This window comes from Oryctolagus cuniculus, chromosome Y, assembly GCF_051225735.1.
Source record: "Oryctolagus cuniculus isolate XC-2025 breed Fujian yellow rabbit chromosome Y, ASM5122573v1, whole genome shotgun sequence".
Lineage (NCBI taxonomy): Eukaryota > Metazoa > Chordata > Mammalia > Lagomorpha > Leporidae > Oryctolagus > Oryctolagus cuniculus.
Window position 1 is genome coordinate 10,857,138 of NC_142889.1, and position 72,089 is coordinate 10,929,226.

Sequence of the window (72,089 nt, forward strand, 5' to 3'; positions counted from 1 at the left end):
CACTACAATTAAATATTTAAAATGTTTTATGGATGTACACATTTAACATAGAATTTAGGGTATCAGTTAAGATGCCTATGAATCACACTGGAGTACTTAGGTTTGATGCCCACTCTAGTTCCTGATTCCCACTTCCTGCATGTGAATAACCTAGTAATCTGTGAGGATGGCTCAAGGAATTAGGTTCTTGCCACACACAGGAAAGATGCTGATTGAACTCCCAGCTCATGGATTGAGGCAAACCCAGCCCCAGCCATATTCCCATACATTGCAGTTATCTGGGAACTAAACCCATAAGCAAGACTTCTCTCTGCCTCCCTATTTCTATCTATCTACCTACCTACCTACCTATATCTGTGTGGAAGTGTATATGTCTTCTCTCCCTCCCAAATCAATAAATTAAATTTAAAAGGATACACAATAAAAACACCAATCATAAAAAGCTCAATTGGGTGCCTTATTTAGCAGCAAAGTATCAAGAAGAAATAGAAGACCAGAGGTATTAAGAGACTTTTTATCATAATAAATAATATTTCATGATGATAGCATAATTATGTCAGTATGCCTAAAAACAACCTCAAAGGACACGGGACAGAATTCACAGAAGAAAAGACATTTAAAAAATAAAATATTATCTGATAATTGATACTCAGTTTATAATAATATATGAAATAATTGATAAAAAGATGAATCAATCATAAATGTGAGTGACAAAATGTTGACCTAATTAATATTTTTAGACCACCCTGTGGAACACACACAAAGCACATATGCTGACCCATAAATAAGACTAAAATCACAAATTATTCTACCTAATCACATGGAATTAGTTACAAATTGATAATAAAAAAGAAATCCAGACCTGATTGGATGAGGAAAGGCTGGGCACCTATGCTTGTGCCCTGTCTGATGTACCCGGGCATTAACTTGAGGTGTTTTATCAATGTTGGTTGGAGATTCTGGCACAGTGTGCCCCTGTAACTACCTCCACCCCACCTTCCACTGTCCTCTTGAGCATGGCAGCTGGGTCATTAGGGCTGACAAAGTGGCAGATCTTTCAACCCATGTCATGGATAAAGGTGGTTCCCACATCCACAGGCAGGTGTCTGTCTGAAATAGAAATGGTCCAATCATTTTTGCCACCCAGCTGTGGAGCTCAAGGCAGGTGATAATAAGGGGGAGAAGGAGATGGTGGCCCAGCGCCAGAGGTGGAAAACTGTGGGTTATGCAACTGACTGAGCATAATGACAGTGAAGACATGTTTGGTGATTATGACAGCTTTACTGAAAACTTTTTAGGTCATGTTGACAACCTGGAACAAAAATATATGGAAATTCCTGAACATAGAAAACACATTACAGACTTTGCCATTGGTGATCTTTGTTAAGAAAGTAATGAAAACAAACAGCATCCCCACTGTGGACAACTTTACTGAATTAAAAACTGATGAGCACACAAAGAACCAGAATAGACCTAAAGATATCCCTGTTAAAAATGGAACTGGTTTTTTGTCACATATGCCTCCCGCACAGGTTTTATACTTTGATAATTTGCAGAACTCTTCAAATGATTTTGGTGGTCAGTGACCTAAAGAAAGGGATAGGAATGTAACCTGTCTCAAGACTGGAAATGAAGAATTGTCCCTTAATCACATAGAATCAACCCCAGCAAAATGATTAATTCTCTCCTAAAGTCAGAACAAATTCAGATAAGAATAGGAGAAAAAGTATTAAAGATCATCTAAAATGTGCCATGACTGGAAATGTCAAGACCCAAATACCAGTATTTTCTAGAAATAACAGCTGAAAGAGACTCTCCTATCTGAAGAAATTAATGTTGCTAAGAAAACAACTGAATCATCATCAGATAACCTTGGTCCTTTCTATTCATTACTCAGCAAAATGAGACCTTTATGTTCAGTTCAAAGGAATTGAGAAGCTATATGGTAGTACTTTTTGCTGGAATGAAAAGATTTCTGATTGCTATCATAGTATTAGTATACATCAACAGAAACAAAGACTTTCAAGGTCATATTTCTTGAAGACAAATCAAAAGAGCAATTGTCTCTCAGCCTTCCATAAATGTCCTGCTAGTACTAAAACCCTCCCTGTGACTCCCCTCAACAGTCACACTTCCCAAACCAGTTATCATTGCTGTCTCTCATTCCTCATCTCAAATAATTCTCCAGCTTAATCCAGTTATGGGTTCTGTGCTCTTAGGATATAATGACCAGGGCACCTAAATGAGTTTTTTTTATAGCATTTTTTGTCAGATTTCTCAATTAGATACCCAATGCTATTGACGGCATCATTCTTGAAACTCCTTTCTCAACTTCTTGATCCTCCACTCCTGTTGTTTTCTGATTATTTAGCTCTTCCACACTTTTGAAAACTGGTGCTTCTGTGACTGTCTCTGTCTTCTCTATCAAAAAGTTGTTGAAATTCTTTTGAACACTCATGTCTTGAGTGAAGTCAGGAATACCATATATTAAAATAAACATATTTGAGGTGAGTGACACAACACTTAAGATTCCACTTGATGGGGCCAGTGCTGTAGTATAGTGGGTTAAATCTCCAGCTTGTGGTGCCAGAATTCCATATGGGTGTGATTCAAGTATGGACTCTCCATTTCCAATCCAGTTCCCTGCTGATGTGCCTGGGAAAGCAGTGGAGGTTTGCACAAGTGCTTGCACCCCTGTACCCACATGGGAGACCTAGAAGAGGCTTCTGGTGCCTGGCTTTGATCTGGCCTAGCCCTGGTGGTTATGGCCATTTGGGGAATGAACCAGTGGATGGGTTCCTCACTCTCTCTGTCTCTACCTCTTTCTGTAACTCTTTCAAATAAATAAAATCTTTAAAATAAAAAGATGCCACTTGAGAAACCCACATCCTATATTTCAGTGCCTGGGTATAAGTACCAGCTCCACTTCCAGTTTCATTTCCTACTAATGTACAACCTGGGAAGGAGCAAGTGGTGGCCCAAGTACTGGTAGATCTGGATTGGGTTCCTTATTTCTGATTTCAACCTGGCCTAGCCTAGACTATTGTGGACATTTGGGGAATGAGCCACTGGATACAAGATGTTTCAGTCTCTACCTTTCAAGTTAAAAACAAACTAACTAAATTTCCTTTTTTAAGATTTAATTTTATTTTTACTTGAAAGGCAGAGTTACAAGGAGGGGTAGGGAAAGGCAGAAATGAATCTTCCATCTGATGGTTAACTCCCCAAATGGCTGTGACAGTCAGAGCTGGGCCAGGCTGAATTCAGAAGCCAGGAGCTTCATCAGGGTCTGCAACATGGGTTCAGGGGCCCAAGGACTTCAGCAATATCCCATTGCTTTCCCGTGCACATTATCAGAAAGCTGCAATAGAAATGGAACAGCCAAGACTCAAACTGATGCTCATATGGGCTATTAGCACTGTAGGCAGAGGTTTTACCTGCTATGCCACATAATGCTGACACCCTAACTAGACACCCTTAAAGACAACTGTAGTTAAGGTTTCAGTGCAGTACTTACTGTGGCAACACATATACTAAAATTGGAAATATTTAAGTGAGGAAAGGTAGTAGTAATAAGAATATTATGTTTTTCAAAAAAATTGGCCCTTGTTTATAAGAGGGCAGTTCAGAAAGTTTGGACAATGTATATTACTAAAAAGAGGCATGGACTTCAAAGTTTGTGCATCAAACTAAATTTGCCTTTTAATTCCATTTTTATGAATTTTCTGAAGTACCCTCCCATTTCAAATACATTTCTTTTTGATTTATTTCAGAAAGAGAAGTCTTGTATCCACTGAGTCACTTCCCAGAGGTCCACAAATAAGTGAACTAGCTGCAGCTGGGTGCCAAGAACTCAATGCAAATCTCTTATGTAGATAACAGACTGGATTGCTTGGGCTGTCCCTAATGCTTACAGGAAGCTGGAGTTGGGAGCCAGAGACAGGTGTCAACCTCAGGGGTACACAACTTCTTAACCACAAATGCCCACACCCAAGTATGTGTCAGATAAACAAGATGGACTGGAAGATCAGCCCATCAACTTGTCATTTTTAAGTATTTCTAGAACTCCTTTCAGAATCTTATGAACTTTGCAAATACGGGTTCTTATCTCAGAAAAGACCATCAGGTTTAAGAAATAAGACTACTGGAATCAAAAGTCAAAAAAGAATCTAATAAATTATGAATAGTAAGATTCATGGTTTAATCACTAATGGTGTTTACTGACCTTGAAGTAGATGTGACCTTTCTTCCATCTGCTTTTCTTTTGTGCCTTATTTTTTTAAGCTGCATTTCCTGCCAGAATGAACATCTGAGTACAGGCCTCTGTCTAATTCATCTTTTTCTTATGTAGCTGACACTGTGCCAGGCACATTCTGGTATGTTCTCAACTACTAGACTGTAAGCCTCCTAGTGAATTATGGTCCTGTAATTTAGCTTTGGCATGCTCAGCCTTAGTTATTCATCATGAAATAGGGTAATTGTCTTGCAAGTTATATTCTTTTTTTTAACTTTTATTTAATGAATATAAATTTCCAAAGTACGACTTATGGATTACAATGGCTGCCCCCCCATACCCTCCCTCCCACCCACAACCCTCCCCTTTCCCACCCCCTCTCCCCTTCCATTCACATCAAGATTCATTATCTTTGTCAAGGACATGCCAAATTAGATGTTGGTAATAACTGCCAGTAATTACATTGGTATTTCTAAGTAAAGACTTTAGTAAATAAAAGCTTTCCAGTTCCTTTTTTACTTGTGAGATGCTTAATAATATGAACAATTTAAAGCAGAAATACTTGTGCTACTTTTCAGAAAGCTAAAGCAGTAATTCTCAAGTTGTGGCTCCTGGACTGCAGCACTGGCCTCTCATGGAAATGAAATGCTGCAATGCATTGTTAGGCCCTGTGCAATCCTGTCATTCAGAACTCTGTTGTGGAATCTGGTATCTCTTTTTCTTCTTTATTTTTTAAAAAGATTTATTTGTTTATTTGAGAGGTAAAGTTACAGGCATAGAGGAAGAGAAAGAGAAAAAGGTCTTCCATCTACTAGTTCACCCTTCAACATGCCCCAATGGCCAGAACTATGCTGATTTGAAGACAGGAGCCAGGAGCTTCCTCTAGGTCTCCCAAATGGAACAGTGGCCCATGAATCTGAGCCTACTGTTTTCCCTGGCCATAGCAGAGGCTAGATTGAAAGAGGAGCAGCCAAAACATGGATGGTGCCCATATGACATGCTGTTGCTGCAAGCAGAGGCTGAAGAGTTAAAATTGTATATGTGTGGGTGTAAAAAGTTAAGCTTAAGCTTACAGGTTTAAACCTTCCTGGTGCAGCTGTGAAAATAAGACAGAGTAAAGTAGCACCTTGACAATAAGGACTCCATTTTGGAGCACTTGAAACTGCATTCTGGGAAAGCAACCCCCCCCCCCCACTGTGAGACTCTGGTCTGAAACTATGATCTCAAATAGTCGGACAATAGCAGTGCACTACATCACCCTTGGCAATGCACAAAACCCCCCTAGCATGATTGCTCAAGCTTAAAAATAAAAAGGTTACACCTGGGTTACCTGAGCTAATAATGAAAATGTGATTTGTCTATGTCTTAAGATCATAATTGCTGATTGTAAGATATTAGCAACCGCTTAGCAACTGTGTATTCTCTCCCCCCTCCCAATTTTGCGGTTTTTGCCTTTATAAACCCTAACCTTTGGTTATTCAGGGCTGCTCTGCTCATGATGATCAGACAGCCCCAGCATGCTAGATAATCAATAAAGCTTCCCCTTGCTGTTTGCATAAGAGATGCCTCTTGGTGACATTTTTCGGGCGGTCGACCCTAACAAGGCTTAGCACACTACACTAGAGCACCAGTCCAATCTGTGTTTTAACAACTCCCAGGAGATTGTTGTGGGCCCACAAGTTTTTGGACCACTAAACTAAAAACCCACAATCTTACACTGTTAGCTTTGTCTTTTTATTACATGCATAATTTTTCCTATTAGTGTTGAGAATTAAGCTAACATAGTTTATCCTTTGATTTGTGAAGATAAGTGAGATTCCTTCATATCATTTTTGTACTTAAAAATATGAGTTGGATAAAATGTGAATATGGTTAATGTGGCATAAACATGAAAATTGATAACTAATGGGTGGTGCCCATCTGAAGTATTTTTAATGTTTAGATATTAAGTATGTACATATTTGAGGATCACCAAAACACAATACATTAAACTTTTAACTCTCATTCAGATGGAATTATTTTGATATTGCAGTATAAAAACAATTTGCAATTTTTTGCAAACAGAAACAGAAGAAAAGAAATCCAGTAGGATCCCAATATTTAAGGAGAGAACTTCCACTTTCAATATGGCCTTGTCTAAATAAGAACGGAGTTGGTGAACTCAAGAGGCTTCCATAGCCTTGGCAGCTCATGATAAGAGCCTCGGGTGATTACTGATATCATAAATAAGAGTGTCAATTGTTAAATCAACAATGGGAGTCTCTGTGCACCTACTTCCCATGAAGCATTTCTGTCCTTAATGTGTTGTACTATGCAAATTAATGGTAAAACTACTATTCAAACAGTACTTTATACTTTTTGTTTCTGTATGGGTGCAAACTGTTGAAATATTTCCTTAGTATATACTAAGTTGATCTTAAGTATATAAAGATAATTAAAAATGAATCTTGATGAAGAATGGGATGGGAGAGGGATTGGGAGATGGGATGGTTGAGGGTGGGAGGGAGGTTATATGGTGAAAATCCACTGTAATCCAAAAGTCATACTTTGAAAATTTATATTTATTAAATAAATTTGAAAAAAAAATTATTAAATAAATTTGAAAAAAGAAATAACAGACTTCTAAATAATCTATGAATGAAAGGAGAAATCACAAAGGAAATTAGAAAATAGATTTAGCATATTGAACCAAGCAATGACATTAGTTGTATATTTGTGGTGTCCAAAATGTCTTCTCTATTCCTACCTTTGAGGTAGAACCTAATGCAGATTCAATGTGGGCTGGCCTTAGCAATTTGCTTAGCTAGCAGAAGTTAGCCTATTTGGAACACTGAGAAAGTTATTATGGGTAAAGAATAGTACTCTAACTGAACAGTTTAATTTATTTTGATTTTTAACTAGAAATAACAATCATCTCAGAGTTTATGTCATGATATAAAGCTATGACTATGAATTTAAATTGTTACAAGTAAAGCCTGGGTGGCTGGGGCCAGAACTGTGGCTCACTAGGCTAATCCTCTGCCTGTGGTGCCGGCACCCCAGGTTCTAGTTCCAGTTGGAGCACTGGTTCTGTCCTCATTGCTGCTCTTCCAGTCCAGCTCTCTGCTGTTGCCTGGGAAGGCAATGGAAGATGGCCCAGGTCTTGGGCCCTGCACCCACATGGGAGACCAGGAGGAAGCACCTAGCTCCTGGCTTCAGATCAACACAGCATGCCGGCTGCACCCGGCCACAATGCACTGGCCTTGGGGCCACTTGGGGGGGTGAACCAATGGAAAAGGAAGACCTTTCTCTTTGTCTTTCTCTCTCTCTCTCTCTCTCTCTCTCTCTCTCTCTCTCTCTCACTCTAGCTCTCTCTCACTAATCCTGCCTGTCAAAAAAAAAAAAAAAGATTCAGTGAATAGCACCTCTTCTTTTCTACACTGCATACAAACATTGAAATAAAGATTGAAAAACAGAAACAGAAATGAAAGTAGCAACATTTGACACCAGATGAAATTAAGCATGAGAAAGTTTCAGGAGACCAGGAAAAATATTCTATTTTGTGATTTGACAAAGGCTTGCTCATAGTAACGCCTTAAACAAGTAAATGAAGAAATGAATGATGTAGTTTTTTTTGGGTTTTTGAGTGTTCATTTTTGACAGGCAGAGTTAGACAGTGAGAGAAAGACAGAGAGAAAGGTCTTCCTTCCATTGGTTCACTCCCAAAATGGCCACTATAGCTGGTGTGCTGCACTGATCCAAAGCCAGGAGCCAGGTGCTCCCTCTTGGTCTCCCATGCGGGTGCAGGGCCCAAGCACTTGGGCCATCCACCACTGCACTCCTGGGCCACAGAAGAGAGCTGGACTGGAAGAGGAGTAACCAGGACTAGAACCCAGAATACTAGCGCTGCAGGCAGAGGATTGGCCTAGTGAGCCGTGGCACCAGCCTGATGTAGTTTTAGTTTTACATTTGTTGATCTTGAGTTGCAAATTGCATAGCTACAAAGAAACATCCAACAAGAAGTAGAGACTATAGTCTGAAGGCTGTGAAAGAGGCCCATGATGAAGGGAAACAGGATTTTCAGAGTACAAAGGGTCAGATTCATTAAGGACAATTACAGAAATTTATGAATGAGAGATCACATGGGATACTTGCATGAGTGATGAGAAATAGAAGAATTCAAAGAGAAAAAGAAACCATCAATGGTATCATGACAAAGAGAAAAGAATTTTCAGCAGAAGATCATGTACAGCAGTTGAGAAAAGCAGTTTAAATCAGAGACAGGAATTTAGCCTTTTGCTTATGATGTCAGTCAAGATAACCTAATCATATTACAGAGTGCCTTGATTTGATTTACAGGTATAGCTCTTGATTCCAGGTTTCTACCAATGCTGAAATCTTTCTACTTAAATATCATGGTTCAAAATATGGCAAAGATTCAGTAAGGCAAAGTCTAGAGAATAGTCTTCAGCTTAGACAATACTTGACAGTATTGATACATTTAATAACTGAATTAAGGGGCCAGCTCTGTGGCTCAGGGATTAAAGCAACTGCCTGTAGTTCTGGCATCCCATATGGGCACCAGTTCAAGTCCTCGATGCTCCATTTCCAATCAAGCTCACTGATAATGTGCCTGGGAAAGCAGAGGAGGGTGGTCAAAGTCCTTGGGCCCCTACACCCATGTGGGGGACCCAGAGGAAGGTCCTGGCTCCTGCATTTGGATCAGCTCAGTTCTGGCCATTGCAGCCACTTGGGTAAGGGACTAGGATGAAGATATCTCTCTCTCTGCCTCTCTGTAACTCTGCCTTCCAAATAAACAAATAAATCTTTAAAAAATATGAAAATTAGGACTACTTTGAGTAGCTTAAAGTACACATGTCGAATGAAATTATCTGCCTGAGTATATACTTTAGGATAGTCTGCACCACAACCTGCTGGGAGAAATATATGGAGAGTTAAGAACATCCAAATACAGTTAAGAGTTAGGAAAGAGCTTGAATAGATATTTCTCAGAAGAAATACAAATAAATGGTCAATAAGTATGTTGAAAAATGCTCAGTATCACTAGTCATAAAGGAAATGCCTACCAAAATATACTGAGGGTACCCTGGTGTAGTGGGCCAAGCCTCCATCTGCAGTGCCAGCATCTCAGATGGGCATGGGTTCTAGTCCTGGCTGCTGCTCTTCCAATCCAGCTCTCTACTATGGCTTGGGAAAGCAGTGGAAGATGGCCTATGTCCTTGGGCCCCTGTACCCATGTGGGAGATCTGGAAGAAACTCCTGGCTCCTGGCCTCAGATCAGTCCAGCCTCAGCCATTGTCACCATTTGGGGGGTGAACTAGTGGATGGAATACCTTTCTCTCTGTTTCTCCCTCTCTCTGTCTAAAACTCCATCTCTCAAATAAATAAATAAAATCTTAAAACACACACACACACACACACACACACACACAGGAATATCATCTTACTCCAAAAAGAAAAAAAAAAGTGGGGGGGAGGTGGGGGCTAGTAATAATGCAGATTTTTAAAAGTCATTATATATTGTTAATGGGAATGGAAATTAATACAGGAATTATGGAAAACAGTATGGTCCTTTGTAAAAGAGAAAAAAAAAAAAACCTAAGAATCAATCTACTATAACATATAGCTACTCTATTCCAGGGTAAAAAGAAAACAAAATCAGCATATCAAAAGAACTATTAAGTGTTGACTAAACACGGCTGAGAACAGCTAAGATAGTTCAGCCATAAAAGAATGAAATATTGTTTACTGCAAAATGAGTGGAACTGGAGATCATTAAATTAATGGAAATAAGCCAGGTACAGAAAAAAAAAAGTTCTCTACATTAAACAATAATGGATCAAAATGCAGGATAATGTAGTTGATACTATATGCACCTTGAGTTTAAGCCATTGCCTGTAGCACCAGCATCCCACATGGACACTAATTCAAATCCTGGATATTCCACTTTACTTTTTTTAAAAAAAGATTTATTTATTTATTTGAAAGGCAGAGGGAGACATATGCGTGCACACACACACACACACACACACACACAGAAAGAAAGAGAGGTGTCTTCCATCCACTGGTTTATTTCCAGAATGGCCACAATGGTAGGAGCTGGGTCAATCTGAAGCTAGGATCTTCTTTTGGGTCTCCCATGTGGTTGCAGAGGCCCAAGGACTTGGGCAATCTTCCACTGCTTTCCCAGGCCATCAGCAGAGAGCTGGATCAGAAGAGGAGCAGCTAGGTCTCAAACAGGTGCCCATATGGGATGCTGGCACTGCAGGCAAAATCTTTACCCAGTATGTCACAGCACCAGCCCTCTGGCTATTCCACTTTTGATCCAGCTCCCTGCTGATGGTTTGGGAAGGCAGTGGAAAAAGATCAACATATTTGGGACCCTGCACCTATGTAGGAGACCAGATAAAGCTCCTGACTCCTGACTTCAATATGGCCCAGTCTTGGCCTTTATAGCCTTTTGGGGAGTGAACCAGCAGATGGAAGATCTCTCTTTCCCTCTCTCTTTATCTCTCTCTCTCTAAAATTCTGCCTTTCAAATACATAAAAAAAAGAATTATGATTACTAGAGACTGGGAAGAGTGAGGGCTCTGTGTAGAAGGAGTTTGAATAGCAATCACCAAAACAAAGTGAGACAGAAGTAACCAGTTCCAGAGTTTCATAACACAGTATGGTGCCTGTAGTTCACAATATGATGTTCTGTAAAAAGAGCTGGAAGAAAGGGAGAAAAAGCACTGGAAGAGAGCAGCTGGTAAGACCTAAACATAAAGAAAAAGGTATATAAAAGAGAGTTCTCTGGTTTGTTCAAATCCTGTTGCGTATATGTGTTCAAATCTAATATTATATAAGGAATCCATGTTGGCTCAGTACTGTGATGTAGTGAGTAAACCCACCACCTGCAGTGCCAGCATCCCATATGGGCACCAGTTCAAGTCCCAGCTGCTCCACTTCTGATCCAGCTCTCTGCTATGGCCTGGGAAAGCAGTAGAAGGTGGCCCAAGTCCTTGGGCCCCTGTACCAGCATGGGAGATCTGGAATAAACTCCTGGCTCCTGGCTTCAGATTGGCACACCTCTGGCTGTTGTAGCCAATTGGGAATTTTATTCCTCTTTTTTATTTTTATTTTTATTTATTTATTTGAAAGGCAGTAACAGAGAGGGCAGAGAGAGAAAGAGAAGTCTTCTATCCACTGGTTCACTCCACAAACAGCCTGGGCTCATCAAAAGCCAGGAACCAGGAGCTTCTTCTGGGTCTCCCATATGGGTGAAGGGGCCTAACGACTTGGGCCATCTTCTACTGCTTTCCCAGGCCACTGTAAGTGACTCTATTTGTGACTTGCCAACACTGGAGAGAGCTGGATGGGGAGTAGAGGAGCAGGGACTCAAACCCATGCCCATATGAAATCCCAGCACTGCAGGCAGGGGCTTTACTTGCTATACTACATGACTAGCCCCTCCTTGGTATCTTAACCAAAGACAGAAAATGGACTCCTCCAGAATCCTCAATTAAAATAAGGAAAGTGTGGGCATTTCATATAGTGGTAAGGAGGCCAGTTTGAATGCCCTCCTCTCATATTGGCGTGCTTGTACTTGAGTCCTGGCTCTGCCCCAAATTCCAGGTTTCCACTACTGCATACACTGGAAGAAAGCAGATGACTCAAGTACTCAGGTCTTTGCTAACATGATCTGGAATATACATTAAGTTCCTCCATTCTGGCCAGGGTCATCTCCAGATCTTGCAGGCATCTGAAGAGTAAAACAGAAGATGGTAGATCACTGTCTCTTGCTTACTGTGTGTCTGCCCTTTATAAATAAGATAAATGAATAAAACAAATTAAAAACAGAAGGCTGGAATTGTGGATAACTAACTTTGATTCCAGTATCTGATATCTGAACACCAGCTTGAGTCCTGGTGCTCAGCTTCTGATCCAGTTCCCTGGGAACATGGTCTAAGTCCTTGGGCCCCCATAACCTATATAGGAAACTTAGATGGAGTTCTTAGCAGCCCTGGCCATGGTGACTACTTGGAGAATGTACCAAGGAGATAGCCTTTCTCTCCCTCTGTCTCTGACTCTCTATCATTCAATTACATATTAATTATACTCTATCAAAATATTTAAAATATGCATTGTCTAAATAAATCATTTAAAAGGTAGAGACTGACACATGAAAATTAAAATTGAGATCCAGCTTTTTGTTGTCTCCTGGAAAACCACTGAAATATAAAGACATACAGAGGAAATCTGAGGCCATTTTGGTCAAAGAACAGCAAATTTCTTTGGCATACAACATGGTGGCAATATTTAATCACAATATACTCTACTATGGCAAATAACAAAGAGATTAGATTTTAAGTGTCCTCATCATTAAAAACAGGTATGTGATGTAATGGATGTGACAATTGATTAGATTTTTATTAGATTGTACTGAATCTGTTGTTCCAAATGGGAAGAAGGGATATCTTAATAATATTCTGTCTGTCAGTCATTAAGAAAGCATCTATTCCATTTATTTAGATTTTCTTTATTTTCTTTTATAGGTTTTCATAATTTTGCCACACATAGTTGCATACATGGCCCTGAATTTATAGTTCACTTCTTATTATTTACTTCATTGTCATCCTTGTTTTCTTTCTCTTTCTCTTTCTATAGATATAGATGACATGTCCCCTTTTTCTCTTTTTTGCTATTGTTAATGCTATTATTGTTCTTTTACACTCTAAACTTTCCTTCCTGGTATTTATAATAGTAGTTTACTTTATGTGTGAACATCTTGCTTAATTTCCTCCATCAGTTCTCATCATGATTTGGATTATGGACTCTATTTCTGCTTGAGTATCTAAAATGATATTATTATTGGAATTAAAATGATTTAGTGAAAAGACATAGAGTGAGAGCCCATGGCTACCAGTTAAATAAATCCTCTTATTGTCCTGCACTGTGCCTTGAGCTAATAGAGGGTATAATAATATGCCTTTCTTGCCTTCCATGTGTTGCCTACAGTTACCTGGCTTGAAACATTTACCTCATCCTTAGTTACTCCTGAGTTACTCTGAAGTAGACTAAAGATTACATCAGGTTTGAAATAACTATGTGCTTTATGTAAACTTGTCAAGAGTGATTGCTTTGGAAGGCCGGTGCTGTGGCACAGCAGGTTAATGCCCTGGCCTGAAGCACCAGCATCCCACATGGGCACCGGTTCAAGACCCAGCTGCTCCACTTCTGATCCAGCTCTCTGCTATGGCCTGAGAAAGTAGTAGAAGATGGTCCAAGTCTTTCAGCCCCTGCACCTATGTGGGAGACCTGGAAGAAACTCCTGGCTCCTGGCTTCAGATAGGCACAGCTCTGGCCTTTGTGGCCAATTGGGGAGTAAACCATCAGATGGGAGACCTCTCTATCTTTCTCTCCCTGCCTCTCCTCTCTCTGGGTAACTCTCACTTTCAAATAAACAAATAAATCTTAAAAATATAGTGATTGCTTTGGTTCATGGGTATGGAAATGAACATGGTAAAGTCACACAAAATTTCAGTGTAAATGCATATTCAGTCTCTTTTCAGATTTTAAAAAACAAAACCTAATATTGTACACAAATGACATGACTATGAGGAAAGCATGGTCTGAAATAAGGAAACATAAACCTCATTATTGTGTGGCACAATTTTGCAAAACAGTCATACATATGTGCTGGGCATTGAAATGTAAAAGGATTATTGGAATAGAGTTGTTTATTGTTGGATGGATCTGAGGAAGCAGTGGTGTGTGTTTAGAAGACGAGCTGTTAGCAGACCACTGTATATGTGAATTTTGACAATGTGTATGTGTTTGAGTGTAATATTGAGGTTTAAAACTTGATTTAGGAGTCTTCATGAAAATATACAGTAAAGCACTCTCATATTTGATCTAATGATGTGAAATATTATATACATTTTGACAAAATGTCCAAATTTCTTGAAAGAAAAGGGCAGATGTTAGAATGCAGCAGGTTAAGCCATCATGTGGAATACCTGCAACCCTTATCAGAATGCCAGATCTTACCCAGCTATTCTGCTTCTGATCCAGCCCTTGGTAATGCACTCTGAAAGGCCACAGTTGATGAATTGTTTGAGCTCCTACTACCCCTATAGAAGATGGGTGGAATTTTAGTCTCCTTCTTTGGTCTAGTCCAATCCTGGCTATGTTTGGTTATTTACACATTGAACTAGAGAGTGGGAGATTTCTACCTGGTCCTACATCTGTACCTCTCTGCCTTTTAAATAACAAAAAGAACATTTTATTGGGGTGTAACATAATTTTGAAATCAATTAATCTGAGGATTCTTCAAAAAGTCCATGAAGTGCGTATTGAGAAAGGACTATTTATGACATAAAGTTATATATATACATACATATAATATTTTTAAAAGAGAAAGAGAGACAAATATCCCAATTGCTTGTTCACTTCCCAAACACCACAACAGCTGGATTAAGCCTGGCTAAAAAAGAACTTGAATCATCACCTGTTGCTTCTAAGGGTGCACATGGTCAGGAATCTGACATTGGTATCCAAGATGAGATTTGAACTTGAGGCATTTTGTTATGGGATGCAAATTTCCAAAATGATGTCTTAAATACTAGATTAAATTATTTCCCTTAAACTTGTATTTCATTTCTGTTTTTCATGGGGATTTTTACATGCCATTGTACTTCTTTTTGTGGCCTCTAATACACACAAGTTGAGATTAAATCTTAAAGTGCAAATCTAAAATGAGTTTTTTTGACATTTCCTTCATGAGATAACAAAAGAAATTGAAGCAACTCAATAAATGCATGAGAATGTCAAGATAACATATAATCAAAGGAGAGGATCATGGCTAGGTTGAGTGTTTGGCTGTGCCAACATTGCTGTTGCCAAAGACACTAGGGAAAAAAACTGTTGGATTACTTTAAAGAGCCAGGAACTTTGAGGTGTCAAAGACACTTGAAAAAAATGATGATCCCAAAGATAATCATGGGTTTTCTTTTGCTTAAAGTAAGAAACCCATAAGAACATTTGACAGAATTATTTATTTAGAAATAACTTATATTTTAAGATTTGCTAATAAAGAGACCCAGGGAAAAATCACTGGTGATTATTTTAAATCAAAATATGAATGTATGAGGAAAAGTCAATTAACTAGGAACCAGCTATATTCCTGGACTGCCCTCTCTGAGGCAGATTCCTGGTGTGGAAGGGAGACTTTTTAATGGTGATGTCATGCTCTCCATAACTGAGTATGTAATTTAAAGATACACAACCTAGGGTGAAGCACAAAGCCAGAGAAATTTATACACCTAACAAAGGAATTTTCTCCCCACACAATCCAACCTGGACACATATTCCTAGTCTGGTGACTCCTCTCTTCCTTGCTTAGAGAAATTGGCTGCTCTGTTGAAAGCTGAAGATGAAGTGGATGATAAATACCAGCTGGAATTAGGAGTTAAGAGACTCAATAAGGAGGCCATGCCAGGGACATACTCTAAATGGGATCCAAATAAAACCCAAGGAATAAGAAAAATTGGGACACTATTTAGGGTCCTCTATGTGAAGGTAATGTGGCTTCTCACCCACCCTCCCATCAATTGGCTTCAGCTGAGAGAGGTCCAGCAGCACCCTAGAGAATCTCCTCACCTTTTTGCAGAGGCTGAAGGACCACCTCAGACAATATGCTGAGAAGGCATCTGAGGTCCAGGAAAGTGCAGCGGCTTTTTTAAAAAGACTTATTTATTTATTTTAAAGGCAGAGTAACAGAGTTAGAGATCTTCCATATGCTGAATACTCTCCAAATGGCTGCAATAGTCAAGGCTACAGCAGCCTGAAGCCAGGAATCTGGAACTGATCTAGGTCTCCTACGCAGATGTCCCCAGGTATTTGGGGCAGAGTCCACTGATTCAGGCACATTAGTAGGGAGCTGGAAGAGAAGTGGAACAGCCAAGACTACCAAGTACTTCAATATGGGATGCTAGTGTAGTAAGTGATGGCTTTATCCATTGCACCACAACACTGGCCACAATATTTATATGTATTTCGTATATCAGAGTATCCCATACATCTGGAGAAAGCCTCAGTGATTGATGATAATCCTACTCAGTTGAGGTGCTCTTTAGTGTTTAGCAACTGAGGTGTGACTAAAGAAAAAGAAGGCAAAAAGATACAGAGGAATTCTGCCCTGTTATCTGTGGCCCCCATTCTATTGAAGATAACAGAGACAGAGAGATGCTATGGGTGAGTGACCATGGCCTCCACCAAAGGATCACAAGGAAGGCTACTAAAAAGTTGAGGGATAATCAGGTGCTTATTGCAAACAAGGACAGTGGGAACTGAAATGCTCACCCAAATAGGTAAGGAATCAGGTAGGACTGAGTCATGCCAACTTCTTGTGAATAAAAATACATGTGACAGGGCCTTGGGACTCTTCAGTTGGCTTCAAACCACTAGATTCTGACCTTGTCTGAGGATCCCATGTAAATTTTGTGGGAAGCAAAGGTAAAGTTATGCTCAGTACTGGTGCCATGTCAGCAGTGTTAAATACCCAAAAGAAAGATCTCTGTGATAAAACATGTAATATAAAGACTATCAGGAAAATGAAAGACTAACAGGCTTCTGGAGCTCTTCACGTGGGAAATAAGAGTGAAAACATGAATGCCACCCTTCTGCATACACCAGAATCTCCTGCTCTCTTTATCTAAGTTAGGGGACTCAATAAACTGGGACTAGGATAGCATTGAGACTCAAGTCCCTAAAACTTAAGGGTTTCAGCTCATGTCTGTATTGTGAATATACTGGTGCCTGAACAGGAAGAGATTCCTCCAAGCATCTTGAGCAGAATTAACTTGGAAGTATGAGCACAGGCTGAGTTTGATGAGTAGCCAGCTCCATTCCGGTAAGAGTAGAATTAAAAAAGATGGATTGGGGCCGGTGCTGTGGTGTAGCCAGTAAAACAACCTCCTTCAGTGCTGGAATCCCATATGGGTGCTGGTTGAGTCCCACCTGTTCCACTTCCAATCCAGCTCTCTTCTATGACCTGGGAAGGTAGAAGATGTACCAATGTGGGAGACCTGGAAGAAGCTCCTGGCTCCAGATTGGCCCAGTCCCAGCTGTTATGGACACTTGGGGAGTGAACCAGCAGATGGAAGACTTCTCTCTCTGCCTCTCTGTAATTCTGCCTTTCAAATAAATAATAAAATAAATCATTAAAAATAAAATAAAATAAAAATACAGGGGAGGCTTTTAGCATAGTGGTTAATATGCTGCTTGGGGTACCTACAAGCTATATGGGAGTGTCTGGGTTCAAGTTCCAGCTTTGTTTCTAATTCCAGATTCCTGAGAGGCAGCAGGTAATAGCTCAAGTAGTCAGGTGCTTTCCACTCATATAGGAGACTAAGATGAGTTCCCAGCTCCTAGCTTTGCACTAGCCTAGACTGCACTATTGTATGGATTTGGAGAGTAAATCAGCAGATGGAAGTTCTATCACAAATAAAATTTAATTTCAAAGGCTTTTTTAAATCCAGGAACTGGGCTGGCATTGTAGTACAGTGGGTTAAACTGCCACCTGCAAGATTAGATCTCATTTAGGAGTGCTAGTTCAAGTCTCAGCTGCTGTACCTCTGATCCAGATTCCTGCTAGTGTGCCTGGGAAAGCAGTGGTAAATGGCCAAGTACTTGAATCCCTGAGCCCATGTTGGGAGACCAAGATTGAATTCTTTACTCTTGGGTTTGGCCTGGAACAATCCCAAATGATCATGGCCAACTGGGGGAGAAGTGAAACAAAAGATGGAAGAGCTCTTTCTTTCTCTGTCACTCTCTGTCTCAGATAAATAAAAAAATCTTTTAAAAAAAGTCCAGAAATTCAAGAATAAGGATCTATCCAAGATCTTAGGAATTGCAACAATATGGTCCTGACATACATCTTATTGTTCCTAATTCCTACACTTTTTTGGCAAGTCTACCCAAGGATAGTGAGTTCTATACAATGTTGTATTTAACAAGAAAACTTTTGTTCATCCTTTTACATTCTGAATCCCAAAGGAAATTTGCTATAGAGTGGGAGGACCTAGACTCCCACCAGAAGCAATAGTACTGCTGGACTGTCTTACCCAAAGAGTCTGACAATTATTATCTTCAAAGAAATCCTAGGTTGTGCTTTAAGAGAAGTAAATTACACAGAACTGGGGCCAATGCTGTGGAATAATGGGTAAAGTCACTGCCTGCAGTGCTGGCACCTCATATGGGCACCTGTTCTAGTCCCAGCCCTCCACTTCTGATCCAGCTCTCTGCTATGGCCTGGGAAAGCAGAAGATGGCCCAGGTCCTTGGGACCCTGCACCCATGTGGGAGACTCAGAAGAAGCTCTGGGCTCCCAGCTTTAAATCAGCACAGTTCTGGCCATTGCAGCCAATTGGAGAGTGAACCAGCAGATGGAAGACTCTCTCTCTCTCTCTCTCTCTCTCTCTCTCTCTCTCTCTTTTTCTCTCTCCCCCTCTCCCTCTCCCTCTCTCACTCTCCTTCTCCTTCTCCCTCTCCTTCTCTCTCTGTGTAACTCTTTTAAATAAATAAATAAATCTTGAAAAATACAAAGAACTACATTTCAGTATGTAGATAATATCCTGAAAGCCACTGATACTAAGGAAATCTCTGATGACAATATTGTAATCATCTTAGGTTTCCTGAATTAAGTGTAAATTCATCACCAAAGTAAGTAATGAAAAAGATACCTATTTTATATCTTCAAGCTGTCTCATATGTTGTTGCTCTCTTTTTTCCCATTCTTATTTTTAGTTTGTCCTGTATATACTTCTTTTTAAAGATTTTATTTATTTGAGAGGTAGAGTTACAGATAGTGAGAGGGACAGAGAGAAAGGCCTTCCATCTGCTGGTTCACTCCTCAAATGGTCACAATGGTAGGAGCTGAGTCAATCCAAAGCCAGGAGCAAGGAGATTCTTCTGGGTCTCTCACGCAGGTGCAGGGGCCCAAGTGCTTGGGCCAACTTCTACTGTTTTCCAAGGCCATAGCAGAGAGCTGGATCAGAAGCAGAGCAACCAGGAATATAACTTGTGCCCACATGGAATGCCAGCACCACAAGTGGAAGATTAACCTTCTGTGCCACAGCACCAGCCTCTGTCTTGTATATACATTTAAAAATAGGTAGGAGAAGCCGGCGCCGCGGCTCACTAGGCTAATCCTCCACCTAGCGGCGCCGGCACACCGGGTTCTAGTCCCGGTCGGGGCGCCGGATTCTGTCCCGGTTGCCCCTCTTCCAGGCCAGCCCTCTGCTGTGGCCAGGGAGTGCAGTGGAGGATGGCCCAGGTGCTTGGGCCCTGCACCCCATGGGAGACCAGGAAAAGCACCTGGCTCCTGGCTCCTGCCATCGGATCAGCGCGGTGCGCCGGCCGCAGCGCGCTGGCCGCGGCGGCCATTGGAGGGTGAACCAACGGCAAAGGAAGACCTTTCTCTCTGTCTCTCTCTCTCTCACTGTCCACTCTGCCTGTCAAAAAAAAAAAAATAGGTAGGAGAAAAAAAGAAAAAAATATAGGTAGGAGGCACCCATAAATATGACCTCAAGTGGGCCTCATGGATGATAGCCTACATCAGTAGCAGACCTCTTCAGGGATTGAAAATGGAAGACATCATGTGCATGCTCAGAACACTAGATCTACGTCCTAGCATCTCCAATGTCATGATGATTCATCTTTTAATGTTGCCATTTTAGCTTCTTCCAGGAAGAAACTACAAAATAGGTGAATAAAGATAATGAAGAAATCCTGAGCATTATGTAAATAACATTGAGTGTAGATTTTTTTTAAAAAAAAGAACTTAATGATTATCAGTTTGGTTTGGAGGCATTACATTCCACCTCCAATGCAGTGTTGCTCAATGGAGGAACTATTGAATAAGTGGAATTTTTCCTGGCAGGTGTAACAGACAATCCTTACCTGCTAAATATGTCTAAATCCCACAAACCTGTTAATGTATATGGCAAAACAGTGCAGGGCCCGCCACTGTGGTGCAGTGAGTTAACACTCTGCCCTGAAGTTCCACCATCCCATATGGGTGCTGGTTAAAGACCTAGCTGCTCCACTTCTTTTTTTTTTAACTTTTATTTAATTAGTATAAATTTCCAAAGTACAGCTTATGGATTACAATGGGCTGCTCCACTTCTGATCCAACTCTCTGCTATGGCCTGGGAAAGCAGTACAGTATGGCCAAGTCCTTGTGCCCCTGCACCCATGCAGGAGACCTGGAAGAAGCTCCTGGCTCCTGGCTTCAGATCGGCGCAGCTCCAGCCATTGTGGCCAATTGGGGAGTGAACCATTGGATGGAAGAATTCTCTCCCTCTGCCTCTCCTCTCTATGTGTAACTCTGACTTTCAAGTAAATAAATAAATCTTTAAAAAAAAAGATTGCAAATGTGATTGCATTAAGTCCTTGGAGTAAGGAAATTAGCCTGGATAAATTAGGTGCACCAATTCCAATTATGGGTGTCATTAATGGTAAAGAAGCTTTCCCTTCTGTGACTACAGAAGGACAATAAAAGTTATAATTCTTCTACCTTCAAAAATGGTGGGGCTGTGGTGGGTAAAGCTGCCACCTGCCATACCAACATTCCATATAGGTGCCAGCTCGAGTCCTGGCTACTCCTCTTCCAATCCAGCTCTCTTTTATGGCCTGGGAAAGCAGTACAAGATGGCCCAAGTCCTTGGGCCCCTGCACTTGCATGTAAGCCCAGAAGAAGCTCCTGACTCCTGGCTTCAGATCAGTGTAACTCAGCCATTGTGGCCCATTGGGGAGTGAACAAGCAGATGGAAGGCCTCTCTCTCTCTGCCTCTGCCTCTGCCTTTCTGTAACTCTCACTTTTAAGTAAGCAAATAATATATTTAAAAATAGTTTAAATGCTTTCTAACAAGTTGGCATAGGAATATTCTAGGATCTGGTAAAAGCAAGGGAATAGATACTCCCCCTAGACACTCTCAGAAACTCTGAGAAGAAAGGTAGTCATGCTCACGCCTGGATGTTAAACACCTGAGCTCTCTATTGGACTTCTACAGAACTGTAAGAAAATCAATGTGTTGCTTCAAGGTACTCAGTTTGCATAACTGGTGACAGCAGCAATGTCCTGAAACACTGCCTGATAAAAAGAATCTAGTGCCGCCAGTGTTCCTCAGTCACTGCCATAACTGAAAAGGCCCTCCCAGATTTTCAGTATCCCTGAGGTATTGCAACACTACATCCAGCTGAGACTCACTACATTCATGAATGGTGACTTGTCAGGAAAATGGAGAATGAAATAGATTCTAAGATAGAAATAACATATTTTGGTTAGCATTAATATCATCTTTGACCATTTGTAGGTCTTTCTACCATAAATAAAATTGTCAGGCAAAATAGTTTCACACCATATTATTTATATCTTTCAATGAAATCTATGTAGCAAGCAGTTTAATTTCTAATTTTCTGAACAATATCAATTTACTTACCTGTACATCCATGCATGACTTATCACTAGCAGGAAATTTAATGGAGTCTAAAAGGAAGGGAGATATATTTTTGATTCTAAAAGAATATAAAGGGATAAAACATGTAATAGCAGGTAAAGCCACCACTTGGGAACACCGAATCCCACGTTGTAGTGCTGTCTTAAGTTTCAGCTGCTCTTTTTCTGATCCAGCTTTCTCATGATGCAGCTTAAGAGGCAGCAGATATTGGCTCATATGCCTAGGCCCCTGCCATCCATGTCCAAAACCCAGATGGAATTCCAGGCTCCTAGTTTTTACCTATCCCAGTCATTAGAGTTTCAAAACATAACTCTCTCTCTGTTGTTCTGCGTCTCAAATGAGGAATTTTTTAAAATTATTTTAAGATTCATTTTATTTATTTGAAGGGCAGATTGAGGGAGAGAGAGAGAGAGATCAATCTTCCATCTGCTGGCTCACTCCCCAAACGGCCCCAATAACCACGGGTGGGCCAGACCAAAGCCAGGAGCTCCTTCCAGGTCTCCCACGTACTTGGGCCATCCTTTCTTGCTTTCCCAGGCACATTAACAAGAAGTTGGATCAGATGTGGAGCAGCCGGATCTCAAACCAGCACCCATATGGGATGCCAGAGCTGCAGATGGCAGCTTTACCAACTGTGCCATGTGGCCAGCCTCAAAGGAAATAATTTTCTAAATGAAATGCAGAAATGTGGTACCAAAAGCTCAATTCTGTTATTGTGCAAATTCTGAATTTCATATATGAAACAAAGAAATAAAGATTTATTGCATTTGAATGAAACAAGGAATCATGCTTTGGTAATATTAATAGAATAGGTAGTATTTTTTAGGATATGACTCTTCAGTTAACTTATTGGAAAATGCATGTTTTCCATAAACTTACTGAGGGAAATTTAATTTATGCCAATACATTTGTATGATTTTCAAGTAGTACAATCATATGTTAACTTACATTAATGTGAGTTGAGTGGTTTTGCAAATACTCAGACTTTGAGGAGCTGTAAAGAGGCTAGAGGGGAAAGGACAGGAGGCAGGACAAACATTGCAGAACACTAGCAAAGGGTCAATAACAACAACAACAAAAACCAACATTTTGGACCTTTGACTGAAACTGCTGAGTGCTAGTTCTAGTTCTTTCAAGATTGTGGTTTCTTTAATTGTTCTTGTTACTGTGATATTATGCTAACTGAATGTGGAGGTAGAAAACAGCATGAGACAGAGGACCAGGACATGAAGTCTCACCGCTGGCTATATGTTATATTTCAACTTGGAAGCCTTTGAAATATTCTGACCTGACCCCTCTGGCCAATGTTGTAATTTAAATTCTCTGGGTGAAGGGCTGGCATTATACGGTGCAGTGGATTGCTTTGGCTACATAAATAATTCTTTCCTTTTGCAATAACTGGTGTCTCTCACTTGAGATATAGAGAGTCAGGTGATGGATGCCCTACATTCATCCAATAATATCAACTTTCACATTAAGTTCTTTTTTTAACTTTTATTTAATCAATATAAATTTCCAAAGTACGGCTTATGGATTACAATGGCTTCCCCCCCATAACATCTCTCCCACCTGCATCCCTCCCCTTTCCCACTCCCTCTCCCCTTCCATTCACATGAGGATTCATTTATTTACAAGATGGATAACTTGAAAAAGCATTTTCTACTAAGCAATATAATTTATGTTTTATTTTTAAAATTATAAAATAAATTAATTACACATCCTGGCAAATGAACAGCTTTGCAAGAAGTTTCTTGCTTTTTTAAAAATGTTTATTTATTTATTATTTGAAAGGCAGAATTACAGAGAGGCAGAGACAGAGAGAGAGAGGTCTTCCATCTGTTGGTTTACTCCCCAGATGGCTGCAATGGTCAGAGCTGCACTGATCCAAAGCCAGGGGCCAGGAGATTCTTCCAGGTCTCCCACTCAGGTGCAATGGCCCAAGGACTTGGACCATCTTGTACTGCTTTCCTAGACCATAGTAGAGATCTGGATCAGAAGTGGATCAGCCGGGTCTCCAACCAGTGCCAATATGGGATGCCAGCCCTGCAGGTGGCGGCTTTTCCTGCTATGCCTTCTTGATGTTAACATCTAATTTATTGAGATACTATGTAAGAAAATTCACAGATAGGCAGAAATTATTTCAGATGCTGATGTTTTTCTTCTGAGATCATAGACCTTTGAATATTTATTCTTAAATGCCTCAATTTGATACATTTTAATTAAAAATTTTATAAACAAATGGATTAATGCTGAAAAAACATTATATCAAAATGTCATGTTTGCATCTTTTTGGAAATAAAAATAAAATGTAATGAAAAATGATGCTAGAACTGGATGAAATCAGAAATTTTATTCTTAACTGATTACCATGATAGTTCAGTAACTATATCAATCACAAATTATCAAATTCCTAATGATTCTCCCTAAATCCTTGAAGTGTTTTGAACACATCAGGAATTATACACTTATCCACTGTGGGAGGCAACTTTGCAATGCCTACTCCAGCACAGAATCATGGAGGGCCTATGAGGACAGATCTGTGCTGTCTGCAGGACTGGGGTAAAGGGGCTCAGTATTTCCTGTAGGGTCTTAACCCCTGATCAGCCAATATCATCTGCTTCCGTACAGTCAACTCAATCCTGAACAACATGGTGGCTGAGACCAGGATGCAGTGAGGGCCCCAAAAACCATCAAGGCCACCAGATTAGCCTCCCCTAGGCTGTCTTCTTGCCTCCAAACTACCTTCTTGACTGATATCGTAGTAGACCAGCACCTGCATGGTGGGGGATTGACATGATAGTTTTCCACCAGAGCTGAGGTGAGCCCTAGGTGTATATCTACAGTGGTAGGGGATTTGTTAAGGTAAGATAAGCTCACAACACTTGCCACCATATACACTGGGCAGAGATGGTCATAAGCATGAACTTGCTCCCAAAAGCAGGCCCCTCTGGAATGGACACTGGCGAAGTTTATTCACATCAGTGGTGCAGAAGCACCCAGCATAGTCCACAGGGCAGAGGCAGGAGAAGCAGTTTATGTTGTGAAGGCAAGTGGCACCATTAGCACAAGGCCTTATCAGGCAGTTGTCTACATTTGCCTCACAGCAGCACCCAAAAATCCGATAGGCAGTAGCAGGTGAAATTGATGACCAAGTGGTAGACATCTTGGACAGGGAGTTGGAGTTGGGGGATGGGGAGAAAATATTCATACTAAGTGATTGACTTGTTGCAGGATAGCCTATGGCAGTGTCCTGATTACAGTGTCCTGTTGGATTTCAAGCTCTATCACATTGGGTCACTCTGAGCTTCAAATACCTCATCTTAAAAGAAAATAAATGGGGGCCAGCACTGCAGCTCACTAGGTTAATCCTCCACCTGCAGTGCTGGCACTCTGGGTTTTAGTCCCAGTTGAGGCACCAGTTCTGTCCTGGTTGCTCTTCTTCCAGTCCAGCTCTTGCTATGGCCTGGGGAGGCAGTGGAGGATGGCCCAAGTGCTTGGGCTCTGCACCCGCATTGGAGACCAGGAGGAAGCACCTGGCTCCTGGCTTCAGTTTGGCACAGCATGCTGGCCTTGCTGGCCATTTGGGGGATGAGCCAATGGAAGGAAGACCTTTCTCTCTGTCTCTCTCACTGTCTAACTCTGCCTGTCCAAAAAAAAATATATATATATGTATATAAAATAAAAATAATATACTAGCAAATCCTAGTGATTACTATACTAGTAAATTCTAGTGATCATGATTACTTTAATATTTACCATATAAGGGTGACATAGGCATTTTTCCATTCAAATATTATTTATAACTGTTGCCTGTATTCCCACTAAACTAGGGTATTTTTGCTTTTTACTTGTTAAACTTCTTATTTGGTGAAGTATTAAGCCTTTTACTTTAAATTTAAAATATATTATCTCAAAAACTAAAAAACAAAAGTAAGGAAGGATAGAGAGAGGAAGGGAAGGAGGAGTGGAATATCATTATGGTCTTAGAATGATATCTGCAGATCACATCAAATCTGTTAAAAACTAATTAAAAATTAAAATCCAAAAAAAAAGGTAATCTATGGAGAAGGAGAAGGGAAACCAGTGTTTGGTCTTTTGAGTAGTATCTGCAGTGGAACAAGCATGAAGATGGTAAATAGAATATGAACACTACTGGGTATTGGTAGAGATGTCCCACTGATGGCTTACAAGGAGAACCCTTTCTAAAAACACCAGAGTGTATGTTTTTTAAAGAGAAGGTATCCATCAACATTTTACAGCAATCTAGAAGCACACATATTTATTACTGTATTTCCATTTTTTCTTATTTGAATTGATGTCCAAAATCTAATATACAGAGAGAAATTATTCTTGAGAACAGAATTATTTTCATTTCCTTGGACTAAGATGAAGCATAACCTTTAGAAGAAAACAAACCCCATCTTGTGTTTTGTTTTTATGTTTTTTGTACAGAATGAATGCAGTTACATACCTTGAACAAAGTGTGTGTGTGTGTGTGTGTGTGTGTGTGAATTTGAGTGTGTGTGTGTGTATAAAGAAATACAAGGATTCTGTGTTGAAAGATTCACAAATAAAAGGAAACCCAAGAAAAGATGTATTGTTGGTTATGCAGCAGCAAGCAAGCAAACAATACGAAAAAAACTCCATCTTCAAATTCTCCCCCCTAATACAGAGAAATAGACAACAGTCTACTTGTTGTGACACTCAATCCTTTTCCAACATTTTGACATATTTCAGAGGAAACCTTTGAAATCTGCTGTATGTGCACTTCATGCCTCAGTTCCTTTATGAGCCAAGTCTCTCCCTTTATTTATGAGTTTGATAACAACGTGAAACCACCACCAAGGCTAAATCCAAAAATATTCAAGCCAGGGAAAAAGGCACACAAATTTGAGATAAATGTATTTAGTAAGATATTAGGATTGAGTCACAAGTACAAGTGAAAATATTATTGCTCTGCCTCTGTGTGGAGGAAGTTGGTTTGGTTATGTTATTTACCTATTTGATTTTACAGTGGGCCATATGGTATTTTCACAGTTCATTTTTTTTTGGTTATTAAAAGTTCTTCTTTATTTTTTTTGTTTTGTTTTGTTTTGCTTTTAATGAATATAAATTTCCAAAGTACAGCTTATGGATGACAATGGCTTCCCCCCCATAACATCCCTCCCACACGCAACCCTCCCCTTTCCCACACCCTCTCCCCTTCCATTCACATCAAGATTCATTTTCAATTCTCTTTATATACAGAAGATCAGTTTAGCATACATTAAGTAAAGATTTCAACACTTTGCTCCCACACAGAAACATAAAGTGAAAAATACTGTTTGAGTAATAGTAATAGCATTAAATCTCAATGTACAGCACACTAAGGACAAAGATCCTACATGAGGAGTAAGTGCACAGTGACTCCTGTTGTTGACTTAACAAATTGACACTCTTGTTTATGGCATCAGTAATCACCCTAGGCTCTTGTCATGAGCTGCCAAGGCTATGGAAGGCCCCTGAGTTGACTGACTCTGATCATATTTAGACAAGGCCATGGTCAAAGTGGAAGTTCTCTCCTCCCTTCAGAGAAAGGTACCTCCTTCTTTGATGACCCATTCTTTCCACTGGGATCTCACTCTCAGAGATATTTCATTTAGGTCTTCTATTTTTTTTTTTTCCCAGAGTGTCTTGGCTTTCCATGCCTGAAATACTCTCATGGGCTTTGCAGCTGGATCCGCATGCCTTAAGGGCTGATTCTGAGGCCAGAGTGCTGTATAGCACATCTGCCATTCTATGGGTCTGCTGTGTATCTCACTTCCCATGTCGGATCATTCTCTCCCTTTTTGATTCTATCAGCTAGTGTTTGCAGACACTAGTCTTGTTTATGTGCTCCCTTTGGTTCTTAGTCCTATCATTATGATCAATTGGGAACAGAAATTGATCACTGGGACTAGTGAGATGGCATTGGTACATGCCACCTTGATGGGGTTGAATTAGAATCCCCTGGTATGTTTCTAACTCTACCGTTTGAGGTAAGTCAGCTTGAGCATATCCCGAATTGCACATCTCTTCCCTCTCTTATTCCCACTCTTACATTTTACAGCAATCACTTTTCAGTTAAGTTTCAGCACTTAAGGAGAATTGTGTATTGATTACAGTATTCAACCAAAAGTGTTAAGTAGAACAAACAAAAAAAAATACTAAGAGGGATAACATATCAAGTTGCTCATCAACAGGGTGAGGGCTGATCAAGTCACCGTTTCTCATAGTGTTCATTTCACTTTAACAGGTTTTCTTTTTGGTGCTCAGTTAGTTGTCACCTATCAAGGAGAACAAGTAGTATTTGTCCCTTTGGGATTGGCTTATTACACTCAGCATAATGTTTTCCAAATTCCCAACAGGGATCACTTTTCAGTTAAAATTTAAACACCAAAGAATAATTGTGTGTTAATTACAGAGTTCAACCAATGGTACTAGAACAAAAAAATACTAAAATGGATAAAGTATTACATTGTACATCAACCATCAGTACAAGAGCTGATCAAGTCACTGTCTCTCATAGTGTCCATTTCATTTCAACAAGTTTCCCCCTTGGTGCTCAGTTAGTAGTCACCGATCAGGGAGAACATATGATATTTGTCCCTTTGGGTCTGGCTCACTTCACTCGGCATGATGTTTTCCAAATTCCTCCATCTTGTTGCAAATGACCGGGTTTCATTGTTTTTGACTTCTGTGTAGTATTCTATAGAGTACATGTCCCATAATTTCTTTATCCAGTCTACTGATGAGGGGCATTTGGATTGGTTCCAGGTCTTAGCTATTGTGAATTGAGCTGCAATAGACATTAATGTGCAGACAGCTTGTTTGTTTGCCAATTTCATTTCCTTTGGGTAAATTCCAAGGAGTGGGATGGCTGTGTTGAATGGTAGGGTTATCTTCAGGTTTCTGAGGACAGTTCAATTTTTTTGACAGGCAGAGTTAGATAATGAGAGAGAGAGACAGAGAGAAAGGTCTTCCTTCTGTTGGTTCACCCTCTAAATGCCCACTATGGCCGGTGCGCTGCACCAGTCCAAAGCCAGGAGCCAGGTACTTCCTCCTGGCCTCCATGTGGGTATAGGGTACAAGCACTTGGGCCATCCTCCACTGCACTCCCAGGCCACAGCAGAGAGCTGGACTGGAAGAGGAGCAAACGGGACAGAACCGGCACCCCAACCGGGACTAGAACCCAGAGTACTGGCGCCGCAGTCAGAGGATTAACCCAGTGAGCTGTGGTGCCATGAGCCACAGTGCCGGCCTATTTTGACAGGTCTATAGTGAAAGTGTATTCTGATGGCACTTAGGGCTGCAGAGTGTTGCTAAATTCTCAGATAATTGAATAAAACTGCTTGGAAAACATATGTTTAAGTCATGTATGGTTTGCTCTGTTCAGTTCAGATGTGACATTGCCTCAGAATTATGTGAAAAAAGGCAGACACCAAAAGACAAATACCATGTGTTCCCTGTCACATGTGGAAGTTAAATAAAGGCCGAACTTGGAATCAGTAGAGGCTGGGAAGGGTGGAATAAAGCCAGAATCAAGGCAGGTTGCATGATAGACACCCAAACACAGTCAGAAATAACAAGATCTAGTGTGGCCTTGCTCAGTGGAGCAACTGTGGCTCACAACAAAGGATTATATATTGCACAAAGAACCAGAAAAGAGCCAGTAGTCTCCAAACACAGTCAAAAGGCTCGTGGCCTGAGTTGATGCATTTGTGTTGCATACATGTGTTGAAATACTGCATCATACCCTATGAAAATGCACAACAATTGCATGTTAATGAAACATTGAAAAAATTTAACAAAAAAAGAGACTTTGCCTCAGAAGGAAATGATGCAATTCTCTGATAGAGTGGAGATTTGAAACCAAGGGGAGGTGGGGTTGAACGTGGCCTTACCTTTGAGAAAGACAGCGTGGCAAGCCCTGAAGGAACTCAAAGACTGGGCAGCAGGCATTGCCCAGCAGAAGGTATGGGAAGCAGGACAGAGTGATGGCTTCAGGCAGGAGCCTTCCTGTTTTCCTGAGCTCTCCTCCTGGGCTTAGGAGAGGGACCCAGCCTGACCATGGGGCTTCCTTTCTTCCTCTGAGATCCCAGAACTCACTGTGGAGGGAATTCCTTGGTACTTTTCAGTGGATGTCGATTTTCCAGGAGACTACCAAGGGGAGATAAAATGGCATCTTGGGGGTGTCTGCCACTGTCTCCCTTGCTCTAAAAACCTGTGTACCCATTGTTCTCTTTCTTGTGTGTCCTTCTGAGGTTTATATTTGGACTCTGAGTCCTGATGTCCCATTTATTCAAATAATTCATGAATGAAGTCATTCTCTTTTTTTAAATCTATCCATACTCCTCAAACCTGATATACAAAGTGTATCTGGAAAACCCTGTTCTTAGTTCAACTGAGAAATGAAAAATGTTTTAGAAAACAAAATCCAGTCCCTTTGCTCTGAATAATTTTTCTCTTTGAACATTAAAGCCTCGCCCTGAAATTTAACAAATGTACGGTGTTCATGAACTGTATGAGCCGTATATGTTATCAAACAGTAATGACTATATGTTGAAGTTAGTTAAAAAATAAAACAATTCAGCAATGAATGTGACACAAGTGACTAAGATTGCTAATTATTCTTGATTTTACACAAGTGGGAATTCTTTTGAAAGGCTGTTAAGAAAGGGGTGATGAAAAGACCAGGACTTGAACCTTTGAAATTTGTTTTGGAGACTTTGTATCTTTGACATGGTACCCAGATTATCAGTGAGGTGAAAGGCACCCAATGTCAAAAAGAAAAAAAAAAGGTCATTAATAATGCAGCAACTGGAAAGTACATCTATGCACAACAGTCTGGTCAGTGATGGGTCACTTGTGTGACAGCGGTTCTGTCAGATTGTAGTGAAGCTGAAAAGTTCCTGTTGTCTAATGACCTTATGGCTTCTGTAACATAATCGCTCAAATATTGCTGATGTGTTTGTGGTGATACTGGTATAAATCTATTGGACTGCCAGTCATATAGAAGTACAGCACTTTTGGCCGGTGCCGCGGCTCACCAGGCTAATCCTCCACATTGTGGCGCCGGCACACTGGGTTCTAGTCCCAGTTGGGGCGCCAGATTCTGTCCCGGTTGCCCCTCTTCCAGGCCAGGTCTCTGCTATGGCCAGGGAGTGCAGTGGAGGATGACCCAAGTACTTGGGCCCTGCACCCCAAGGGAGACCAGGATAAGTACCTGGCTCCTGCCTTCGGATCAGCGCGATGCGCCAGCCGCAGCGCACTAGCCACGGCGGCCATTGGAGGGTGAACCAATGGCAAAGGAAAACCTTTCTCTCTGTCTCTCTCTCTCACTGTCCACTCTGCCTGTCAAAAAATAAAAAAAAGAAGTATAGCACTTCCAATTATCTAGATTACATGGTACTTGATAACAAATGGCTACATTATTGGTTTATGTACTTACTATATTTTTGACATATTTTATAATCTCTTCTTCTACTTATATTTTAAAAAGCTTTGGTGTGCTGAAAAGGGCACCCCAATCCACTGTTAGTGGGAATATGAACTGGTGTAGCCACTGTGGAAGAAAAATGGAGATACCTCAGAAATATGAATATAGACCTACCATATGATCCAGTCACCCCACACCTAGGAATTTACGCAAAGGAAATGAAATCAGCACATGGAAGAGTGATCTGTAACTGCATGTTTATCGCAGCTGAATTCATAGTAGCTAATATATGGAATCAACCTTGATGTCCATCAGCTGAAGACTGGATAAATAAATTATGATATATATGCACTATGGAATACTACACAGTGGTAAAAAGATGAAATCTTGTCATCTGCAACAAAATTCAGAAACTGGAAACCATTATATTTATTGAAATAAACCAGTCTCAAAAAGAAAAATACTATATGTTCTCTATGACCTGATCTGTAGTAGAGTCCCTAAAACTTAATCTATAGTGATAAAACTGACACTTTGTGATGTGGTGATTTTGAACTGCCCTTATCTTCACTGTTGAGGAACAATGTTTTTTGGTTTTTTGGTTTTTTTTTTCTTTTTCTTCATGCAATTTGTTGAACTCTCTGTTTAATGTAGGTTTAATCTAGGGTACTAAGGCAACTGAAAATAGATCTTTCTAAAAAATAATAATGGGAATGGTACAGGGAGAAGAAAGAAGGATAGGAGTATGAATGGTAAGATGGTAGGGTGGGAGGAATCACTATGTTCCCAAATCTGTATAAATGAAATTCATGAAGTTGTATTCCTTAAATAAAATTAGAAATAACTAAATAAATAGATTATATGAATAAGCATATATAAATAAAAATATTCAGTCTATAACTTTCTTCATCTGACCTCTCAAAATGCATTCCCTTATTTTGTATAAAATATATCCCTTTAATTTAAATAGTACACAAATCATTCATATTCCAGAACTCAATATAGAATCTAATCTTAGTTAAATTAAGGCTATAAAATACATCACTTTTGATGCCATCATTATTCTTAAATTTCTTGGGCTGCCATAGAAAAATACTATAGTATATATTGGTTAAGCAAAGTTGAATTATTTGTCACAGGTCTGAAAGATGGGAAGTTCAATATCAGAGTGTTGACTGATTTGCTTTTTAGTGAAGGCTCTCTCTTTTGCAGATTGGTCCTATGTCATCATGCCATTGGATTTTTTTTTTCTTCAAGTTGTCCATGTAGTGGAAGAGGAACATACTTTTTCTTCCTATTTTTTTTTCAAAGATTTTATTTATTTATTTGAGAAGTAGAATTACAGACAGTGAGAGGGAGACAGAGAGAAAGGTCTTCCTTCTACTGGTTCACTCCCAAAATGGCTGCAAAGGCTGGAGCTGCGCCAATTCAGAGTCAGGAGCCAGGAACTTCTTCTCAGCTCTCATGTAGGTGCAGGGGCCAAGCACTTGGGCCATCTTCTGCTTTCCCAGGCCATAGCAGAGAGCCAGATTGGAAGAGGAGCAGCCAGGACTAGAACTGGTGCCCCTATGGGATGTTGGCACCACAGGTGGAGGATTAACGCACTGCACCACAGTGACAGCCCCTCTTACTCTTCTTGTAAGTCCAAAAGTCACATTAGGAAGTCCACACACTCTTTGCCAAGTAACAGTACATGGAAATGACCTCATATCCAAATATCAACGCTGTGAAGAGAAAGACTTCAATAATATGTGAGAACATTACAGAATTTGGTGAAAAAACAAGTTCACATTGGTGCAAATAAATTTGAAACTACACATAGTTTTTCACAATATGTATTTCCCATATACTTATTACAGACCCCCTTATATGGGTGCATTTGTAAAAATTTTTCAGCATCATTTTTTTTCACTTTGTTCTTTAAAGATTTTATTTATTTACTTGAGAGGCAGAGAGAAAAGTCTTCCATCTGCTGGTTCACTCCCAAAATGGCTAAAACAGCTGGAGCTGAGCCAATCTGAAACTAGTAGCCAGGAGACCATTTATCTCCTATGGGTATAGGGTCCCAAGCACTTGGACCATTTTCCACTGATTTTCCAGGCGATAGGCAGAGAACTGGCCTAGAAGAGGAGCAGCAGTGCATAATGTAAGAGAAATATATATTTTTGGGTATCATAGCCAGAGGCTCAGCATGAGGGTTCATGATGGAAATCTACAGCATGACAGGAGGTAAGGAAATGAGGAATATTTTACCTTTTCTCAGGGAATGGATCCATTCACAGAAATGAGTCTGCTGACTCCTGGTGGAGAAAAGAAAATCTTTACTGATTATTTGAATGACAGAGTAGCAACCTCTATGAGATTGTACTTTTAAGCAAGGAAGCATGGGGTGTGTGTTTTGGGAGAATTCAAGGACTATCCCAAGACCATAGCAGTTTGTATAATATGATGTCAACATTAGATCTGTAAGATTGGTTTGCAAATATTGCTAAGTCCAGGAAATTTGAGGGTGCAGAGCTAGCAATGATGATACTGGAGTCTGGCACTGTCATTGCAGTTCAACACTTCAGAATCCAGCTGGCACAATTTTGGTACTGATGGGTAATGAGAGGAATTCTGTTACAAATAGGTTTTAAAACATATTTTAGAATATGTTTATGAAGTGACAGGTCATTTGCCAATGAAAGCACCTGTGACTGATATTTGAGTTATAGCATCAGCCTGTAACTTGATTTTATGGGTAGTCATATGGTTATAAATCTGGTCACAAAATCTTTGGATAGTGAGACTGATACTAGCCAAAATTGACAGCCTGTGGGTCACATCATTAGTCATGTTTGTTTGATATAGTTGCTTCCTTTAAGGTTTTGGTCTCTGGATTTCAAGCCAATATATGCATCCAGACCAAAACTAATCTCAGTTGAATGGTGTACAGTTGAATTTGAATAGCTTTTGCTGTTTGATTTGGGGTAGGCTTCCTATGTATCTTTAAATCTAACCTTACCAGCCATTGGAGGCCAATCTCTGACAGGTGAAATATGACAGAGGGCTAGGGTTTGGCTCCATCTTATATTATGGAAAACTTAGTAACCATGATTAAGTGGTTTTTTTAAGTTAATTTATTTTGATGAGTTTATTTGCATGTTTGTTTTTTTTTTTACTGATTTGAAATGCAGAGTTACAGAGAGAGAGTTAGAGACACAGAGAGAGCTTCCATCTCTGGTTCACTCTCTTAAATGGCTGTAACACTTAGAATTGAGCCAAGCTGAAGGGGACCCCATCTGGTCCTCCGAAGTGGGTGCAGGGCCCAAGCACTTCGGACATCTTCTGCTTTCTCAGGTACATTAGTAGTTACTTGGTTTGCAAGCAGCTGGTAGTCAAACTGCCACCCATGTGGAATGTCAGCACTGCAGGCAGTGGATTAATCCACCACACCACAACACTGGCCCCCATGCTCAGGTGTGTATTCTGCTTCAATTTCCAAAATTAGAATAAGCAAGTGAGGAGGGAAAGTCACAGGCATGAGGCCTGTGAGAGGCTATTTACAGGGAACAGTAGGTGGGCAAAAATTTTTATTTTACTGGTATATATATCATGGTTCTAAGAGAGACAGCTTTTTGCTTCACAGACCATGAGAACTAGTTGCCATCAGAGAACCGAGGAGCCATGAGGGAAGACTGCGGAGGTATCAAGGTGGAACAAGTCTCTGGGATCACAAACAGTGCCTATTGATTTTCATTTTGACTGATTCTAGAGTATTTTCCTGGAGGAGGTCCCATTTAATATGTGCTGACTTGTAAAGTAGCAGCATCAAAGAGATTAATCAACGTATGAAAAAGGGGGTACATTTCCACCAAAACCCAAGATAAAAAAGTATTAGACTTCTCCATTCCTCTTGAGTGTGTTAAACAGATTTCTTGGAGGAAGAATGCCATTGAACATGATGTCATACTGTAATTCTGGTGAAGTTGGATACAGTTAGTACCTGTATAAAGGGATTGTACAAAATAGCGAAGCTGTTGAGGGGCCCCATATGAACTGTGAAGATACATACTATGACCTTTTCTAAGATGAAGGCATACTGACACTGAGAGGCTTTTCAAAAACCAATGAACTAAACTTCTTGCTTTAATTTGAAATATGAATACATTTACTCATTTATTCAGTTGGGAAAATATGATAGTGTTTTGCATAATGAATGTGGGCATAATCAATGGCATACAACATTAGGGTCATAGTAATTCAACATGCATGAGGTGCCAATTATTCTTTCCAGGTTTTAAAAAGAGGCAAAATTGGGCTAAATGGAAATGCAATGGAAATAAGCAATATTTTGTTAATTAGGTCTTACTTCATAATGATCAGTCATTGAAGGCCTGAGTTTCCTTATATTTAGCCATCTTAGTTATTTTACACTGGGGCCTCTGAAGCATCATTTTATCAACCTAAGTTGTAACTTCCAAAAAGCTTAATTTTTTTTTTGACAGGCAGAGTGGACAGTGAGAGAGAGAGAGAGAGAGAGACAGAGAGAAAGGTCTTCCTTTGCTGTTGGTTCACCCTCCAATGGCCTCCGCAGCCGGTGCGTTGCAGTCGGTGCACCGGGCTGATCTGATGGCAGGAGCCAGGTGCTTTCCTGGTCTCCCATTGGGTGCAGGGCCCAAGTACTTGGGCCATCCTCCACTGCACTCCCTGGCCACAGCAGAGAGCTGGCCTGGAGGAGGGGCAACCGGGACAGAATCCGGTGCCCCAACCGGGACTAGAACCCGGTGAGCCGGCGCCACTAGGCGGAGGATTAGCCTGTTGAGCCACGGCGCCGGCCTTTATTTACTTTTAATTCTTTATTCAGGCTGTTACAATCTCTCTGGCTCCTATGACATAATTTTGTTCTTTTGACTATGGAAATTTGAAGCAATATTATAATTTAAATGAAGTACAACAGTAAATAAATTATATTTATTTTTTATGATTTATTTATTTATTTAAGAGGTACAGTTACAGAGAGAGGGAGAGACAGAGAAAAAATGTCTTCCATCTGCTAGTTCACTCCTGAAGCCAGGAGCCAGGAGTTTCTACCAGGTCTCACACTTGGGCCATCTTCCACTGCTTTCCAAGGCCACAACAGATAGCTGGATCAGAAAAGGAGCAGCAAGGACAGGAATTGGCACTCATATGAGATGCTGGTGCCACAGGTGGAGGCTTAGCCTACTTTGCCACAGTGCTGGTCCCTTCTTACTTATTTTTAGTAATTTTTCCTATAATCTTACATAGTACTCTATTTAAATTTAGTTAAGATTCCTAGATAAAATTGTAATTTAAACCACACTATTGATTGCACCCACGAAGCTTTGTAAACATGTATTTTAGAAGCTGTGAAATGTGAGGCCAGTGCTGTGGCATAGCAGTTAAAGCCACCACCTGCAGTGCCAGCATCCCTTATGGGTTCCTGTTTGAGTTCTGGCTGCTCCATTTCTGATCCAGCTCTCTGCTATGGCCTGGGAAAGCAACAAAAGATGGTCCAAGTCCTTGTGCCCTCCACCCACTTGGGAGACCTGGTAGAAGCTCCTGGCTCCTGGCTTCAGATCGGCACAGTTCTGGCTGTTTTGGCCAATAGGGGAATGAATCAGTGGATGAAGACCACCACACACTCTCTCTCTTTCTCTCTGCCTCTCATTCTCTCTGTGTAACTCTTTCAAATAAATAAATAAATCTGAAAAAAAGAAGCTGTAAAATGTAACTTGCAACTGTAGAAGCACAAAAGGCAGTGCCTTTTTTTGAAATTATTAAAATTTTAGTTCTCTAATTGTATTAAACTATGGGCTTTTAAAATACATATGTAAAAATAATTTATTTTTTGCACTTTATTTCTCTTTTAGGTTATTGTGGACATTTTTCTCATGTCTTTTGTCTTATTTCTTTCTTTTTCTGGTTTAGGCTTTTAGGCATATGGAGTCAGACTTTTCAATTTCCATATTTCTCTGAAAGCCCTCTGTGCTTGGACCTCACAGGAGATTGCAAGTAAACATCAGAGATAGGGCTGTATTAATTTTTTTTAATTTATTTTATTTATTGAAAAACAGAGTTGGAGAGAGGGGTAGAGACAGAAAGAGAGATCTTCCATTCTCAGGTTCACTTCCTAGATGGCTGTAATGGCCAGATCTGTGCCAATCTGAAGCCAGGAGCCAGGAGCTTCCTCCAGGTCTCCCACGTGGGTGCAGGGGCCCAAGGAATTGGATCATCTTGTACTGCTTTCCAAGGCCACAGTAGAGAGCTGGATTGGAGGATGGGCAGCTAGGACTAGAACCAGCACCCATATGGGATGCCAGTGCTTCAGGCCAGGGCTTTAACCTGTTGTGCCATAGCACTGGCCCCGTGTATTACTTTCCAGTGTGAACATAATATTATTACCACAGATGAGGTGGCTGAAATCACAGGAATTTATTTTGCATTCTTCTGTATGTCTGAAGTCTAAGATCAACATGTTTGTAGCCTTGATTTCTTCTGAGGCCTCTCTCTATGGTGTCCCATCAGCCACAATCTTGCTGTGTCTTCACCTAGCATTTTTCCACCCATGTGCATCTCTGTTGTTTCTATTTCTTTTAAGGATACCAATCAGTTTGGATTAGGGCCTCAAATTTTTGATGCAGTTTTCCTTTATTGAATCTTTAAAGATCCTATCTCCAAATCCAGTCACATGGGGATTTAGGACTGCAAGATATGAATTTTGGTGAGAAGGGGTCTGGTGCTCTGCCACAGGGGAAACCAGGAAAAGGTAGGCTTCATGTTTGAAATGAGGTTTAGCATTCCTCCCAGTGTTATTTTCTATGCTATTTCTGTATAATATGGCCATTTGTACACACAAAATACACGCACACACTTTACATCTGTTCTTAGCTTAAAGGTTGAGAAGCAACACAAACATTAACTTTCAATAGCTGTGTACAAGTACACAAAGTAATATGGGAATTTCTAGAAGTTGTGTTAAGGTAAAATCAGTGTAGTAACTGATAAGATTGAATGGTAGAAAATATGAAAACTAGGCCGGCGCCGCGGCTCACTAGGCTAATCCTCCGCCTAGCGGCGCCGGCACACCGGGTTCTAGTCCTGGTTGGGGTACAGGATTCTGTCCCGGCTGCCCCTCTTCCAGGCCAGCTCTCTGCTGTGGCCAGGGAGTGCAGTGGAGGATGGCCCAGGTGCTTGGGCCCTGCACCCCATGGGAGACCAGGAAAAGCACCTGGCTCCTGGCTCCTGCCATCGGATCAGCGCGGTGCGCCGGCCGCAGCGCGCCGGCCGTGGCAGCCATTGGAGGGTGAACCAACGGCAAAGGAAGACCTTTCTCTCTGTCTCTCTCTCTCACTGTCCACTCTGCCTGTCAAAAAAATAAAAAAAATTAAAAAAAAGAAAATATGAAAACTAAAGAGACATATAAAAAGTGGCATGGGCAATTGTATAAAGGTATGTATTATATCTACCACTCATAGTTACTAAAAATAAACACAAATATGAAAAAAACTAAAACTATACTTTATAAAAATACTGACCAGTAGATGTCTTCTGATAATGATTTTGCAAATTTTAAATTGATGTTACTCTAAGTTAGAAATTATGATTATATGACAAATAGGAAAGATACATTTCCAGAAAGTATGAACCTATTACTGTAGCAACAGGTTTGAGAAATGTTTCCTTTTGTCTTCTCGGTTTTATTTACCAAATTAAGTGTATGGTGAATTATTGTAAATTTTTGAATTCCTTACCAGTTTTACATAATAGCTAATGGTTTTTCATATTTATTCTTAGATGTATTTTAAAGCTTGCACTAATTTGACCAATTTAAAATAGATATTATTATATAAAACATATAATAAAAATATTAAATTTTAATGGCACATGTGTCACATTAGCTTTTTCAAAGACACCAAAGATTGTTGATAGTAATGTGACAAACGCAACAGAATACTGAAAGTTCATTGGTTTATTTGTTTTTAGTAGCAAATAAATAATTATTATGTGGTAAATGTAAAAATAATTTAAAAGTTACTTAGCATTCATAGATTAAAATTGAATAGTTTGTAGGAAAAGTTATGGCACACCAGATCCTTATTCCATTAAATTTTATGAAAATTCCTTAGAAAGCAAAAATGCAGCCATTTAAATGTCCTGTAAATTGTCCCAAGGTCGTACAGCAGATGAAAATTAAAGTTTCTGAAGAAAATCTTCTGATTCATTAAGAGCATTGATTAAGACTCAGTGGTCTTTGCATTCAAATCTGCTCCTCTCCCCTCCCTTCCTGACTCGATGAAATGGGAACTTTAATCCAGACATGTGCAGCCAATGTGGGGCCTCCTTTCCTGCCAGTTGGCCTGCTAATATTCTAGGTGTGAGAAGACTGCCCCCATTTTTCCAGCTTTCCCACATTCCTGTTGCTATTGTTCTGGATGAATGCAGCAGGGAAATGGGCTGAGACCTCACTTTTGGATGCAGGCTCTACATTGGGCACCCTTGGATTCCATATCCATCACATGCAGTGTTCACAGCAGTCATACATTAAGGTTGGAGAGAGGGAAGAGATGTATAATTTGGGGCATGCTCGGGCTGACTTGCCCCAATTGGTAGAGTTGGAAACATACCAGGGGATTCCAATTCAATCCCATCAAGGTGGCATGTGCCAATGCCATCTCACTATTCCTAGTGATCAATTTCAGTTCACAATTGATCATAATGAAAGGACTAAGAGTCAAAGGGAGCACATAAACAAGTCTAGTACCTGCTAACACTAACCGATAGAATAAATAAAGGGGAGAGTGATCCAACATGGGAAGTGAGATACTCAGCAGACTCATAGAATGGCGGATGTCCTAAATAGCACTCTGGCCTCAGAATCAGCCCTAAAGGCACTCAGATCTGGCTGAAAAGCCCATGAGAGTATTTCAGGCATGGAAAGCCAAGACACTCTGGCAAAAAGATCTCTGTGAGTGAGATCCCAGTGGAAAGAACAGGTCTTCAAAGAGGGAGGTGCCTTTCTCTGAAGGGAGGAGAGAACCTCCACTTTGACTATGACCGTGTCTAAACAAGATAAGAGTCGGAGAACTCAAGGGGCTTCCATAGCCTTGGAAACTCATGACTGGTGCATAGGGAGATTACTGATGCCATAAACAGGCGTGTCAATTTTTAAAGTCAACAACAGGAGTCACTGTGCACTTACTCCTCATGTAGGATCTCTGTCCTTAATGTGCTGTACATAGAGGCTTAATGCTATAACGAGTACTCAAACAGTATATTTCACTTTGTGTTTCTATGGGGGTGCAAACGGTTGAAATCTTTACTTAATGTACACTAAACTGATCTTCTGTAAAAAAAAAAAAAGAGAAGAAATTATCAATTTCCAACTTGACTCTCACTGGGATTAAACATGACAATAGGTCTGATCTAATTTCATCATCATTTAAAAAAAATCATCTATTATTTTTCACTTTATGTTTATGTGTGGGAGCAAACTGTTGAAATCCTTACTTAAGGTATACTAAGCTGATCTTCTGTATATTAAGATAATCAAAAATGAATCTTGATGTGAATGGAAGGGGAGAGGGAGTGGGAAAGGGGAGGGTTGTGGGTGGGAGGGACGGTATGGGGGGGGAAAGCCATTGTAATCCATGAGTCGTACTTTGGAAATTTATATTCATTAAATAAAAGATAAAAAAAAAGAACCTGACACTTTCTCACCTTACACTCCCTCCCTTGTTCCTACCCGCTCTCTATCTTATTTTTACTGAGTTTATTTTTGAGGTGGCAAGATATTCTAAACTTGACATTCAGTATGATTGCACATATCTGTTAAAGGCATTGAATTGTGCACTTCAAATAGGTGAATTATAAGTGGGTTACATTCATATTTAATAAACTTGTCTAAGAGTGCTATGAATCCTAAAATTTTTAATATCTATATTTTAATGATTTCACATTTTGTAAATAATATCTCAAAAAGTAATATTCTAAATTCTAAATATTATGTGATATCTCTCTGTGTAATATATTCTATATTTTATATAGATATGGTTATAAATGCATGAGAAAACATCTGCAACATATAAACTGAATTAATAATGATGGTTAATTTGGGGCTCAGATCTTTGGGGCATTGTGAGGGAAAGTGGTGTTGATATTTGTTTCTGAAGAAGATATTAATGAGGTAATTTAATGAAAACATGATCAAACTCCTGAGGTGCATGTCTTAATCCTAAGGGGATCCTGGATTAGACAAATAGAGTGCTGTTATCATCCCTCTATTTTTACAACAAGGAATGCATTATTATTCATTTGCATTCAGTACACATTATGTATTAGAACTGCTGTCACTATTAGTATTAATAATTAATTAATACACAATTAGCATACCCCATATTCTTTTTCCCTTTATCTCTCCCTGGAAACTTGGGTTTCTTCTCACTGTTCATTATTGTGAATAATGCTTCTATGAAAATATGTGTACGAGACTTGTTCTGGCACTGTTTTCATTTCTTTTGCCTGTATCCCTAGCAGTGGAACAGCTGGATCATACACTAATTTTACACTGAGTATTTTTCAGAAATCTCAGTACTTTCTTCCATATGGGTGACATCATGTTATATTTATCCTAGCAAGTCATTAGAATTTCAATTTCTCCAGCTTTGCCAACAAATTTCAAAATAATGAACATTGAAGTGAATGTAAAGTGGCATCTTAATGTGCTTATCATTTTGTATGCTAAGGAAGCATTTGTGTATTTTCTTTGTAGAAATGTCTATATAATCCTTCATTTTAAATGCCTTAGTTGCTTTGAGTTATGCTGTTTTAAAGCTTGATATTATAACAAAATATGAAATGATTGTTATTTATTTTAAAAACAATACTCAATCTAAATCTAACACATTTCCTGTTAAAGTAGAATTTTTCCTCACATTGACTTTTATTAGTGTTTCTTCTTTTCTTAGTGTTTCAAATATGCAAGTTGTGTTGGTTAAGTTGGCCATGACAGCCCACATTCAAAGGACATTGATTTCCACTTCAAATATGAGAGTAGGAAAGAAATTCTGGTTTCCACAGAACTACCAATAATGCCATTGCCATGATGCATTTTCATTTTGATCAATATATATCATAATTTACTTTGTGATTTATTCTTTCACTAATGGATTATATATAAGGATATTTTATTTTTAAATATTTGAGGCTCTTCTGCATTTCCTTTTATCTTATTGATTTCTAATTTAATTCCATGTGTTCACAGGGAACATTTCACATTTTCAGTACTGAGACATCATTTGTGACTCGGCATATTTCTGTCTTGCTAAGTGTTCCACATAATGCTCTGTAAACATCAGGTCAATATATTGTTATTAATGTCGACACTGATATAGTTTATGTCTTTTTTGACTAAAGAGTATTAAGTATCTAGTTTTAATTGTGGATACTTATTTACGTTGTTTCTATTTATGTTTATTTATTTATTTATGTTGTTTATTTATGTTGTTTCTATTTCATGTCATTTAAGGCTTTTTTTGGTCCATTGAGCTTTTATTCATATGTGAATGTTATATCCCTAGAAAAAAGAATCCCAGGATTTTCCCTCCTATGTGTTTTCGTAGTGTTTCTTCATGGCCCATATTGCCAGATGAAGTTCTCAGTACAATGAAACCAAACTGGCAAGATGGAAGCAGATTATTCTGCCATTTTTCTAGATCATTCAATTGTGCATCAAATCTGGTGCTGATCATCCCACACCTGTTTAACCTACCCATGAGGTTCACAACAATTTCCCCCGCTCTGTGATCATCCATGATTTCAAATTTTCCAATGTAACCATACTTCATCTTCACAGTTAGAAACATGATGATCACTTCGCAGCATGGTCTAATAGGAACCTGGCATTTGCCTCTTGGCATTGCTGTTACCTTGAGAGCATCGGCCAGGACATTCATGGGAACCATCTTGGGGGCACAGAAATGGCAGAAAGAGGATGGGAGGGGTGAGAGCATTGATTTATCAAGGCTTTATTTTTGGAACATTAATATTTTAATTGTTATATCATCCTGATGTATTATCAATTTGTTACAATGGAAAGTCTATATCTGCATTAATAGATTTTGTATTGACCTTAATTTTGTCTGCTATCAAGTAAGATGTCCATTTGAGCATTTTATGATAAGCATATAGTTTATGTTTTTATTTATTGAGATTTTATTTAGTTGAGAGGTAGAGTTAAAGACAGAGAGAAGGAGAGACAGAGAAAAGTTTTCCATCTACTGGTTCACTCTCCAAATGGCTACAATGGCCAGAGCTGAACTGATCTGAAGCCAGAAGCCAGGAGCCAGGAGCTTCTTCAAGCCCTTGGGCCATATTCAGCTGCTTTCCTATGCCATAGCAGAGAGCTGCATTGGAAGACGAGCAGCTGGGATGCAAGCTGGTGCCCATATTTGATGCTGGTGTTGGGCACCAAAAAGTATGTTGTGCCCAGATTGTTAGATCCCCACAGAGACCCCCAGAGAGTCGATCACACCGAACTGCAAAAGCAAGATTTATTCGGGAGTACAAGCCACGACAGCGACCCCATCCAACCAACTGGCACAGCAGAGGAAGGAGTGAGGCCCCGGTCTTTGTTAGGGATAGTTTTTAAAGGAAAAAAGGGCTACATCAGCAGGGAAAAAGAGTTACATACAGCTTGTAAGCTTTGGGTACAGGGAGTTACAGCGGGAGCTTACAGCACGGAAGCTTTGGGTACAGGGAGTTACTTTGTTCAGCAATCTCTACTGTGCTGTCCTTGGTCTACTGAGCTAGCTGTCCCTAGTAAGCTTTGATGTCTCTGGAATGCCTGAATGCCTGCTTTTATGAGGACCCGGGTCTGCTATGGGAAACAGAGGCTGCTTTTTTTTTATTGTTTTAAAATGGAGTCACTTTGGTTCTTCACTGGTACTGTAGGAGGAGGCTCAGCCTACTATGCCACAGTGCTAGCCTCCTAAATTTTTATTTATTTATTTGGGAAGTAGGGAGATAATTAGATAAAGCTAGAGCTGGAAAGATTCTGGTGCCTGATTCATTCTACCAAATACCCACAATAGTCAAGACTGGGCTGAGCCAAAGCTGGAAAAAAAAAAAAAAAAAACCTGAATCCATGTCTACCACATAGGTGACAGGATCTCAAATATTTGAGTCACCACTGCTACCTCCCAGGGTCTGCAATAGCAAGAAGCTGAAGTTGTGGGCCATAGCTGAGTATCACTAAAGTTCTCAAATATGAGACACAATTGTCTTAACTTTTCTATGCATTCATTTCTGTGTAGCATATATTTTCCACCTTTTCATTTTAAGTATGTTTCTGTATTAGTATTTTACATAGGACACAAGTGGATAACATGTTAAAATGTCTAATTTTTTATCACATTTGACACAGCACCAACCCCTCATACATACAGTTCCCTTATACGTACATACATAATGACACTTCCAGCCATACCCTCCCTCCCTGATCTCTCCTACTTAACTTCCTCCTGCTTTTCTCTTTTTTCTTTAAATTTTTACAATCTTATACTTCCATTTTTACGATTTATTTGTTCATTAGAAAGGCAGAATTACAGAGACAGAGAAAGAGAGAGAAAGAAAGAGTTCTTCCATCCAATGGTTCACTTCCCAAATGGCCACAATGGCCAGAGCTGAGCTAATCCTAAGCCAGGAACCAGGAGCTTCTGGGCCTCTCACATGGATGCAGGGGCCCAAGGACTTGGGCCATCTTCTACTGCTTTCCCAGGCCACAGCAGAGAGCTAGATTGGAAGTGGAGTAGCTGGGATTCAAACCAGCACCCACATGGGATGCTGGCACTGCAGACGTCAAAGTAGGGATGCAGTTATGTGAGATGGTAACACTGGAAAGAACACATGGATTTCAGGAATAAAAATGTGAAAAAAAAGCCAGGCATGGATGCAGGCACATAGAGACAGACATGCCTGGAGTCACCCAGCACATGCAGATATAGGCTGAGAAACACAGAAGAAAATACAAGGGATGCCAGATAAATCAATGCTGAATGGAAATTTATAGCCTTAAGTGAGTATCAATAGTCCTGAATTAGTTACATTGTTTGTTTTAGGTTTATTTTAGACAATATTAAACAACATTGCTGTTTTTAATTGCTCTTTTTTTATTTTTTTTATTTTTTGACAGGCAGAGTGGACAGTGAGAGAGAGAGACAGAGAGAAAGGTCTTCCTTTTGCCGTTGGTTCACCCTCCAATGGCCGCCGTGGTCGGCGCGCTGCGGCCGGCGCACCGCGCTGATCCGATAAAGATTTATTTATTTGAAAGTCAGAGTTACACAGAGAGAGGAGAGGCAGAGAGAAACAAATGTCTTCTATCCAAAGGTTCACTCCCCAATTTGCTGCAACACCCATCTGAAGCCAGGAGCCAGGAGCTTCATCCAGGTCTCCCACGTGGGTGCAAGGGCCCAAGGACTTGGGCCATCTTCTAATGCTTTCCCAGGCCATAGCAGAGAGCTGGTTGGAAGTGGAACAGATGGGTCTCAAACCAGCACCCATATGGGATGCTGGCACTTCAGGCCAGGTCTTTAACCTGCTGTGCCACAGTACTGGCCCTTTTAATTGCTCTTGTAACAATTTTCTAGGCTGAATTTTATTAAATATTTTTTATTTAATTTCTAGTATTTTATACTTATTATATTTAATTTTGGAGTAATAATTTTTTAAAATCCTTGCATACAAAGGGTTTTCAGAATATCTGGAGAATATATTTTATGAAAATAAAATGCAAAAAGATCATGAAGAATTTATTTTTAATATTTTATTTATATTTGATATTAAATATAATTCAACATTTAATTTAACCATTCATATGACATTCTAATATTTTTCATCTACAAAGATTACTTGCATTACTTATTTGTGAATATTACTATCTTTTGCATTTTTAGGATGTATATCTACTTGTTGGCCAACAGTGCTTCTACACATGTTTTAATTCATATGATATTTTGCTGGTAATATTTGTATCTCTGTGAACTAGATGTGCTCTAAATTTCTTTTTGTTTCATGTCCTTATCTTATTGCATCATCTACGTAATGCTATGTTCCCAAAAGAAAATTAAAAGTATTTCCTGTTTATTTATTGTCTTCTTAATAAAAGAAATCAGATCAAGGTGGTTTTATATGACATTTTTCCCTATGGAAAGTTATTAATTAATTACTGTCATGAAAATTCACAATTAGAAAAAAATAATAAAAAAACACAAGGAGAAAATGTGGAAAAACTGATTTGGAATTTGCTTCTCCTTTAGGACATTCATGGATTGACTGGATATATTTTTACAAAAATGTGACTCTTGATATCCTAGTTATATTTCAATGTTGAAAATGTGGGAAATCTTAACACATGTGCATAGATAAACACACACACACGCACACACACACACCATGTTTATAATAAGGTTTAAGATAAGGTTTATCCTTATGTTTTTAGAAGAAGGGCTTGAGACTATTATCTCCGCACCCTTCCAACTCAAAAAGGCTCATCGAGCTTATACTTTATACTTGTGGGTAAACTTGCTTCAAGTGCTCCACAATTTGAAATCATTGAAATTTGGCAGTTGGACTCTGCACAGTAAATGTGATCATGCACTAAAACCCCAAGTCCTGTGACATGTTAGGAATTGTTTGGTGGATCTTATGCCTGATCATGAGGGCAGCGAGAATTATAGTAAGACTGAAGGGCATAGAGCTGACAGTCCTATCATTTGGAACCTAGAGAAGGCTAGTGTCAGCATCTTTCTGTATCTTGAAGTCTTGGGAGGGAAATTTTCAATCTTTGTTCCCAGTGGTATAGAAACTTCTCTTCTGCAGAGAGAGAATCTTTGTTCAGGGTCTCAAAATTTAAAAAAAAAAAAATCAAATTTTATGCACCTGTGTCTATTGCTGAAATCCACTGAGGTCCCATTCTAACTGAAAAACAACCACTGTTATCACAACATCCATTGTGATTGAGATGATGGATTTTGTGACAATAGTGCTTGTGTCTGCTGAGAATATGCATTTGAGCTGGGAGAGACTTTATGGAGTTGTAGCAGGGTTTCAGAATATGTGGACCCTTGTCTTTGTGTGTCCTGTGAGGTCTGACACATATAACACCCTTTGCCAACTATTAGCTGTCCCAGGGCACTGTCAAAAAATGCCAGGTGTGCTGCAAAAACCTGCTCCCTGTGTCTGATTCCCTCCATTGTGCTGATGCTATCACAACATTGCATTTTCTGGCAAGATGCTTCCTTAGATACAAGAAGAGAGATGCTCATAAACTTCTGATGTTCACTGTGGATTTCATACAGAAAGCATGTTCTCCAGGGAACAGGAAGTTAGAAAATCACTCCAAAGACACTACACTAATCTGTCATATTTGTAGAGTATTGAAAATATCACCTCAAGTATCTCTACTGTAATAAAATTTCAGAAAATGTTAACTTAATGAGACATTACTCTCGATATTAAGGCAATTTTCAGTGTGAACCAAGTTTTGTAATTTGGTGGAGGATGAAGACTTGAAGAGTAGAAATTCCTGTCATTTTAGTACTTGTCTAAGAAAGATGCCTTCTTTCAACAGTTCCAGGAGCCTTATCCTTGCATTGAAATGATTTGTATATCCCATGATAACAACATTACTAAAGATGTGCAGTACCCTTAGTGCATTGATCTGCAGATATGCACACCTTACCTGAAAGGTGTGTGACTTGTTTATAGGCTTCCTGTGGTGTTGGCCCATGTCAGGTTGTGTATTCACATCACTGTAATCTACCTGTTATGAAAGGATAATACTGTAAGTAATATAGCAGGAAGGGTGATTGGGCATCAGCACAGGACACTTCTGTCCTAAGCCAATACGCCTAAGGATTTACACCCATAGAAATTGGAAAGGGGCGGTGGGAAGCTTTCAACAGGTGAAGACACAAGAGGCCTTAGGACTGACAACTAAGATAGGGGAGCACAAGGAGACTAATAGGTGAAAGATACATGGTACTGAAATTTCTGGAAGGAATAACATTCAATAAAACACCCTTAGATGGGTGAAAAATCCTCCAAGAACAAATCAAACAAAAACCTCAAGTCAGACTCAAGAAAATATATTTTTTCTCTGCCTTTCACTGCAGTCCTGATTTGCAATACTGGGCAGGATATAGATATCCTCTGTTTCAACTTCTTGCTTATTGTTTCTGCCTAGTGCAACAGATATTTCTTCGTGTATTTGAGATCAGATAAAACATACAAAAAGAAGAGGGATGATTATTTATTTTTTTAAATTTATTTCATTTATTTGAAAGAGTTGCAGAGAGAGGTAGAGACAGAGAGGTCTTGCGTGTGCTGGTTCACTCCCCAAATGACCGCAATGGCCAGATCTGCACTGACCCAAAGCCAGGAGGTACCTCCATGTCTCCCACTTGGTACAGGGGCCCAAAGACTTGGACCACCTTCTACTGCTCTTCCAGCCACAGCAGAGAGCTAGATCAAAAGAGGAGCAGCAGGGACTAGAACTGGTGCCCATATGGGATGCTGGTGCTTAAGGCCAGGGCTTTAACCCACTGTGCCACAAGCACTAGCCCCAATTCTTTTTTTTATATTTTTTATTTTTATTTAATAAATATAAATTTTCAAAGTGGAACTTTTGGATTATAGTGACTTTTCCCCCCATAACCTCCCTTCCACCCGCACCCATCCTATCTCCTACTCCCTTTCCCATCCCATTCTTCATCATGATTCATTTTCAATTATCTTTATATACAGAAGATCAACTTAGCATATACTAAGTAAAGATTTAACAATTGACACTCTTAATTATGATGTCAGTAATCACCCATGGCTCTTGTCATGAGCTGTCAAGGCTATGGAAGCCTCTGGAGTTCACCGACTCTGATCTTATTTAGACAAGGACATATTCAAAGTGGAAGTTCTCTCCTCCCTTCAGAGAAAGGTGCCTCCTTCTTTGATAGCCCCGTTATTTCCACTGGGATCTCACTCACAGAGATCTTTTTGTTTTGTTTTATTTTCTTTTGTTTTCTTTTTTTTTCCTTTTTTTATTTAGTAAATATAATTTTCCAAAGTACAGTTTATGGATTACAATGGCTTCACCCCACCCCGTAATTTCCCTCCTACTCGCACCCCTCCCATCTCCCGCTCCCTCTCCCATTCCATACACATCAAGATTCATTTTCAATTATCTTTATATCAGAAGATCAATTTAGAATATATTAAGTAAAAATTTCATCAGTTTGCACCCACACAGAAATACAAAGTGTAAAATACTGTTTGAGTACTAGTTATAGCATTACTTCACATTGGACAACACATTAAGGACAGATCCCACCTGAGAAGTAAGTACACAGTGACTCCTGTTGTTGACTTAACAATTTGATACTCTTGTTTATGGCATCAGTAATCTCCCTAGGCTCTAGTCATGAGTTTCCAAGGCTATGGAAGCCTTTTTTTGGAAACTCACTCACAGAGATCTATAATTTAGGTGAATTTTTTTGTGCCACAATGTCTTGGCTTTCCATGCCTGTGAAACTCTCATGGGCTTTTTAGCCAGATCCAAATGCCTTAAGGGATGATTCTGAGGCCAGAGTGCTGTTTAGGGCTTTTGCCATTCTGTGTATCTGCTATGTAGGATCACTCTCCTTTTTAATTCTATCAATTAATATTTGCAGACACTGGTCTTATTTATGTAATCCCTTTGACACTTAATCCTATCTTTTTGATCAATTATGAACTTAAACTTATCACTTTAACAAGTGAGATGGCATTGGTACATGCCACCTTGATGAACGGAATTGGAATACCCAGCCCATTTCTAACTCTACCATTTGTGCAAGTCCAATTGAGTATGTGCCAAACTGTACTTCTCCTCCCTCTCTTATTCCCACTCTTATATTTAACAGGGATCACTTTTCAGTTAATTTAAACACCTAAGAATAAGTGTGTGTTAAACGGTTCAAACAATGGTACAAAATGGAACAAAAATACTTTTAAAAGGAATAAAATAATAAGTTGTTCCTCGACAGTCAGGACAAGGGCTGATGAAGTCATTGTTTCTCATAGTGTCCATTTCATTTCTACAGGTTTCATTTAGGTGTTCAGTTAGATGTCATTGATTAGGGAGAACATAGGCTATTTGTCCCTTTGGGACTGGCTTATTTCACTCAACATGATGTTTTCCAGATTCCTGCATTTTGTTGCAAATGAATGTGTTTCATTGTTTTTTCCTGCTGTATAATATTCTATAGAGTACATATCCCATAATTTCTTTATTCGGTCTTCTGTTGATGGGCATTTAGGTTGATTCCAGGTCTTAGCTATTGTAAATTGAGCTGCAATAAATATTGAGGTGTAGACAACTCTTTTATTTGCCAATTTAATTTCCTTTGGGTAAATTCCAAGGAGTGGAATGGCTGGGTCATATGGTAGGGCTATATTCAGGTTTCTGAGGAATATCCAGACTTTCTTACATAGTGGCTTTACCAGTTTGCATTCCCATCAACAGTGTATAGTGTGCCCTTTTCCTCCACAACCTTGGCAGCATCTGTTGTTAGTTGATTTCTATACGTGAGCCATTCTAACTGGGGTGAGGTGAAACCTCATTGTGGTTCTGATTTGCATTTCCCTGATGGCTAGTGATCCTGAACATTTTTTCATGTGTCTGTTTCACCTCAATTCTTTATTTTTAAATTTGTTCCATAAGGGTATATTTCTCACATCCATGGAAGCCTTTACCTCAGATTTCATTTGTTATAATCAGTCACAGGTCTTTGAAATTTAAATAATTTAAATAAGTGTGAGTTCACATTTCAGTTAAATTTTAACACCTAAGAATAACTGTGTATTAATTACAGAATTAAACCAGTCATATTAAGTAGAACAGACAAAAAAAAACTATTAAGAGGGATAATGTATTAAGTTATTCATTAACAGTCAGGGCTATGCTGATGAAGTCACCGTTTCTCATAGTGTCCATTTCACTTCAACAGGTTTCCTTTTTGGTGTTCAGTCAGTTGTCACCGATCAGGGAGAACATATGGTATTTGTCCCTTTGGGACTGGCTTGTTTCACTCAGCATGATGTGTTCCAGATTCCTCCATGTTGTTGCAAATGACTGGATTTCATTGTTTCTTACTGCAGTATAGTATTCTAAAGAGTACATATCCCATAATTTCTTTATCCAGTCTACCATTGATGGGCATTTAGGTTGGTTCCAGGTCTTAGCTATTGTGAATTGAGCTGCAATAAACATTAGGGTGCAGACAGCGTTTTTGTTTGCCAATTTCATTTCCTTTGGGTAAATTCCAAGGAGTGGGATGGCTGGGTCGAACGGTAGGGTTATCTTCAGGTTTCTGAGGAATCTCCAGACTGAATTCCACAGTGGCTTGACCAGTTTGCATTCCCACCAACAGTGGGTTAGTGTCCCTTTTTCCCCACATCCTCGCCAACATCTGTTGTTGGTAGATTTCTGCATGTGAGCCATTCTAACCGGGGTGAGGTGAAACCTCATTGTGGTTTGATTTGCATTTCCCTGATTGCTAGTGACCTTGAACATTTTTTCATGTGCCTGTTGGCCATTTGGATGTCCTCTTTTAAAAAATGTCTATTGAGGTCCTTGGCCCATCTCTTTAAGTGAGTTGTTTGTTTTGTTTTTGTGGAGTTTCTTGATCTCTTTGTAGATTCTGGTTATCAACCCTTTATCTGTTGCATAGTTTGCAAATATTTTTTCCCATTCTGTAGGTTGTCTCTTCACTCTCCTGACTGTTTCTTTTGCAGCACAGAAACTTCTCAATTTGATGTAATCCCAATAGTTCATTTTGGCTTTGACTGCCTGTGCCTCCCGGGTCTTTTCCAGAAACTCTTTGCCTGTGCCAATATCTTGAAGGGTTTCTCCAATGTTCTCTAATAACTTGATGGTATTGGGCCGGCGCCATGGCTCAATAGGCTAATCCTCCACCTTGAGGCGCCGGCACACCGGGTTCTAGTCCCGGTCGGGGCGCCGGATTCTGTCCCGGTTGCCCCTCTTCCAGGCCAGCTCTCTGCTATGGCCAGGTAGTGCAGTGGAGGATGGCCCAGGTGCTTGGGCCCTGCACCCCATGGGAGACCAGGAAAAGCACCTGGATCCTGGCTCCTGCCATCGGATCAGCGCGCTGCGCCGGCTGCAGCGGCGGCCATTGGAGGGTGAACCAACGGCAAAGGAAGACCTTTCTCTCTCTGTCTCTCTCTCACTGTCCACTCTGCCTGTAAAAAAAAATAAATAACTTGATGGTGTCAGGTCATAGATTTAGGTCTTTAATCCATGCTGAGTGGATTTTTGTGTAAGGTGTAAGGTAAGAGTCTTGCTTCATGTTTCTGCACATGGAAATCCAGTTTTCCCAGCACCATTTATTGAATAGACTGCCCTTGCTCCAGGAATTGGTTTTAGATCCTTGATCAAATATAAGTTGGCTGTAGATGTTTGGGTTGTTTTCTGGTGTTTCAATTCTGTTCCATTGGTCTATCCATCTGTTTCTGTACCAGTACCATGCTGTTTTGATTACAACTGCCCTGTAGTATGTCCTGAAATCTGGTATTGTGATGCCTCTGGCTTTGTTTTTGTTGTACAAGATTGCTTTAGCTATTCGAGGTCTCTTGTGCCTCCATATAAATTTCAGCACCATTTTTTCAAGATCTGAGAAGAATGTCTTTGGTATCTTGATTGGTATTGCATTGAATGTATAAATTGCTTTTGGGAGAACGGACATTTTGATGATATTGATTCTTCCAAGCCATGAGCATGGAAGATTTTTCCATTTCTTGGTATCCTCTTCTATTTCTTTCTTTAAGGTTTTGTAATTTTCATCGTAGAGATCTTTAACATCCTTGGTTAAGTTTATTCCAAGGTATTTTATTGTTTTTGTAGCTATTGTGAATGGGATTGATCTTAGAAGTTCTTCCTCAGCCATGGCATTGTCTGTGTATACAAAGGCTGTAGATTTTTGTGCATTGATTTTATACCCTGCTACTTTGAAATGTGATCCCTGTTAAAGATAAGACTAGGAATAAGAGAGGGAAGAGATGTACAATTTGGGACATGCTCAAGTTGACTTGCCCCAAATGGTAGAGTTAGAAACATACCAGGGGACTCCAATTTAATCCCATTAAGGTGGCATGTACCAATGCCATCTCACCAGTCCAAGTTATCAATTTCAGTTCACAATTGATCATAATGAAAGGACTAAGAGTCAAAGGAAGCACATAAACAAGTCTAGTACCTGCTAATACTAACTGATAGAATAAATAAAGGGGAGAGTGATCCAACATGGGAAGCGAGATACTCAGCAGACTCATAGAATGGTGGATGTCCTAAACAGCACTCTGGCCTCAGAATCAGCCCTAAAGGCATTCCGATCTGGGTGAAAAGCCCATGAGAGTATTTCAGGCATGGAAAGCCAAGACACTCTGGCAAAAAAAAAAAAAAAAAAAAAAAAAAAAAAAAAAAAAAAACCTAAATGAAAGATCTCTGTGAGTGAGATCCCAGTGGAAAGAACAGGTCTTCAAAGAAGGAGGTACCTTTCTCTGAAGGGAGGAGAGAACCTCCACTCTGACTATGACCTTGTCTAAACAAGATAAGAGTCGGTGAACTCAAAAGGCTTCCATAGCCTTGGAAACTCATGACTGGTGCATAGGGAGATTACTGATGCCATAAACAGGAGTGCCAATTTGTAAAGTCAACAACAGGAGTCACTGTGCACTTACTCCTCATGTAGGATCTCTGTCCTTAATGCGCTGTACATTGAGACTTAATGCTATAACGAGTACTCAAACAGTATATTTCACTTTGTGTTTCTATGGGGGTGCAAACGGTTGAAATCTTTACTTAATGTACACTAAACTGATCTTCTGTAAAAAAAAAAAAAAAGAGAAGAAATTATCAATTCCCAACTTGACTCTCACTGGGATTAAACATGACAATAGGTCTGATCTAATTTCATCATCATTTAAAAAATCATCTATTATTTTTCACTTTATGTTTGTGTGGGAGCAAACTGTTGAAATCTTTATTTAATGTATGCTAAACTGATCTTCTGTATATAAAGAGAATCGAAAATGAATCCTCATATGAATGGAAGGGGAGTGGGAGGGAGAAAGGGGAGGGATGCGGGTGGGAGAGACGATATGGGTGGGAAGCCATTGTAATCCATAAGCCGTACTTTAGAAATTTATATTCATTAAATAAAAGTTAAAAAAAAATCTTGAGAAAGGTACTCCTCGTCAACCATCCTTTTGAGACCTCTCTCAGCTGCTGGGAGCTCTCTCTACTTCTTTTAATAAATTTCCTTTGCTTTGCTCACCAAAAAAAATAAAATAAAATAAGTGTGAGAGTGTCATGGCGGTCTCAGATCAATCAGAATGTGTTGAACCACAGCATAACATTAACAAACTGTCAGCCTATTCAAAAAGATCAATGCAACAAATTATCATTGGGTAGTCAACCAGAGATCACCGTGAGTTAACAGAATAGAGAATGTTTATTTCTCAAAAGTGACCATAAAAGAGGGGATTTTTTTCTTAATAAGAGATAGGAATAGAATTAAGGTTCTGTGGGATATTTAATATCACTCCATGAGGAAAACCCTGTGTTATATATTTTGGTGAAATGATTGTCTTACCAAAGTTGAATATCAATTGCAACTCAATTTGATATTGACGTAGCAACTCTATTTAAATAAATAAAGCTGATATTTCTAATGATTTTGTCTAAAGATTATTCTGTCTTTGCTAGAAGTGAGAAGTGCAGGGCCCATAACCAAAGTAGCTATGGTGGCTGAGAAATTGGCTTAGGGGATGAGAGCCTGGTGGGGTCCCAGAGGGAGACAGGGAAGCCTTGAGATCCTTGGATCTGTCATGTGGTAAGGGTGCCCAGCCATCCCCACCCCACCCCATTCCTCCTCAGCAACAGCAGCTGGAACCAGGTCCAGAGTTAGCCTGCTTCTGAATGTACCACAACAGCCTCCAAGGATTCAAGGATTCCTATCTTTGTTCCTTGGACCTTCAGCTTCTCCTGGGCATGTCAGTCTGTCTGGGGGCTGAGTGCTACCCACCTTTCTGCCATATACCCCATTAGTTTCACTTTGTACTGGTTCTGTTTCTTCTTTCTCTCCCACCTGTGACCCCTTGTCACTCCAGTCCTCCAAGCTACTCCCTTGTTTCCAACAGCAATGTTTGGTACCACCAGCAAGTCCAGATGACTAGGAGCAGAGGGAGATACAGGAAGGAGTGAGAGTTCAGGGCAGGACTCAGGTGGTTTTCAGGAAAATCCCACTCTGGTCTTTTAAATACAGAGGGTTGGAATTATTTTTAATTTGTGCTTTGGGGAAGATGGCAGGTGTTAGTAAAAGGGTATGGGAATGGAAAGTGTAGAAGAGTTAACTCATGCATTCCAAGGGTCTGTTCCCTGAGCCTTTTTAAAGATTTTATTTATTTATTTGAGAAGTAGAGTTACAGACAGAGAGACAGAGAGAAAAGTCTTCCTTTCATTGGTTCACTCCCCAAATGGCTGCAGGGGGTTGGAGCTGCACTGATCTGAAGCCAGCAGCCAGGTGCTTCTTCCCAGTCTCCCAAGTGGGTTCAGGGCCCAAGCACTTGGGCCATCTTCTCCTGCTTTCCCATGCCATAGCAAACAGCTGGATTGGAAGAGGAGCAGCCAGGATTAGAACTGGCACCCATATGGGATGCTGGTGCCACAGGTGGAGAATTAACCTACTGTGCCATGGTACCGGCCCCTCCCTGAGCCTTTTCACATGTGGAGTTGAGTGCATTGTGAAGCTTTCCCAATTCAAAGGTGAAACTTATCCCAAATTAAGAGTGGAGGTTTTGGCTGGCACCGTGGCTCAATAGGCTAATCCTCTACCTAGCGGTGCTGGCACACTGGGTTCTAGTCCCGGTCGGGGCACTGGATTCTGTCCCAGTTGCCCCTCTTCCAGGCCAGCTCTCTACTGTAGCCTGGGAAGACAGTGGAGGATGGTCCAAGTGCTTGGGCCCTGCACCCCATGGGAGACCAGGAGAAGCACCTGGCTGCTGCCTTTGGATCAGTGCGGTGCGCCGGCCGCAGCACGCCGGCCGTGGCGGCCATTGGAGGGTGAACCAACGGCATAAGGAAGACCTTTCTCTCTGTCTCTCTCTCTCACTATCCACTCTGCCTGTCAAAAAAAAAAAAAAAAAAAAGAGTGGAGGTTTAGTGCCCACTTGTGGCAGAAATCTTGGAGTCAAGGGGCCCATTCTCCTTTTCTCCACACAACCTACACACTGACCCAAAATATTAAATACCAAGATCCTCTAACTTGTTTGGATTGGCTGAAGAAGATATATAGCCAGTTATGTTCTGTGTTTTCAGAGTGGAATGCATAGTTTTTCTTCATTTGTAAATGACCAAATGACAATTTGACCAATTTGTTTTCTAATCAAAGGGCATTGTTTGGATTTCCCATTATGACACAAGAGCCAATACAAAAATAATACCCGCTGGGGCTGGCATTGTGATAAAACAGATAAAGCTGTGGCATGCAACACTGGCATACTATGTGGACACCAATCCCTATCCTAGCTGCTCCACTTTAAATCCAGCTTCCTACTAGGCCTAGGAAAAGCATCTGGAGATGGTGCAAGTGTTTGGGCCTCTACCACCCACATGAGAGACCTAGGAAGAAGCTTTCGGCTCCTGGCTTTAGCTTGGCCCAGCCCTGGCTGTTGCAGCCATCTAGGGTGTGAACCAGCAGATAAAATATTTCTCTCTGTCTTTGACTTTCAAATAAATCATTAAAAATGATGACAGCTTACAATGTTCATACAACAGTAGCAGCACAACACCAAAATTACCACCTTCTTCACCTTCCTGTGCCTCAGCTTGATCACCACCACCACTCTCAGCACAACCTTGAATTCAGTTACTACTGTCCACTCTGTATACCGGCATACGTCTTCCACAGTTGCAGTAACCATAGTAAATCTTGGGTAATAGCAGCCATATTTCCTATCCCCAGCAGGCCCAGCTCAGATATAGACTGCTGTAGTTACTACCATTAAAGCACACAGTCATCAGTACTGGTATCACCCACAACAGCAGCCAGATCTTGAAACAGATAGACTTATTGAATATCCAGCCTTCGGTCTTGCCTTGTCAGTAGCAGTTCCAAGAGATGAACAAGAGTAGCACTCAAAGAACATTGTGTCTTCCAGAATTTGATCTCTTGCAGAAGAGGCTCATTGGGATGCAAGATTTTTTTTTAAACATGATAATACGATCTTGACCCTTGACATATTCCAGCTTCCACATATTGATTAATTTGGACAAATATGTGTTGCACAGAATTGGCACGAAGTGAACTACATGAAATTTTCATAATTATTTCTCCTCTATCATTCAGCTCAGATCATGTTAAAGTCTTGTTCACAAGGTTTTAAGAGGTTTGAAATATTTCCTTTGAGCTGACATTTTAAATCAAGACATTAAGAATGTGACTCCTTCTGAACAACAACTGTGTTCAAAAGATTTGTTATTTTATATTGGCCAGAGTGGAAACCCAGATGAAGACTCCAAGGCTCCTCGTTGTGGCTATCTGCAGATTGAACTAGTATATGGAAGCTCTGTCTCTCTGTAAATATGACTTTCAAAATAAATATATATATATATATATATAAATAAATCTTTTAATTTTTTTGAAAATGCAAGAGGCAGGGGCTGGCTAATCCTCCACCTGTGGCACCGGCATCCCATGTGGGTGCTGGGTTCTAGTCCCAGTTGCTCCTCTTCCAGTCCAGCACTCTGCTGTGGCCCGGGAAGGCAGTGGAGGATGCCCCAAGTGCTTAGGACCCCTGCACCCTCATGGGAGACCAGGAAGAAGCACCTGGTTCCTGGCTTCAGATTGGTGTAGCTCCAGCCATAGTGGCCATTTGGGGAATGAACCAACAGAAGGAAGACCTTTTTCTCTGTCTCTCTCTCTCTCACGGTATAACTCTATCAAATAAATAATAAATAAAAAAAAACACAAGAGGCAAAACACTGTCAGAACTGTAAGAGAAATAGTCATTCAACTTGTGTGATCATTGAATCTGCTGCACTTCATAGAAACATATATTGCTGTTCTTTAAAAAAAGATTTTATTTATTTGAGAGGTAGAGCCACAGACAAAGGGAGAGACAGAGAGAAAGGCCTTCCATTTTCTGGTTTAGTCCCAAATAGCCACCACAGTTGATCCAAAGCCAGGAACTTCCTCTAAGTATCCCGTGAGGGTGCAGGGGCCCAAGACTTTGGGCCATCTTCTACTGCTTTCTGGCCATAGGTTGGATCAAAAGAGGAGCAGCCAGGACACAAACCAGCATCATATGGGATGCTGACACTGCAGGTGGAGGCTTAGCCTACTACACCACAGTGTCAGTCCCCCATATTTTGTTCTTAATAAATCTATTATAAACATTTCAGAATGAAAGTATTTTGAAATAGAAGGCATGGATTTGTTAATGAATGAAGAAATAACAAAGGCACACTGAAGTAAATATAAAGTAAATTTCTGTGTGCTCTTAGGAATATGTATTATGTCAATAGTTTAAATTTGTAACTAGAATTTCAATTAATTTTGTAAATTTAACAACAATGTTTTATCAGTTATTTTATGTTAAAGAAGTGTAAGCATCCTTCAAGAAGGTTATAGAAATGGAATTAATATTTAGGGAGTGAATATTTAGCTTCATGGTTAAGATGCCCAAGTCCTACATTAGAGTACCTGGGTTTCATTTCTTTCTTCAGCTCCTGAATCTAGCTTCTTTTAAGGCAGATGTTGGGAGACAGTTGTGATGATTCAAGTAATTGAGGCTCTGCCACCCATGTGGGAGACCTGAATTAAGTTCCAGGCTCTCAGATTTAGCCCTTACAAGACCAAGTCTATTGTGGGCATTTGAGAACCTAGCTTTCAGATGGAAGCTCTGCTCTGTTTCTATCTTTCAAATAAATAAATGAATAATTAATTTTGGTGCAAATAAATTCTGATGTGGATGCAGCTTCATACTACTACTTCAATGATTTTTATGAAGAACATTCAGATAAGGACATGTAATTCAATTCAGATAAGAAAATAAAATTTATAAATAATTAATAATCTCATATATTTTGAGATTTAAAAATACCATTTTGAATAAATGTAGTATCAGCATAAATTAAGAGTTAATATATGGCCGGTGCCATGGCTCACTTGGTTAATCTCCACCTGTGGCGCCGGCACCCAGGGTTCTAGTCCTGGTTGTGGTGCTGGATTCTGTCTGAGTTGCTCCTCTTCCAGTCTAGCTCTCTGCTGTGGCCTGAGAAGGCAGTGGAGGATGGCCCAAGTGCTTGGGCCCTGCACCTGCATGGGAGACCAGGAGGAAGCACCTGGCTCTTGGCTTTGGATCAGCGCAGTGCCTGCCATGGCGGCCATTGGAGGGTGAACCAACAGCAAAAGGAAGACCTTTCTCTCTGTCTCTCTCTCTCACTGTCTAACTCTGCCTGTCACAAAAAAAAAAAAAGATTTTAATATACTATAGATGTTAGTGTCAAAGTAATGCTGGCTTCATGAAAAGAGTTTGGCACAGTTAAATCCTATTTGATATTTTGTAATAGTCTGCAGAGTGTTTTGTAGAATGTAGCGGTGAAGCCATCCAGGACTTTTCTTTGTTAGAAGATTTTTGATTACTGCTACAATGCCATTTCTTGTTTGGGGTCTGTTTCAATTGTCTTTATCTTCTTGTTTTAATCTCAGTAGGTTATATGAATTCAGGAATGTATTCATCACTTCAAGGTTTTCCAGCTCATTAGCATATAGTTCTTCATAGTAGTTTCTTATGATCCTTTGTATTTTAGCAGTGTTGGTTGTAATGTCTCCTCCTTCATCTTTAATTTTCTTTATTTGATTTTTTCTTTCTTTTTTTTTGTTAGTCTGGCTAAAGGTACTTCTATTTTGTTTATCCTCTTTGTTTTATTGATCTTTTAAATTACTTTCATAGTTTCAATTTCATTTATCTCTGTGCTGATTCTTATTGTTTTTCACCTCTTGCTTATTTTAGGTTGTTTTACCTTGTTTTTATAAGTGTTCAAGATGCATCATTAGGTCCTTAATTTGAGATATTTCCTTATTTAATGTAAGCATTTAATGCTACAAATTTCCCTCTTAATACTACTTTTGCTGTATCCAACATGTTTTGATATATTGTATTTTCATTTATTTTTGTTTTTTTTTTCTTTCTTTTTTTTTTTTTTGACAGGCAGAGTGGAGAGTGAGAAAGAGAGACAAAGAGAAAGGCTTTCCTTTGCCGTTGGTTCACCCTCCAATGGCCGCCGTGGCCAGCGTGCTGCAGCAGGCACACCACGCTGATCCGAAGGCAGGAGCCAGGTACTTATCCTGGTCTCCCATGGGTTGCAGGGCCCAAGCACTTGAGCCATCCTCCACTGCACTCCCTGGCCACAGCAGAGAGCTAGCCTGGAAGAGGGGCAACTGGGACAGAATCTGGCACCCTCACCAGGACTAGAACCCGGTGTGCCGTGCCGCAAGGCAGAGGATTCGCCTAGTGAGCCACGGCACTGGCCATGGTTTTCTTTTAAATTTTTTCAGTTACCTGTTAGTAATTCAATGGCATGTTGTTTGATTTCCAAACAGTTATGAGTGTTCTATTGCTTTTATTATTGATTTCTAATTTTATTCCTTTATGGTCTGAGAAGATACATGGTATGATTTCAATCTTTTAATTTGACTGAATTTTGGTTTTCTGTTTTTAAAACAGCTGTTAAATTGTGATGTCTACATCTTTTAGCATCTGTTGTGAAAAGTACAGGTCATGCTTCATGGGCAGTAACATTTCAAGGAACTGACATGGGACAAGTGATGAATATTGGATTAGATGATATGCTGTCAGTTTCTCACTAGTAGAAGGCAAATAAGGGAATAAAAATACTGAAGAGAAAGAAGAGTTCTTGAGGGAGACCTGTGAAAATTTTGGATTCACACCTACACCCTTTGTAAAGACATCCCGAGATGACCCTGCTCTGTGGACATGGACTACTGTTCTCATGTTTCTTGTATCTTAAGAGAGCCAGATGGCATGTGTTTTTGTGCTCTGATGTGTTATATGAAAAAGGAAAAATATAATGCCTTAAGTAAACAAGTAAAAAAAAACGGCAAATAAAATAAAAATTCACATCAAAAAGATGATACATCATGATCAACTGGGATTTATCCCAGAAACACAAGGGTGGTTCAACATTCACAAAACAATAAACATCCTCACATCAATAGAATGAAGAACAAAAAGTGTATGGTCATCTGAATAGATGTAGATAAAGCATTGGATAAGATTCAACACCTCTTCACGATAAAGACCTCCACAAATGATGCATAGAAGGAACGTTCCTTAATATTACAAAAGCAGTAAATGGTAAACCAACAGCCAGTATCATACAGAATGGGAAAACCTGAACCCATTTCCCCTCAGATCTAGAAGGAGACAAGGATGTCCACTTTCACTATTCTTATTTAATGTAGTACTGGAAGTTTTAGCAAGATCAGTTGTGGAGTAGAAAGAGATAAAGGACACCAAAATTAGAAAAATGTGATCAAATTTTCCATGTTTGAAGATCACATGATGCTGTAGATGGAAAAACCTAAATATTCCACCAAAAAACTATTTAAATTGAGAAATCAAGTCAATAAAGTTACAGATTACAAAATAAACATACAAAAAACCTCAGTAGGTTTATTTTTATATGCTAATGATGAACTCACAGAAAGAGAAATCAATACAGAAGTCCCATTCACAACATCCACAAAAAATCAAATGTTTAGGAATAAATTTAAACAAAGAAGTGAAAGATCTTTACAATGAAAATAATCAAATTTCATCTTTATGATGAAAATTATCAAACATTAATGAAAAAACCATCAAGGATACAAAAAATGGAAAGTTGTTCCTTGTTCATAGGTCAGAAGAAACACTATAAAAAGTCTACATTACCTAAAGCAATCAGCAAATTTAATTGAACCCCTATCAAAAAATCCAATAATATTCATTATAGAACTAGACAAAGTATCTTAAAATTTATATGGAATCACAAAAGACCCAAAATAGCCAAAGCAAAGCTGAACAAGAAAAATCAAGCTGAAGGCATCACAATATATGACTTCAAAGCATGCTACAAAGCTCTAGTAGTTAAAACAGCATTGTGCTGGCATAAAAACTGATACATTGATCAATGGAACAGAATAGAGAGCCCAGCCCAGAAATTAATTCACATGCATACAGACAACTGACTGTTGACAAAAGTGCTCAGACCATATGTTGGAGTAAGGATAATCCCTGGAGATATATGTAGAATAGTGATATTATATCCACTCCTCTCACTATACACAAAAATCAATTCAACGTGGATCAAAGACCTAAATCCAAGACCTGAGACTAGGACGTTGCTGGGAAAAATGTAAGGTAAACCTCCAAGACATTGGTGTAGGGTATGGTTTCTTGGAAAAGATACCAAAAACACAGGCAACAAAAGCAAAACTAAATAAACGGGACTATACTACACTTAGTGTTTTTGCACAGCAAGGGAAATGATCAAGATTGAAGAGACACCCAACATAATGGAAAAAAATATTTGCAAACCCCTACCTGACAAAGGATTAATATACTGAATATATCCACAACTTAAAAAAATTCAACAATAACAACAACAAAAAACAACCAAACCAGTTGTGAAAAGCGCAAAGGACCTCAGCAGACAATTCTCAAAAGAAGCAATGCACTTGGCTAACAAATGTATCAAAAATGTTTAGCATCACTTCCCTTCAGGGAAATGGAAATCAAAAGCACAATGAGATAGCACCTCACCCATGTAGAATGGCTAAAATCCAAATCAAGGAGAGTAACAAATGCTGGTGAGGATGTGTACAAAGAGGAATACTTATACACTGTTGGTGGAAATGTAAATTAGTGAAGCCACTGTGGAAAACATTGTTGAGATTTCTTTATTTAGTGCATGTGTTGCCAAAGCAAGCACCAGTGTGGAGATTTCTTAAAAACAAACAACAACAGCAAAAACTAGAAACAGACTTGCCATAAGATCCAGTAATCTGATGACTGCGTATATACCTAAATTGTATTTTTTCCATTGATACTACACATTTACATGGAAAGATGAAAATGCCATGTTATAGGCAAACACAGTTTTGAGCCAAAGATAATGATATTATCAAAGATAATGATATATTAAGAGAATAACTCTTTAAGTATCAAAGTGCATATTTCTTTAAAATTATTTTTTTACTCCAATGTATCACAAATAAGTAAAACTGTTTTCTAATTACCAAAGTGATTATATTCCAGTAACAAATCTCTGATACTTCACCTAAAGTTATGGTTTTGTGGTCTGGCATTGTGATGCGGTGAATTAATGAATTAACCTGGCTTGGGTTCTGGCTTCTTCACTTCCAATATGGATCCCTAGTAATGTGGTCCAGGCCCTTTGGTCTTTGCAGTCCACGTGGGAGACCAGAATGGAGTTCCTAGCTTCTTGCTTTGGTCTGGCACAGACCTGGCTGATGCTCATGCAGCTATTTGTGTAGTGAACCCAATGAGTGAAAAGTGTCTCTCTCTCTCTCTCTTCCCCCCTCTCTCCTTCTCTCCCTCTCTTTCTCACTCTCCCCTTTTACCTCTCCATCTTCTTCTGTTTCTTTCTCTCTGAGAAGCAAAAAAATAAATATTTTTTTCAAAAACCAATTTTAGAAATCACGAAAAAACAAGAACAAATGTTTTGGCAAAAAAGCATATGGCTGCTGGTAAACAACTAAGTATATACAAAGTTTTTAACATCATTAATGATCACAAAGACTCAAGTCCACAATGTGATATTACTATACATTTATTCAAACAGCTAAGGAAGAGGACAAAGAGGAAGAAGGATTATAGTGATTAAGGAGTAAAACAACAGACATTTCCATTCCTTGCCTTTGCAAATGCAAAATGGTGCAGTTACTGTGAAAAACAGTTTGACAGTCAATTCTGATGTTAAGTACATACTTATTGCTTTACCAAGCAAAACTACTATTTACCAAAGTCAACAGAAAAATTAAGTTCATAAAACTTTATACAGGTGTGAAACTGTTGAATTATTGTCATCCAAAACTGCAGTATTTCCTTCCATAGGTGAATGTATAAACTAGGATGCACCCATCCAATGAAATTCCATCCCCAAATTGAAAGAAATAATTTTGTACTCACATGACAATGTAGGTTAATTTTACAGATCTTTCGTAAGTGAAAATCAATGCAAAGGCTCCACATGGTACAATTCTATAGAAGATACACATTTGTATGACATCTTGCACCAAATAAAAATAACAAGATGAGAAACAAATCAGGGTCTTCATCCCTGTTGCTGCCACTTCTGCTGCTGAGGCTGCTGGCAGAGGTGGGAGGATCTGGTAGAGGCAGGAGGAGCTGGGCAAGGGAGTGAAGACGAGGGAGCGAAGCATGCCCTTCAGCCTGACGGAACAGCAGGAGCACCCCTGTGTCTGTGGTGGTGACTGTGGCAGCTGCTGCTGCCGGCCCACTGGACAAAAATGAGAGCTTGTGCCCACAGCCATGTCCTCCACTGCTGGCTGTGGCTACCAGTCCACCCGGAGCCTTGTGATCCCCAAGCACACCATGTCCATCAGTGACACCACACAGCTACCTCATGCCTGCAGCACCATGCCCATTTTGGGGGTGGGGGGCTCCTCACTACCATGAAATGGGGAACCCGAAACATTTATGATCCAAAGTTTCTGTTGGATCCACTTGCTCTAGTGGCTCAGACCCTGCCCTATAATATATCTTGACACCTTAACTGAAGATTGGAAGTAAAGAATTCGAACAACTTAATCATGACTGAAAGGCAGTTTGGGGATGACACTCAGTTTCTGTTGGACATCAGACTCTCTCATTCAAGGATTAGAAAAAAAGCAGCAGCATGGAGACTTGTGTGTATCTGATTTAACCAATAGGATCCACACTGAAAAGACAAAAGAGGCAGCATGAGCAGTATGCATTGCAGTTTGCACTTCCCCCTTCCTCCAGATGCCAAATGGTGAGATGATGAGCTCCCTCCAAGCATTTTCCTCCTCTTCCTGTTACTCTTCCCACTTAGATTAGATAGAAGGCCCTGGGACTATTTCCATAGAACCAGGCAGTCTGTAGTGGAAACAGTTGAACTAGCTTCCCTGGCCATTTTTCTATTGAGAATCATTCTGTTCCCTTCAGATCTATCCCAAACCAAATATCAGCCCACCAACAACTTCCTGCTGAGTCTTGGGAAGGGATTCAGAGGTTTGGTGGTTTCTGCATTATTCACATTCATTTCCCTCTGTCCTCCCTGGCTCTGGATCCTGCCCATGCTTCAGTGCTGCAGGACTCTGGGTTTGGGTCTTTAAAACATCATGTGAAATGACAAAAAGAGATCTGCATTTGCTTTTACCTTAGGTGTTTGTCCTTAAGGACAATGCAGAGTTTGTTACTCTAGTAGCATTATCCTGTGACACCCTTTTCAAGTGCACCTCCCCTCTTTCCTCTGGGAGGAATGCCTTCTGTCTTGGTATTAGAGTCCATCTTGACATTACTTTACATAGTGCATTTGTGCATATAATTTTAAACTCTGTGTCAGAAGTCAGCCCTCAGTGATGGCTGCTCTTTGCTTTTCCACCATTCCTCCCTGCTTGCATGTTGCTGCTGACAGAGTCTGCTTGCACTCCAAGATGTCCAGGTGGTTTTGTCTGCTCCCAGAGCAGGTCCACCCCAAATAAGAGGCACATCAGGTTCCACAGGTGGATAAGGCCTGATGGAAGTGTTATGCCAGGTAATACCTTCCAAAGGATGGCCCTGGAAGAACACTGAATCACTGGCATACTCCGTCTCAGCAGTCACTGTTTAAGAGGCAATGAGCATTGTGATATTTGCTGTATTAGGTGGCCATTTCTAATGATATGTTTAATACTACCAGATTGTTCTAAGAAAAGAGCTCCTTTTCTCATTGGTAGATCTGCTTTGTTTGGCTGCTTGTATAGATAAGCATGGGCTTCTAAATATGTTCCTCCCAGTTTTCTTGCGTTTCCCATTGAACTCTGGACTTTCTCTTTCTTTTCATTAGTTCTTCCTCTCTCCCTTCCCTCTCCTCTGCCAGGCCACTAATACCTCAAATGTTAGAATTTGTTGGAGTTATAAATGTGCCAGGGGATTCCAATACAATCCCATCAAGGAGGCATGAACCAATGCCATCTCACTAGTCCAAGTAATTAACTTTAGTTCACAGTTGATCACACTGATAGATCTAAGAGTCAAAGGGATCACACAAACAAGACTAGTGTCTCCTAATACTAACTGATAGAAGCAAAAAGGGAGAGAATGATCCAACATGGGAAGTGGGATACACAGCAGACTCATGGAATGGCAGATGTGCTAAAGAGCACTCTGGCCTCAGAATCAGCCCTTAAGGCATTCAGATATGGCTGAAGAGCCCATGAGAGTATTTTAGGCATGGAAAACCAAGACACTCTGGGGAAAAAAAATAGGAGACCTAAATGAAAGATCTCTGTGAGTGAGATCCCAGTGGAAAGAATGGGGCCATCAAAGAAGGAGGCAACTTTTTCTGAAAGGAGGAGAGAATTTCCACTTTGACTATGACCCTGTCAGAATAAGATCAAAGTTGGCGAACCCAAAAGGCTTCCATAGCCTTGGCAACTCATGACAAGAGCCTAGGGAGATTACTGATGCCATAAACAAGAGTATCAAATTGTTAAGTCAAACAACAGGAGTCACTGTGTACTTATTTCTCATGTGGGATCTGTCCTTAATGTGTTGTCCAATGTGAAGTAATGCTATAACTAGTACTGAAACAGTATTTTTACACTTTGTGTTTCTGTGTGAGTGCAAACTGATAAAATCTTTACTTAATATATACTGAATCAATCTTCTGTATATAAAGATAATTGAAAATGAATCTTGATGTGAATGGAATGGGAGAGGGAGCAGGAGATGGGAGGAGTGCGAGTGGGAGGGAAATTATGGGGGGATGAAGCCAATGTAATCCATAAACTGTACTTTGGAAATTTATATTTACTAAATAAAAAAAGAAAAAAATTTAAAAAAATTAAAAAAATAATTTGTTGGAATACCTGTTAATTGTCTTATTTGAGAAGTAACCTTTAATTTTTAAGATGACTAGATATGTTTTCAGTGTTTAGTCATCTTCCAGTGTTAGAAATGTGGAAAATGTCCATAGGCCACTCTACTATTCTTTGTCCCATCTGTGTCCTCAGTCTCTGCCAAGCTCTCTCCTTCCTCCCTGGTTTGGATGGGTATATCTGCAGTTGTAGAGTGGTTTGTGAACCTGGACCACTCTGTCTTATTCAGAAATCCCATCAATTCTTTCTCCTTGCCCTGTGTGTTCTCATTCACCCTCTTCATCATCTGCCTCTCCTGGGGCTATGAACTGGCACAGTAATCCCAGAAGAGGGACTCCCCTCATAAACAAATGTATATATCCCCTCACAGAAAGGCAAGTGAAGGAGCCACTAGAGTCCTAGAAATTTCTCGTTGGATTTGGTACCTTGGACCTTCTTATTAAGTAATCAGATCCCAAGATGAGAGCAACATACTAATCATTTAAGTAAGAAAGCTATTTTTCTTTGGAACTATGAGAGTACCTGTTTGTAAATACATTGTAGGAAGAGAGGAGGATGTCTGTAGAACTTTGGTGTTCTCTGCTACATAATGTCATGCGGTGTCACAAAACCTAAAAATAAAAAGGGAACGTTAGAAGAAAGGACCGTGGGAGATAGGATTTTATCTACAAATCCCTTCAAATCTTTTAAAACAAATTAAAAATTGAATTTAAAAAATTTAAATGTGCATTACAAAATTAAACATAAATTTCAAAAATTAACAAAATTTGAATAGTTCAAAGAGTGAAAACCCTTTGTGATGGTTGATGTCTCAGGAATAAGCCGGTTCTCCAGTGTTTGACTCCCCAAAACCAATAATCAGAAAAGTATTTTTTGTTTAAAAAAAAAACTACATCAGTTCTTGACTTGTTTTGTGGAAAGGGGGATGAGTATAAATGATGCATATGGTGCCATTAATGGTGTATGGTTGCTCTGGAATGACAGTGTGAGAGGTGAGTAGTTGTGCAAGAGACTGGATATCCACTAAATCAAGCACCTGTATGTATGCTCTGATCCTTGAATGACAGTGCTTACTGACCCCCACCCAAAGCATACAGGATCAGTATAATACATTTTATAAACTATACCAGTTCCATTTTATATGTCCCTACTTCCAAACCACTCCAACATGCTTTTAAAGTATCTCATTAGGTGTGCATATAGCCCCCCCACACACACACACACGCACACACCATCTGGTATGCACAATCTCTATCACTGTCCCTTATTCTCACTCAATTTCTATTTCTACAAATTCCTATATATTTATCTACCAACCAATATCTAATAATTTGCAGTATATCTATCAACTCTCATCCTTTATATGCCATTCTTTCTAGACATAAAATTTTAATTTAATGTTTACTTTTAATTTAATTTAAATTTTCTATACTAACTCTGTTATTCTGTACCATTCATACAATATAAACACTATTAAACAGTGGCAAATCAAACCAAGAAAAAAAATTCTGTGCTGATTACCAATATTGTTAACATATAAGTTTTCCCCAAATTGATCCATAATTCAATGCAATCTCAGTCAAAGTTCAAGGAAGTTATCTTGCAGATTCTGACAAACTGATTTTAAAGTTTATATGGCGAGGCAAAAGACCTAGAAGAGCCAAAAATTTTCAAAGAAAAAGAGAAGACTACTCAACTTAAAGACTTACAATAAAGCTACAATAATCAAGACAGTGTGGTTCTAGTGAACAAATAGACAAATAGAACAACAGAATAATAGATATCCCAGAAAAGGATAGATATAAATGCAGTCAACTGATCTTGGACAAAGCAAAGTCAATACAATGGAGCAAAGATGGTCTTTTTGAGCAAATGATTCTGAAACAATGAGAATCCACACACAAAACAACTGAGATACAGACTAAATAACTCACAAAAATTAAAGTGCATGATAAATGTAAACACAAAATGGAGGGGTCAGCATTGTGGTGTGGGCAGGTTAAGCCACTGTCTGGAGCATCTGCAGATGCCAGTTTGAGTCCTGGCTATTCTTTGGATACAGCAACCTAATATTGCACCTTGGAAGGATTGGATGATGACTCAGGAACTTGACTCCCCAGCTGTGGTGTGACTATTTGGAAAGTGAACCTGCAGATTGATGAACTCTCTCCCTCTCTCTCTCTCTTTACTCCTCCCTGCCTTACTCGGGGTGTGTGTGTGTGTGTGTGTGTGTGTGTGTGTGTGTGTATGTGTGTAATGAAAAATTGTAAAATTCCCTAGAAGACAACCTAACAGAAAATTTGGACATTGGTCCTGGCATGGTTTTTTAAGTAAAACAACTGTAAGAGAGAGAGAGAGAGAGAGAGAGAGAGAGAGAGAGAGAGAGAGAGAGAGAAAGGTCTTCCTTCCATTGGTTTACTCCCCTAGTAGCTGCCATTGCCGGCGCTGTGCTGATCGGAAGCCAGGAGCCAGGTGCTTCCTCCTGGTCTCCCACGTGGGTGCAGGCACCCAAGCACTTGGGCCATCCTCCACTGCCTTACCGGGCCACAGCAGAGAGCTGGAATGGAAGAGGAGTAACCGGGACTAGAACCCAGCACCCATATAGGATGCCAGCCCCACAGAAGGAGGGTTAACCAAGTGAACCCCGGCACCAGCCAGTGATGATGTCTTTTAAAAGGTGAATGGATAAATCACTGTAACATCCAAATAACAGGCTACTATTCAGTTCTCAAAATAAATGTGTTATGAAGGCATGAAAAGACATGGATGGACCTTAAGGTCATTACTGAATGGACCCTGTTTTAAAATGCTACACATGGCAGCTACTAGGGGAGTAAACCAATGGAAGGAAGACCTTTCTCTCTCTCTCTCTCTCTCTCTCTCTCTCTCTCTCTCTCTCTCTCTCTCTCTCTCTTACAGTTGTTTTACTTAAAAAACCATGCCAGGACCAATGTCCAAATTTTCTGTTAGGTTGTCTTCTAGGGAATTTTACAATTCTGAAAGGAGTTAGAGTAAGAAAAGTTAGGTAGACAGAAAGGGCAAAGGGCCCTCACCATTGATGACCTTGTAATGTGAAGCAATGTAAAGGATTTGGGTGCCTCTAGTACTCAGGTGACCAGGTAACTGATTTATCATGATCATGTGACTGGGATTCTGATGATAAGCAATTTGCCTGTCAGACCATAAGATACTATGCTCTCTTTGCTCTATAAAGTGTGTGTGTGTGTGTATGTATGTATGTATACGTACTATTAAATTATATTGGAAATCTTTCCCCTCCTGGCTACAAGAGTTCTCTTGGCCCCTTCTAATAATTCTTTGCTGCTCATCTTGTTATCTGTTCATTCATCCACTCAATTCTTCATCATCAATAGAACAAGTTCTTAGTGCTCAGATCAGTAGTGACATCTGGTATATGGCCAGGAACCTTCTTTGTTTGCACCAACAGTGAGTATGCAAAGGCGATCACACTCAGCTAATTTTTTCCTTTCTTATCGAATCTGCTTTCTTTTCAAAAACTCTGGATGCACATGGCTTGGGGGGAGATTAGAAAGGTGCCTGAAGGTCTCAGGCTAAGATGACTCTTTGATGGACACCCAAAAGTCTTCTAAAGGAACCCAACCACTGGCTGCCCATTAAGGGTAACCAAGACCAAAGCCCCTTTTTCCTGTTATTTCTGAGCAAGAATTTCTTCTTGGTGGAGGGAAGATTGAATCACAAATTTCCCATTGAGTATCCTCTTTTGAGTGACTGTCAAAGTAGTCCTTCTGAACTTCCAAAAAGGTTGAGAACTATGTTGGTCTTTCTTTTTGCCTCCTACCAGTTTGAGGCTTTTAGGAAGAAAAGCATTAAAACAGGATTTCCCCTTCTCCAGCTTGCAGTTCTCACCATGGTTATGGTAAATATCTACCTTGTAGACTCAAGTCACATGTTCCATTGAGCTGTCCCTTTCCCAATTTAGGATTTCCTTTGTTTTTAGATGAGATTCATGTAAGACAAATCCTTGTTATTGTCTACTACTAGAGGCCGATAGCCAGGAAAGATTTGTGTCATCATATCATACTCTTGTACTGTCACTGTAATTGTCTGACAGCCTCAGTGGATGAAGTTAGTGCCCTCTCCCTGAATATTAGTTCTAAGAGCCTATGAGATTTGGATTATGGTCAGAAGAGGTAGAATTTCTGTGTTAGGCTGGCCAGAGTGCCATGGAAGCTTCTCTACTGGGGTCAGTTGTGGGTTGCTAGCTGGAACCCTAGCAGAACTAAGGCTGGAGGGCTCCTACTGGGGACATTTCCATCACTATCATGGGCATGGGAAAGGGAAGACTTCACTTCATAAACAGGTGTAGGGGGGATGGTTGAGATGTTTTGCCTACCCTGGACTATGAGAGAGAAAGATTAGGCACCTTTCTCTCCCCCAATGTCTTATAGATGGGCAACACAGAATCCAAAACTATGTCAGTGATATCCTGGCTGGGATGAATCCTTAAGAATTGGAGTGATTTCCATCTCTAATATTACAAAAGAAGCACTTGGTTTTTTTGTGCCAGTGGGCCTGACCAGAATACCCATTAGAAGATGGTGAGAGGTGGTATCTATAGAGAAGTATACATTATAATATGTTCTTTCAACTGGA

The 72,089-nt window shown here is 39.8% G+C and overlaps 1 protein-coding gene and 1 pseudogene across 1 annotated transcript; one reads left to right on the forward strand and one right to left on the reverse strand.

The window, feature by feature from the left end:
- The first annotated feature begins 1,069 nt into the window (after window positions 1-1,069).
- Window positions 1,070-42,544, forward strand: LOC149119221 (helicase POLQ-like pseudogene; annotated as a pseudogene).
- Window positions 42,545-42,761: 217 nt separating this feature from the next.
- On the reverse strand, window positions 42,762-43,157 carry LOC149119222 (small ribosomal subunit protein uS8-like). Its single transcript, XM_089325300.1, has one exon. The coding sequence runs from the start codon at window positions 43,155-43,157 to the stop codon at window positions 42,762-42,764; it is 396 nt and encodes a 131-aa protein (XP_089181426.1).
- Between the last annotated feature and the right edge of the window lie 28,932 nt (window positions 43,158-72,089).

Coding starts and splice junctions, on each gene's coding strand:
- LOC149119222 (XM_089325300.1), bottom strand. CDS start 43,157: ATGGTTCCCATGAATGTCCTGGCCGATGCTCTCAAGGTAACAGCAATG.